The sequence below is a fragment of the Triturus cristatus genome, chromosome 1_2 (assembly GCF_964204655.1).
Source record: "Triturus cristatus chromosome 1_2, aTriCri1.1, whole genome shotgun sequence".
Lineage (NCBI taxonomy): Eukaryota > Metazoa > Chordata > Amphibia > Caudata > Salamandridae > Triturus > Triturus cristatus.
This window is the reverse complement of record NC_140580.1, coordinates 149,589,132-149,661,220: the sequence shown is the minus strand read 5'-3', so window position 1 is coordinate 149,661,220 and position 72,089 is coordinate 149,589,132.

Genomic DNA, 72,089 nt, shown 5'->3' with positions numbered 1-72,089 from the left:
TCAGTGACAGAGGAGGCGTCACGCAGACCGCATAAAACAATTATTAACTACTACTAACAAACTAAACCTAGTATCCAATATCCATCCACCACTATTTCACAGTAGGACAATGGAAGGACTAGAGTCTCTCTAGCAAATCGCATTACCTAACTTCAGTTCTGTAAAATAAACTCTTACATAATCAGCATCAGCACAAGCTAGCGCAAACTAAGTTGCAAACAAGTAAGAGTACCACCGAGCACTTGGGTCCTTAAATCAAAGAAAATTTTGCTTTTTGGAACGAAATTTACCATGCTTGGCACGCAGCAGTAATCTTGTTGTTCATCAAATTTAATATACACAATCAGTTACTCACCAAGCCTGACGACCTCGACACCTAGCAGGTCCAACAGGTCCTGCTCCCGGTCCAGGATCGACCACTCGACCCACACTCGACCCAGTCTTCTCATCCAGCAAGAACATCGCCTTCAGCCACGCCACCGGACTCCACTGGACGGACCACAGCTGCCTCCACTTCAGCTTCAAAAGGACCACGATCCACTACCAACAGCAACAGGTTGCACGCAGAAGCTGGAACAAGATCACAGCCGACCAGCTCGCGACTTCCCTGAGCAAGAACCCACCCACCAGCGCAACGAAACCCAGCCAAGCGGCCACCAACCTCACGAAGTGGATCAGCGACTGCGCAGACGACCTCGCCCCCCTGAGGACCGCGCCTAGCAGACCCGGCAGCAAGAAAGCCCCATGGTTCACCGACGAACTCAAGAGCTCCAAGAAGGACTGCCGAGCCCTCGAGAGAACCTGGCGCAGAGACCCAACACCGGACAACATGACTGCCCTCAAGCTCACCACCCGAAAACACCACCAACTCATCCACGCAACCAAGAAAACTGCATTCAAGGAACGACTGGACAAAAACGCACACAACAGCAAGGAACTCTTCAACATCATCAAAGAGCTCTCCAACCCCAACGCCAGAAACAACGACATCACCCCTTCGCAAGACCTCTGCAACTCCCTCGCCTCCTACTTCCACAACAAGATCGCGGACATACACAACAGCTTCAGCACTCAACCGACGCACGCCACGACCGAACCACCGCCCCCCACCACCACCCTCCTCGCCTGGACCCCGATCAGCGCCGAAGATACCGTCCGCACGATGAACTCCATCCACTCCGGATCTCCGACCGACCCCTGCCCTCACCACGTCTTCAACAAGGCCGACGCTGTCATCGCACCCCACCTGCGGGACATCATCAACACCTCCTTCGACACCGCGACCTTCCCGGAGAGCTGGAAGCACGCCGAACTCAGCGCTCTACTAAAGAAGCCATCAGCCGACCCCACCGACCTCAAGAACTACCGCCCCATCTCGCTGCTCCCATTCCCTGCAAAAGTCATCGAGAAGACCATCAACAAGCAGCTGGCCGCCTTCCTCGAGACAAACGGTTCCCTCGACCTCTCGCAGTCTGGCTTCCGAGCCAACCACAGCACCGAGACCACCCTGATCGCAGCCACCGATGACATCCGAGCACTGCTTGACAACGGAGAAACAGCGGCCCTCATCCTCCTAGACCTCTCCGCGGCCTTCGACACTGTCTGCCACCGTACACTAGTGCAGCGACTCAGCAACGTCGGAATCCAGAAGAAGGCACTGGAATGGATCATCTCCTTCCTCGCCGGAAGGACACAGAGAGTCTGCCTCCCCCCGTTCAGATCTGAAGCCACCGAAGTCATCTGCGGCGTTCCTCAAGGGTCCTCGCTCAGTCCAACCCTCTTCAACGTCTACATGAGCCCCCTCGCAGACATCGCACGCCAGCACAACCTCAACATCATCTCCTACGCCGACGATACCCAGCTGATCCTCTCCCTCACCAACGACCCCGCCACCGCCAGAGCCAACCTTCACGAAGGGATGAAAGAGGTAGCCGAATGGATGAAGAACAGTCGCCTGAAACTGAACTCGGACAAGACGGAAGTCCTCATCCTGGGATCCTCACCCTCCACCTGGGATGACTCCTGGTGGCCCCCCGCCCTAGGCAGCGCACCCCAACCAACAGACCACGCACGCAACCTGGGCTTCATCCTGGACTCCTCCCTCTCCATGACCAGACAAGTCAACGCCGTCTCCTCGTCGTGCTTCAACATCCTGCGCATGCTACGTAAGATCTTCCGGTGGATCCCCACCGAGACCAGGAAGACGGTCACCCAGGCCCTCGTCACCAGCCGTCTGGACTACGGCAACTCCCTTTACGCCGGAACCACCGCCAAACTCCAGAAGAGACTCCAGCGGATCCAGAACGCCTCAGCACACGACTCATCCTGGACATCCCCCGTCACAGCCACATCTCCGGACACCTGAGAGACCTGCACTGGCTCCCGGTCAACAAGAGAATCACCTTCCGTCTCCTCACCCACGTACACAAAGCCCTACACAACCAAGGCCCAGGATACCTCAACAGCCGCCTCAACTTCTACGCTCCCAAACGCCAGCTTCGATCGCTCATCCGAAGAGCCACCACAGGGGGACGGTCCTTCTCCTACCTCGCCGCCAAGACATGGAACTCCCTCCCGACCCACCTCCGCCTGACCCAGGACCACCTCGCCTTCAGGAAACAACTCAAGACCTGGCTGTTCGAGCAGTAGCAGACCCCCCTCCCCTAGCGCCTTGAGACCCTCTGGGTGAGTAGTGCGCTATATAAATGCCTTGATTGATTGATTGATTGATTGAGGATGTCGGACCACCGGTGGGCTAGCTGGTTGTGGGTGCGCCGGACCCCAGTGCACCGGAACACGGCCCGGCGCAACTTCGCCCACCGGCGGTGCCGCTCCTGGGTAGCGTACCCAGAGCCGGGCCTGCCGCCTGCTGCCAAGGTCAAGGGGAGGAAGGATGAAGAAAACAAGGGCCGCCACCTCCTCCTCCGCAAACAGTTGCCGGGCCTGCACCCCTGCAGGACGCATTCTGCCGCAAGGCAGGCGGCCCTTCTCTGCTCCTGCAGGTCCCTTGCCCTTGGCACTCGGTGTGCCCTTGGCCATGGTTCTGGGGTGGGTGGGAGGCGGAAAAGAAAAGATAGAAGGGGAAAAAAAGTTAGGGGGAAGAAGATAGAAAGATAAAAGTAACAAAAACACAGTAAAAGTAGAAATAAAATGCAAAATATAAACTTAGGCAAAGAGAGAGATAGATAATAACTTTAAAAAGTCAGAAAAACTGCTTTAAAGACAAAGGATTGTAAAGATAAAGGGAGGATACAAAAATAGGCCCAGAACCATAGCATAGAGTGAAAAACAAGATGGCCACGCCCATTCGCGACCGCGTGGGTACGTTCGTGCGATATTTCTCGCAAACATGTACTATTCATCGCGAACAAGTAAAATGCGCTCCCGAACACGTCAATGCACATCGCGAACACGCTATCCGCGACCCGGAACAGGAAATAAGGCATCGCGAGCGGGCGGGACAATTGAAAAACAAGATGGCCGCGCCCGTTGGCGACCGCATGGGTAAGATCGCGAGATACATTCCCCGAGCATGCAAACAGCTCCCCGAACACGCTCACCGCGCTCCCGAACAAGAAAAAGCCATCGCGAACGGGTGCACCAAGCAACTACGCAAGCTCGCGAAGCTATGCGAAGGTCGCGTAGTGCAAGTACATCTTCGCAAAGCTTCGCAAAGCTTCGCGAAGCGCGGCTAGGCGAACTCCGCCCAGGGTTACTTGTAACCTGAGGACCTCACGACTAAAGAGGACTTCATCCCCCAAGCAGAAGTGCACCAGGAGGCGTGTTTGCAGAGTGGTGTAGAAAGGGGGCATGGCCTCTGACCACCTCTCAGCAATCCAGCTTTGTGGGGCTTACTGAAGGTAACATGATTGCTAGTTAGGAGAGTAAGTATTTGTTAGTATCTAAATGAGTAGTAAGTGAGTGTGTGTTTCTGTATGGGTGAGTAAGTGGATGTGTGATTGAGTGTTTGGGTGTGTGAGTAGCTCCATGGGTGACTGACAGTGTGTGAGTGACTATATGGGTGTATTTATGGATATATCAGTGGCTGTATTGGCTGTATGAGTGCCTGTATGGGTGAGTGAGTGGATGTGTATGTAGGCCTATGAATCAGTGAGTGGGTATGTATGTGCTGGTATTGGTATGTCAATTGTTTCAAGAATGGTAGTCTGAAATTTGGAAGGTTATATTGGGGTGTGAGTATGTGCATCAGAGATTATATGGATTATGTCATCAGTGATGTCACTGACTATGTCCTGAGTGATGTAAAATGTGACGTCATCAGCAGTGCATTTCGGGGGCGCGAGTTATATTTAGCTCAGCTAACTTAAATGGCTGAATTTCTCTGGTTTTGTACCAGTGAAACTTCAGCCTAACTATAACGTTCCTGTACCCTGTGCTTTTTTCAGTGAATATCTAAGGTTTTTTAAATGCTACTTTCTAACTATGACATCCATGAAACCTGTATTTTTTTTCAGTGAATTTCTAAGGTTTTTTTAAATGCTAACTTCTAATATGAAACTGATCTTGTGTGAAGGGCTTGACTCTCATGCAGGGCAAGTGTATATATATATATATATATATATATATATGATTCCTCCAGGCTTAGGTAACTGCCACCGCACTCCTGAACAGAGGGTGCGTCGTCGAGGCGGACCACCCAGGCTCGGTCCGTGATAAATTTCGAAAGTTCCTCGTACCACAAGGATGACGACGCCGTGTTCTGGTCAGAAAAACTTTATTGCAATCGGCTGGTAGGACGCGTTTCGCCTGACTAGCAGGCTTGTTCACCAACGACTTGCCCGTTTCTTGAGCCATTTTAAATAAAGTGTTCACATCGTGTCACATGACTAAGACTACTAACAGAGTGTATTGGAAGAAAGACTCGTAGTTTTTCATCATGGCATACATGCACTGAATATCACGATCGTCACATGAAAATGGATATCAGTTTTGGTAAACAAATAAACGCTTGCTCCTTAATACATTTCAATACATAATTAACAAAGCATAATCTCATTATTTATAAAACAGTATATCTTCTAAAACTCATTAGACTAGAAGAAATCTTGTCGGAGTTAAGCCCTAGTGGGCCGTTAATACAGTGCATATTTAAAGGACAAATTACAAGTGAATTTCATCCTCGTATTATACCCCAAGTGGGGCTGATACTACAGTGTAGTCCCAAGTACATTCATGATTCATCTTAAAAATTTGAAATTGTGATTGTGTATCTAATGTGCAACAAATATATAAACAAAAAAATATACTAAAAAATTCCTTTCTTTAGAAAAGATACAGTTAAAAAACGGGGCAGAGAGATTGCCTATTAAATATTTGTTTCTCATCTCAAGCGCTGACACAAAATTCAATTATAAATGTGTCACTAAATCTTCCTCAATATTCAGTCCTCCAGGGGACCGTGTATTGAGCTCTAAAATGTAGCAGGACTCAAGTTTACGCAACTTTTTTTCTCTGTTTCCTCCTCGTTGGTTTGGAGGAATACAGTCTACCACAAAATAAAATAGGCCTTGAGTACTCTTGTTGTGATATGCTGCAAAATGTCGCGCAACAGGGTAGGAATTGTCCCCATTCCGAATTGCTCTAAGATGTTGTAGCACCCTTTTGTGGACTGGATGGATCGTGCTGCCAACGTACCTCAAGCCACAAGGGCATTGGAGTACGTAGACAGCAAAATCTGTCTTACACGTAAGATGTCCTTTAATCTTTTTCATCCGTTTTGATAGTCCTAATGTGTACTATATATATATATATATATATATATATATATATATATATATATATATCAAGGGAAGAGATGCTGTCGTCGGAGGCCCCCAACCCTGCAGGGCGGTCTTGACTAACACAGAAGACAGCGATTTCTGCAACAACGTGTAAGTGCACCAGTCTTATATCCCGTATGGCCATACTTACCTGTTACTATCAAGATTGTGAGACAGGAGTTGGTAACATCACGAAGATCACACATGGAGTATGCTGTCTCACAAAGTGCATTATGGGATTTGAAGTGTGGCCAACTGACGGGCATGTGATCAGGCACACCTGGGACATTGCACTTAATGAGGATACACCTTTGAAAAAAGCGAATGCTGAAACGCGTCAGGTGCCTCTGTCATGTGACTGCCTGCGCCAATAGCAATAAAGCACCTTTTTCCAGGAACCGGGTCTTGACGCATTTCTTGTTTGGATATATATATATATATATATATATATTACCTACTGGCGGTCGCCAGTAGGTAGTTATAGTTAGGACCACGTTTCCATAGGAAAACCTCAACATTCTATTTTGAATAACTTTGGCGCCGGTCGATGAATCCTCGCGAATTTCTCAAAATAGGTGGGGCGCTACGCTCCGCTCCTACCCTGAAAGTCTCGGGGGGATTCGTCAATCGGGGGCTGAGATAAAAGGGGGGTCCCAAAACGCGTTTTTCCCATGCATTTTTCCATAGGACCTTTAGAACGAGCTACAGCCCGAACGGCTGAACAGAATTACTAGAAATTTGGCAGAGAGGTAGTCCCTAGGTCAAGGAAGTGCCTTTTGTAGGTTTGGTGTAAATCTGTTCAGTAGATTCTGAGAAAATAGCCTTTAAATCAATATATATATCTGAGCCCGCTTACGGTACGCTTACCGTACGCTTACCGTAAGCGTACGGTGGCGTGCGCGAGCGCGATTCTGATTGGCTCTTAGATCTTAGTAAACATTCGAATCGGCCGAAACCAGGAAGCGGCGGCCGCCATTTTGTCTCTCGCACTGAGTGTTGTTTATCAAACAAGATGGCCAAAAACGTGTTACGGGGCTGTTTTGACAACTCCCTCCCACATAGTCATGTTGAGGGAGTCCCCAAACATCCCCCAAGAGCAAAAACGGTTTTATTTTTTTTTCGGCAATTTCGCCGAGTACGCTTACCGTACGCTTACCGTAAGCGTACGGTTAAAAAAAAAAAAAAAAAAAAAACACTATCCACACTTACCCCACCCCCTGTGCTTTTGGTGGCCGTAGGCCACCAAATGTACAGGGCTTATTAATAGGTAAAAAAAACTACATTTTGGCAACATGAAATTATAAAATCGAAATAAAAAAAACACTATCCACATTGACCCCACCCCCTGTGCTTTTGGTGGCCGAAGGCCACCAAATGTACAGGGCTTATTAAAGTTGATAAAAACCGTGCACGGAACGAACTGCGTTAAGTGGGCGCGCACGCCTCGAATGGCGTAAAGTAACTTAGCATTTAAAAAACCGTACAAATTCACTGAAAAAACCATAGGTTTCACACACGTTATAGTTAGGAATTAGCATTTAAAAAACCTTGCAAATTCACTGAAAAAACCATAGGTTTCACACATGTTATAGTTAGCGGAAATTTTACTGATAAAAAACCAGTGAAATTGCCCCGTTATAGTTAGTGCTGGCAACTATAACTCACGCGACCGCAATCTTCTGCTGATGACATATGTGTCTTTATGAAAAAAAAATATTTGTAATATATGTATAGCTAAAAATGTATGGAAGAAGACATGGGCAAATAAGTGTCTAAATACAGTATTAGCATCAGCAGAGGATTGCGGTCGCGTGAGTTATAGTTGCCAGCACTAACTATAACGGGGCAATTTCACTGGTTTTTTATCAGTAAAATTTCCGCTAACTATAACATGTGTGAAACCTATGGTTTTTTCAGTGAATATATATATATATATATATATATATTTATTCACTTAAAAAACCATAGGTTTCACACATGTTATAGTTAGCTGGACATTTCCCTCGTGAAAAACCATTGAAATTCCCCCGTTATAGTTAGCGCAGGCAACTATAACTCACGCGACCGCAATCCTCTGCTGATGACATCAGATATTACAACGATGTTTACCACAAAATTGGATGGTTGAAATTATTAAAGACATCCCTTATTGAGCTTGGTATGTCCCAACTTTGGGAAGATCCAATGAGAGCAATCTTTCCCTCCAAAAATATTCTAAAAAGTGCTTATTGGGAGATGGTTGCCTCTCGACATTGGAGAAGCTCTAGCGCTGGTTCAATGTCTGGTGAATTTTTAGAGGCAAAAATGTATCCCTGTTTAGAATTGTACTGGGACACTATTACCAGGCCTGGAGATAGGAAGCTCCTCTTCCAACTCCGAGCAGGTGCACTCCCACTTAAATCTCTGACAGCTAAGTGGAATGGTGGATCCTGTGACACCTGCCCTGTTTGTGGTATTACTAAAGAAACCATCGGCCATTTTTTATTTTCCTGTAAACCCTATGCGGCACCAAGGCGCACTTGGCTGTCCCCAATGTGCAAAAATCTTGGGACAGTTAGCAGCACTGTGGCCCTGCGTATTATACGCACCAGCACTTTGACATGGGTTTTAATAGCCACTGCAAAGTATTTAGGTTGGGCGTGGTCAATTAGAAGGAGATTGCTAGGTACTTAACTACTCTCCCAACTACTACAGAGACTGCTAGCTACTGACTATTCTCTGTTATGTTTTATTCTCGTGTCTTATTAGCCGTTTTACAACTATTTTAAACCATGGTTTTTTAATTATTTCATTCTTATTAATATAGGTAGAACAGTACACGCATATAGGATTAAACATTTCAGTTAATAATTTTTTCTTCCATGAAGTGTGCTTTGTAATTGATGTCATCGATGAAATTTAATCTTGTTTTAAATTGTATGTATTTGTGCTTGTTTATTGTATTGTGTTTTGGCTTTTATGAATGAAATTCGAATAAAGCATACTCTGACTGACTGACTGTATTTAGACACTTATTTACCCATGTCTTCTTCCATTAATCTTTAGCTATACATATATTACAAATATTTATTTTTCAGAAAGACACATATGTCATCAGTGATGTAATATCTGACGTCATCAGCAGAGGATTGCGGTCGCGTGAGTTATAGTTGCCTGCACTAACTATAACGGGGGAATTTCATTGGTTTTTTACGAGTGAAATGTCCAGCTAACTATAACATGTGTGAAACCTATGGTTTTTTAAGTGAATTTGCAAGGTTTTTTAAATGCTAATTCGTAACTATAACGTGTGTGAAACCTATGGTTTTTTCAGTGAATTTGTACGGTTTTTTAAATGCTAAGTTATGTATTTATAAATTATTTTTTTTTCAGGTTTTTCACCATGCGCGCACTGTGCGCGCTCTGTGGTCGCTCGGTGCGCTTCGCGCACCCACGGTTCGCAGTGCGTGCCGTGCGCGCACGGTGCCCGCACCTCGCGATTTAAAAAAAAAAAATTATTGTTTTTTTCTCCCTTGGGGGTCCTTCTGTGACCCCCTGACCAAGGCTAGGGGGTCAGGAACTGTCCACTCTGCCCCCTTTTCACGTTCTCCACCTTTGTTTTTCACCCCCTCAGACTGCGAGAGACAAAATGGCGGCCGACACTTCCTGGTTCGACCGATTCGAATGTTTACCGACATCTAACAACCAATCAGAATTGCGCTCGCGCACGGCAGGGTGCGCGCACAATGCGCGCACGGTGCGTGCGCGCGTATAGATATTGATATGCATTTAAATGCTATTTTCTCAGGAAATACTGAACAGATTTACACCAGACCTGCAAAAGGCACTTCCTTGACCTTATGGCTACCTCTCTGCCACATTTCACGTAATTCTGTTCAGCCGTTCGGGCTGTAGCTGCGACTAAAGGTCCTATGGAAAAATGCATGGGGAAAACGCGTTTTGGGACCCCCCCTTTTTCTCGGCCCCTGCTTGACGAATCACCCCGAGACGTTCAGGGTAGGAGCTGAACGGAGCGCCCCATTTGTTTTGAAAATTTCGTGAGGATTCGTCAACCGGCGCCAAAGTTATTCAAAATAGAATTTTGAGATTTCCTATGGAAACTAGGTTGTAACTATAACTATCTACTGGCGACCGCCAGTAGATAATATATATATATATATATATATATATATATATATATATATATATATATATATATATTCACTGAAAAAACCATAGGTTTCAGGGGTGTTATAGTTAGCTGGACTTTTCACTTGTACAAAACCATTGAAATTCCCCCGTTATAGTTAGTTCAGCTAACTATAACTCGCGCGCCCGCAATGCACTGCTGATGACGTCACATATTACATCACTCATGACATGGTCAGTGACATCACTCATGACATCACTGATGACATCTCAAATGACATCACTGATGACATCACTGATGACATCATCCAGTGAATGTGTGTTATTCTGAAAATTAAATATGTTTTATATATGTATATCTCAAGGTCGATGGAAGAATAAATGGGTATATAAGTGTCTAAATGGATGATTTGTTTTTGAAAAATTGATTGTGTAACTGACTGATTAAGTGTATCATAGTGAATACATGGCTTAGTGAGTAATGTTTAAATATGTAAATATCTGTATCAGTCTCTCACTTTGTGTATAAGTGGCTGCATGGGTTGGTGAGTAGCTACATGGGTGTCTATATAGGTTATTAGTTGTTTTTTTGAGTATCAGTCTGAGTGTCTGCATGGTTCGGTGGGGGTATTATGTAGTGCATAGGTGCATGAATGAGTGACTCACTGTTTGTATGTGTTGAACACGGTATGTGTGCAGGACTGTATGGGTGGATGAGTGTGTGTATGGGTGTGTTAGTGAGTGAATGACTGTCTCAATAGTGTCTTTATGAGTAACTACATATGTTTTAAACTAGTATATGTGACTATTGGTGTATATATGTGAGTATATGTGAGAGTGGGAGATTGAAAGAGTTCCTGTATGAATAAGTATGTGTTTCTATAAGTGATTGTTTAAAAGACTAAGTATGTGTAAGTTTCCGTAGAAGTAAGTGTGGTGGTGTGTGTATAACTGTATATGCAAGTAAATGTATGTTTGATTCTTTATTAGCATGAGTGACTATGTGTGTGAGTAACTCTATGGATGAGTGGCATTGTGTAACAGGATGTATAGGTGTATGAGTACATATGATGAGTGAGTACATGTATGAGTGACTGTATTGGACTGTTGGTGAATGAGTGGATGTGTATGTGGATCTTAGAATTACTGAAGAGGTTGTTGTAACTGGTATTGGTATGTCCATTGTTTTGAAAATTTTAGTCTCTATTTTTGAATGTGTGTATCAAAGGTTATGTTAGGGTGAGAGGAGGTCTGCCACTCTATCACAAGGATGATGTCATCAGTGATGTCATCAGTGATGTCATTTGAGATGTCATCAGTGATGTCATGAGTGATGTCACTGACCATGTCATGAGTGATGTAATATGTGACGTCATCAGCAGTGCATTGCGGGCGCGCGAGTTATAGTTAGCTGAACTAACTATAACGGGGGAATTTCAATGGTTTTGTACAAGTGAAAAGTCCAGCTAACTATAACACCCCTGAAACCTATGGTTTTTTCAGTGAATTTCTGAGGTTTTTTAAATGCTAATTCCTAACTATAACGTGCCTGAAACCTATGGTTTTTTCTGTTAATTTCAAAGGTTTTTTAAATGCTAATTTCTAACTATGCCTACAGAGATAGGACATGTGAAGAAAGAAGAAAAAATGCACAGAAAGAAACAAAAGAAGTGCAGAAAGAAGCAACAGAAGTCCTCAAATACGAAGATAAGTGCAGGAAGAAGGATAACGTGCAGAAAGAACAAAAAGAAGAGCAGAAAGAAGCCTTGTTGCAAAATCATCCTGTACCCTCAACTTTTTCAGATGGATACTGGTGGTAACTGAGTCTGACTAACCAGTCCTAGAGCCAGTGCAATGTTAAAAGACACTTAGAATACAGTGAAAACACCTACATACACTAGGGAACATTATGCGTTGGGGTCCCCCTGTGATTAGCCTTACCTCCTCTATAAGCCCCTAGTATATAATAGGGCATGGGGATTAAAACTACCTCTTAAAACAGGCCACAGGGCGTTTTTGCACACGTTAACTCAGGCCCCGTCCCCTCCTTTCACCATTGTGTAAACACGCCCTGTGTCCGTTTTTAGTTGGGAGATTAAGTTCATTTGAGTCCTGAGGGTCCCTAGGGTCCAACTAGCCCACTAGGTACCTCCAGTAAGTGCCACAGAGCTGCGTTGCAGAGAGGTGTAAAAAGTGGCACGGCCTGGACCACCTCTCTGCAATGCAGCTCAGTGGCGCTTACTGGAAGCACTTGGTGGGCTAGTTAGCCCCCAGGGGCCCTCAGTATTGAAGGGAAATTATATCCCCAACTGAAAACGTGCCATGGTGCGTGTTTGCACACGTCACCTCAGGCCCCGTCCCCTCCCTTCACCACTGTGTAAACGCGCCCTGTGGCTGTTCTAAGTTGAGAGATTAAGTCCCCTTGAATCCTAAGGGTCCCTAGGGTCACACTAGACCACTAGGTACCTCCAGTAAGCGCCACAGAGCTGCGTTGCAGAGAGGTGTAAAAAGGGGCTTGGCCTCAGAACACCTGTCTGCAGCGCAGCTCCCTGGCGCATACTGGAGATGCCTGTTGGGGGCGCGTTTGCAGAGTGCTGCATGGAGGGGGCATGGCCTCCGGCACGATGCCAGTCTTTTATTTATTTTATTTTTTTAAGAAGGGGGGCTGTGTGGTTCCCCTTCTTATTCTAATTTATTGGCCCTGATGACCCCATCCCCCAGGGCCTGTCTCCTAATTATATTTTTTTGACCCCAATCCCCAGGGCCGGCCACTGTTTTTTATTATTTTTAAAAAATATATATTTATAGACACACCTAGGACATGCTGGACAAACCGTACGTACCTATCACCATGACGATTTGCGTGATATTCATTAAAAGGCGACTATGCATGCAATTAATCCACGTGGAATGTATTTACACCACTAGTGAAGCTCTGACATGTCTGATGCTCTACCGTGCCTAATCCCGGTAGACACCCTTGTCGTTTATTTATACAAACATGGGTAGCTATTGACGGGCACATTTAATACACATGCACACCAAGCCATTCAAAGGGGATTCGACAAAAATTCGACCAAAACTATGCAAGAAACCCCCCTCACAGTTAATAAAACACACATCCACTGCCGGATGTGTAATACTTTTTATTTTACTCTCTGGAAAGGGGACGAACATCACTTGCGAGTCACAGCGCGCTCCTGACAGAGCCCAATGCTGTGTTACACCCACCATTGCCTGCCGAGTGCCACACACCTCTGTATTGTATTCCACTAGCTAGTGCATATGCTATGACACTCTCTAGCCCATGTGCACTGTAACACCACCCCGTGAAAATGTCATGCCACACTTGTCTTCGCACGGGTTATATTGCCCCATCTAACGTGCCTTCCTCGATGCCTATGTTATAACGCACAGTGCTATGCCATACATATTACAATTTGGGATCTATATCTTTGTCACAGTGCATATGCAACGTTACACTCCCCAGCACATATTTTATATTACAACTTTAGAGACTAGTTAGGTTACACAACACTGCCCTGTGCATATTACACTCTAAGGCGCATATCGCATAGCACGCGCTAGTGCCTGTGCTATCTCGCGCTCTCCAATGAATCTGTCATTGCGCACAATGTATTGCATATTATATTTCACGCCTGGTTCATCTTATATCACACTTTTTGGTGCATAGTTTATACCATACACTATATCTAGTTTTCATTTTCAATCGTGCTCTCAGGACTATGTTCTATATAACACTGTGTTCACCTACCCTTTTCACGGGCATTACATTTTGCGATAGGGGGTGGAGGGTCAGGGGGTGTTTTTGCCAAGTGAGCCCGGAGTCACAGTCACTAACGTCTTCTTCTTCCTGAATAAAAGTGAGATTATGCTGCATACTTGTTCATATTTTAAGTAGTTTGCACAGACAAAATGTTTTAAAAACAATAAAGTTTCTAATACCCGCCTTCTCTGAACAGTTAGCTTGCTGCCCCATCCCCCTCCTCCCTATCCTCTGTTGTGTGAATCCATGGACTAGCCTCCTCCCTCCTGCCATGCATGGTCTGATGTGCTGCCACTGCCCTCAATTTAGTATGATGTACAAGTCCACTCCTCCTGCCCTCCATTGCCCAATTCTATGCCCCATCATTGACCTCCTGCTTAAACTCTGTGCTTAGCTTGCTGCCCCTATTCTCCTTCCCCCTGCCCTCCGATGTCTTTGTGCATGCCCCTGCTCCATCCTTTTTGCCCACCATGTCCCATGGACCTGCCACTCCTATCTGCTCTGAGTGTTCTGTTGAGCTGCCACTCCCCTCCCACCTGCCTAGCATTGTCAGATGACTGTAACCTGTCCCTGCCACCTCCACCCTGCCTGTCCACATGCCATGCCCTATCCTCTTCCTCCTGTCTTACATGGTCCATTGTACTGCCACTCCCTTCTGCCCTCCCTGGTCTGTTGTGCTGCAACTGCTCCTCCTGCCTGCCCCGTGTGGTCTGTTGTGAGGCCCCTTCCCCTGAACTTTCTTGTCTGTGCACAGGTCCTGACCCTCCCTTCTATCCTCCATCGTCCTTTGTGCATGCCCCTGCACCCTCCTTCTTGCCCATCATAGCCATTGTGCTGCCACTAACCCTCCCACTTGCCATGCATGGTCTTCTGTGCTGCCATGGCCCCTCCCACCTTCCCTGTGTGGTCAGTTAGCTGCCCCTGACCCCCTCCCACCTTCCCTCCATGGTCTGTGTGTATGCCATCACAGTCTCACTGTTGCTCTTCATGTTGTGTCTTGCTTCTAGTGCCCATCCTGCCTGACCTCCATGGCCATCTTGCTGCTCCTGCCCTGCCCCCTTGCCCCCAGCCCTCTGTTTACATGTGCAGACCCCTACTCCCTCCCTCCTGGCTTGTCTGTTCCATTGTAATGCCCCTGATCCGTCCCTCCTGCCCTTTATGGTCTGTTATGCTGCAGCCTTCTCTCCTGTCTGTCCATTATGGTCAGCTAGCTACCATTGCCTCTTGCCCCTCTGTTCTCTGTTGTCCATGTGCATGGTCCTGTCCCCTCCCTCTTGCTTTCTATGGATTGTTGTGCTGCACTCCCGTCCTGCATGCCCTGTGTGGTGTATTGTGCTGCTGCAAACCCTGATGCCTGCCCTGCAGGGTCAGTTTGGTGCACCTCTCCATGTCTCTCCTGTCCTCTGTTATCCAAGTCCATGTCCCTATCCCATTTCCTTCCATGATCCAATGTACCATACTTGCGAACATTTTGAACTTGGTAAGAGGGAGATTTTGAAAAAAAACTGGGGTATTGATTTTCCCCTTTGAGTTACATTGAAAAAGAGGATATTGTAGACAGGAGACAGATCAAATAAAGCCCATTTGAGCTTAAAAACATTGGACGTTTCCTGGCTGAATCGGGTCTGTTGGCATGTATGGTTGTACTACCATTGCCTCTTCCTTCTGCCCACAATGGTCTATTACATTGCCACAGCCTTGAAGGAGGGTAGATTTTGTATCACAGGGGGCCCCTGGCCCGTTCTGTCCACACCTGAAGTATGAGACCCTTGTCCTTGCCCTGCCAGCCGCATTTGTAGGCCATATTAAATTGACCAGAGGGTCCTGTGTTGCTATATAATTATCCTGAGACATCCTTACCACTCAGCCAGCATAAAACCCCTGTGTAGGCCCTTCTGTTCAATATGTAGGCCTCTTTGTTAAATTGACCATAGCTCTGCAATTTTAGTGTATAGCAGTCTGAAGGCAGGTCTGCGAGGCCTTCTGCTCCAAACTAGTAGCCCCCACCCTACCCGAGTGCTCCGTGCTCGGTATCAAAGTTCAACATCCCCCTGAAGCTGTCGACATACAGTAGGCTGCATCCTGGACTGGTACTTGCTTCCTGGGCAGGTTTCCCGCTTTTAAGGAAGTGGCAACCGCAGAGCGTCAAGTTAGGAGAACTGAGGAGATTTTATACATGAATATATTGAATTCCTGTACAATACCCATTATTTTCTGCTTGCTCTATGGAACTTACGATAAGCGATTGGCCTGAGAGACTGACCTTTTCACCCAGTCCATTGTCAGCATTAAGTGGGTAAATGACGAAATGTCTGGTAAAATCTGCAGACGAAGCTTTTGGGTAGCATACGTAGGTAGATGTAGCGTGCAAAGGAGCCCACAAAATGATATAAAAAGGGAGCACCCACAGATATCGACGGACAACCTCGCCGTCTGTATGTAGCTTAACAGGCTGTGCAGGTTTTCCCCAAGAACTGGGAGCTCTTGTCTTCCTTTGCTTAAAATGTCTTGCTCTGCTTTGCTTGAAGTATCTTATTCTATTTTACCTATATGAAATGTCATGTTATGTTTAACTATTGTTCTCTTTACTTTTGCATTTAAAAGATGTTGTATTGTAATTGCAGGAATGCTTGCTCTAAGAGTAAATGTGAGTGTCCCTAGGTAACATTTTCCTTGGTGTAACTTGTTTCTCATGATGCATTTATAGATGTTTTCTCTCTCTCTCTGTCAGTCCATTAATTGAGATACAGAGAATATCATGACAGCTGTATGATTATCTGGATTCTGTAGTTTGTACTTTATGTCTCTATTCTGCGGTTTCTTTGAAGTTGCATCTTCTCATTAAACTGCCATTGTATTCTGCCTCCAATTCCATGTCTCATATGTCTGTTTTCTTCATTTTTGGAGCAAGCGTTCCTAGGCACCCCGGCTCAAATTAAGGTGCCCCTTTTGTCCCTGACTCACTCTCCTGCTCAGTTCTGTGGTGGCTCCCGGGGCTCTGGGGACCGCCCCTAGCTTCCTTGACCCGTAATAGATCTTCCCTCCAACAGCCTCTCTTGCAAGTCCTGTATTGTTGGTTTGTTGCCCCTGCCCCCCTTTCCACTGCCCTCCATAGTCTGTTGTGCTTCCACGGCCCTTCCTGCCTGCTCAGTGTGGTTAAATTGTTGCCTTTGCACCCTCCTACCTGCCTTCAATTTTCAGAGTCCATGCCCCTGGCCTCTGCCTCTCAACAGTATCCTAATGAACAACTAGATTGCTAACATTCTATATTTATTACAAAAGTGTGGAACGCCTGACATCATCTTGATGTAATCAAAACTGTAATACCTAGAGCATTCCTTTAGAAATTACATATATGAGAGGGTCTTATTGGCATCAAAATTATGGTTAGTGCTCTAAAAGACTAAAATAAGGACATATTTTCTGAGTTTTCAAATAGCGACAAAGCACTTTTAAATTATTTGTTATCTTTATGTTTTTTTATCTAGTTGACAACTTGATTAAATGTTGCACTTAGTGGAGAGGATGTGGTGTTACTTCCAGAACTGCAGACTTTGCAACTGGGGAACCAGGTTGAAGTTTCTGCTTCAGCTCGACATTCTGTGATTCTGGTCAAATCACTTAGTCTCCCCATGTCTACAACCAAAATGAATTTGTTCTTGTGTGATGTAACCAATGCTCATGTAAAGCACTCCAATACCTGACAAGTCTGCACTATATAACACTGCAAAAACACAAAATAATAAGTGTTTTGCACACTTCTGTCATTGGGCTATATTTGGGCTATATCTGGGTGATTTTGGGCTACATTTGGGCTCTTTTGTCTCCGGTGGCCATCTTGGGAGATTTATTTGTTATGAAGTTTCCTAATTTCCTCATGTACTGCAGTCTCCTCAGTCGGAAATGCTTTCAGTTTTTTACTTTGATTCCATCATGAAGGTATTCAGATATGTCACACATTTGCCATGAATTCTGAATGTTAGCACTCTAGTTGCTCATTAGATCACTGTAGTAAAACTACTGTTCACCATGGAAGTCTGCTCCTGGTATTAAAAGTGCATGTTTCAGTCTGCATGTCAGAATTTTTTAATGAAATAGAAGAGGATTTGATAAGTCACTCAAAATGTGCCCTCATTTTCTTTCTTCAGCATTAATCATAATTTCTATGGCAAAATGAACCCCCTCATTGTGTTCCTTTTTAAATTAAATGTTTTAAGTGTTACCAGTTTATTCCAATCAAGATGGCTTCAGATGTGCCATACTTTTGTCATAATGAAGACAGTAAGTGCTCTAGTTGTTTTTAAGAACATTCTTGGACATTCTGTCATTGGGCTATACTTGGGCTACATCTGGGTGATATTTGGGCTACATTTGGGCTCTTTTGTCTCTGGTGGCCATCTTGGGAGACTTATTTGTTATGAAGTTTCCTAATTTCCTCATTTACTGCAGTCTCCTCAGTAGGAAATACTTTCAGTTTTTTACTTTGATTCCATCAAGAAGGCATTCAAATGTGTCACACATTTGCCATAAAATCAGAATGTTAGCACTCTTTTTGCTCATTAGATCACTGTAGTAAAGCTACTGCTCACCAGGGAAAACTGCTGCTGGTATTGAAAGTGCATGTTTCAGTCTGCATGCCAGGATTTGAGAAGTCACTCAAAATGTGCCCTAATTTTTCTTTCTGCAGCACTAATCATACTTTTTATGGAAAAATGAACCCCCTCATTTTGTTCCTTTTTAAATTAAATGTTTTAAGAGTTACCACTTTAATCCAAGCAAGATGGCTTCAGGTGTGCCATACATTTATCATAAGTAGGACGGTTAGCGCTCTAGTAGTTCTTTGGAACACTCTGGAAAGCTGCAGTAGAACACAAAGGAATCAACTGACAGTCTCTGCCCCTGTTGGATGTACATGTTTTAATGAGAATGTCAGACTTCATTCTCACATGACTGAGAAAGATAATGTGAATTTACAGAAAATAAGCTCTCAGTTTAGCTTATAGATCACCTTCCAAACCTCTGTGGTAAAAGCATGAGAAAATATTTTTCTCTCAATCATGATATCCCAGCAGAAGGCTTTTTCACATGGTGAAATCACCTTAGAACATACCACAATTCCTAAAATGAGTATGGTACCATCAACAAATGATTTATAATGTAACTAAAGTCTTAAAATCTTCTATTAACTGCAATGCTTTTTAATGAGGTGCTATCATGTATATTGGTCCCAAGATGGCTGCCAACACTTCTTGGATGAAGTGCTGACAGCCAATCAGATCTCAGGATGAGATGTGTGGTTAGGCTCCGCCCACATATATATATTGATTTAAATGCTATTTTCTCAGGAACTACTGAACAGATTTACACCAGACCTACAAAAGGCACTTCCTTGACCTGAGGACTACCTCTCTGCCAAATTTCAAGTAACTCTGTTCAGCCGTTCGGGCTGTAGCTGTGTCTAAAGGTCCTATGGAAAAATGCATGGGAAAAACGCGTTTTGGGACCCCCCTTTTTTCTCAGCCCCCGCTTGACGAATCCCCCCGAGACTTTCAGGGTAGGAGCGGAGCGTAGCGCCCCACCTATTTTGAAAATTTCGCGAGGATTCATCGACCGGCGCCAAAGTTATTCCAAATAGAATGTTGCGGATTTCCTATGGAAACAGGGTCCTAACTATAACTATCTACTGGCGACCGCCAGTAGATAATATATATATATATATATATATATATATATATATATATATATATATATATATATATATATATATCCAAACAAGAAATGCGTCAAGACCCGGTTCCTGGAAAAAGGTGCTTTATTGCTATTGGCGCAGGCAGTCACATGATATATATATATATTCACTAAAATATATAGTTAGCTGGACTTTTCACTCATACAAAACCATAGAAATTCCCCCGTTATAGTTAGTTCAGCTAACTATAATTCGCGCGCCCGCAATGCACTGCTGATGACGTCACATATTACATCACTCATGACATGGTCAGTGACATCACTGATGACATCACTGATGACATCACTGATGACATCATCCTTGTGATAGAGTGGCAGACCTCCTCTCCCCCTAATATAACCTTTGATACACACATTCAAAAATAGAAATTAAAATGTTTAAAACAATGGACATACCAATATCAGTTACAACAACCTATTCAGTAATTGTAAGATCCACATCCACATCCACTCATTCACCAACAGTCCTATACAGTCACTCATACATGTACTCACTCATCATATGTACTCATACACCTATACATCCTGTTACACAACGCCACTCATCCATAAAGTTACTCACACACATAGTCACTCATGCCAATGAAGAATCAAACATCCGTTTACCTGCATATACAGTTATACACACACACCACCACACTTACTTCTACAGAAACTTACACATACGTAGTCTTTTTAACAATCACTTATAGAAACACATACTTATTCATACAGGAACTCTTTCAATCTCTCACTCTCACATATACTCACTTATATACACCAATAGTCACATATACTAGTTTAAAACATATGTAGTTACTCATAGAGACACTATTGAGACAGTCATTCACTCACTAACACACCCATGCACACACTCATCCACCCATACAGTCCTGCACACATGCTGTCTTCAACACATACAAACAGTGAGTCACTCATTCATGCACCTATGCACTACGTAATACCCCCCACCGAACCATACAGACATCAGACACTTATACTGATACTCAAAAAAACAACTAATAACCTATATAGACACTCATGTAGCTACTCACCAACCCATGCAGCCACTTATACACAAAGTGAGAGACTGATACAGATATTTACATATTTAAACATTACTCACTAAGCCATGTATTCACTAAGATACACTTAATCAGTCAGTTACACAATCAATTTTTCAAAAACAAATCATCCATTTAGACACTTATATACCCATTTATTCTTCCATCGACCTTGAGATATACATATGTAATTTTCAGAAAAACACACATTCACTGGATGATGTCATCAGTGATGTCATTTGAGATGTCATCAGTGATGTCATGAGTGATGTCACTGACCATGTCATGAGTGATGTAGTATGTGACGTCATCAGCAGTGCATTGCGGGCGCACGAGTTATAGTTAGCTGAACTAACTATAACGGGGGAATTTCTATGGTTTTGTACGAGTGAAAAGTCCAGCTAACTATAACGCCCCTGAAACCTATGATTTTTTCAGTGAATATATATATATATATATATTCACTTAAAAAACCATAGGTTTCACACATGTTATAGTTAGCTGTACATTTCACTCGTAAAAAAACAATGAAATTCCACGTTATAGTTAGATCCGGTAACTATAACTTGCGCGCCCACAATAAACTGCTGATGACGTCACATATTACATCACTCATGACATGGTCAGTGACATCACTCATCACATCAATGATGACATCTGAAATGACACATTGTGGATTGCGGTCGCGCAAGTTATAGTTACCTGATCTAACTATAACGTGGAATTTCATTGGTTTTTTACCAGTGAAATGTACAGCTAACTATAACATGTGTGAAACCTATGGTTTTTAAGTGAATTTGCAAGGTTTTTTGAATGCTAAGTTATGTATTTATTTTTTATTTTTTTTTCTGATTTTTCACCGTGCGCACACCCTGCGCGCACCGTGGCCGATGCTGGGGTCTACTTACCTCCTCACAAAATATTAAAAGTGCCTGTATGCAGCTCTTTCGTAGTGAGTGGCTTACACATGCCTTAAACAAATAACCAAAGCCGACATCTGGAACGAGCAGTTCCGTCTGTATTTCCTTCAACATATTTAAAACATTTGACCTCTTAATTTACTGCTTTACTTCCAGTCTCCAACAGTGTTTTTCACAGCTAAGGACTTGAAAATATCTGATTCAACACAAAGAAATTAATCATTCTTTGCGATGTTCCACGGTGTTTCCAGTGAATCTTTGGCAACAACAAACCTGTTCACAAATATGTATTTTAACAAGCATTTGCAATGCAATAGGTCTCGCATTTATACGAGTTTGAGCTATTGGCATTGTAAATGACAATTCTTTTTATTTAAGTTTGTTTTTTTAAAACATAAATAAAAGGCACTGTCATTTACAATACCAATAGCTCAAACTCGTATAAATGCAAGACCTATTGCATTGCAAATGCTTGTTATTAAATGGTGTAAATCCGTTTACTAGTTGCTGAAAAAGTAAAAAAATAAAAATGTATATAACGGAGCACCAAGGAGGGTTCGCGAACCCACCCGAGCACGAGCTTCATTCTGATTGGCTGCCAACACTCCAAACCAGAATGTGTTGCCAGCCATCTTGTGACTCGGTAACCGAGTCACAAGAAAACAGTAGAAAAAACATTAAAAAACAAGAAAAGGAGTGATTAAATGTGTCTTACTGAATGCATGGGTTAGTGACTAAACTGTGTGAATGTCTGTATCAGTCTGTCAGTTGGTCTGTTAGCATCTGCATGGGTTGGTGAGTAGCTATGTGAGTGTCTATATGGGTTATTGATTGGTTGCCTGAGTATCTTTATGCGTGCATGAGTGTCTGTGTGGGTGGGTGGGGGTGTGTGACTCTTTGCATGGATGTGTGAGTGGGTTATTCACTGGGTATATGGGTTCAAGAGTGTATCTGTGAAGGGCTGTATGGGTGGGTGAGTATGTGTATGGGTGTGTTGGTGAGTGAATGGATGTATCAGTGGTACATGTGTGAGTAACTACATATGTGAAAGACAGTATATGTGAGTGTTCAAGTATATGTTGTAGACTTGTAGACTTGTAAAGAACACAGCTGCCCCAGCAACGGGGCGTCCCGGCGCTGTAGACCGCTGGGGAACCCGTCCTGGCTATCCCTGTGAGATGGTCCCTTTCTGGGTATCTCCAAGGTGAAACCAGGTATCCCCGGCATCTGTGGGGGGCCGTTGTAGAGATGAGGCAAGCTTAATGCCCAGAGTTGCCGAGTGTGTTCCTGGTTAGAGTAGGTACCGAGGCGAGAATTATCGAGTCCGTTTTGACCCTGGTCCATGACCCTGCCGCATCGGGAATTGAACCCTGGTCCTTGGCCGATTCTCTGCTTACGGGTCTGCCGCCTCTAACCAGTGAGCCACACCTCTCCACCTAAATGACTATATGTGAGAGTGAGTGAATGTGAGAGTAGCTGTATGGATGGGTGTGTGTGTGTATCAGTGATTATATAAGAGAGTAAGTATGTGTTAGTATCTGTATGAATAAGTGATGTGGTGTGTGCATAACTGTATAGGTGAGTAAATGGGAGTGTGATGGATTCTTTACATGACTGACTAGGTGTGTGCGTAACTCTGGATGAGTGGCGGTGTGTGAGTGTTTATATAGGTGTATGTGTGCATATGATAGTGTTGTACTGATGAATGACTGCATGTATGAGTGACTGTATGGGTGAATGAGTGGATGTGTGTATAGACCTAGGAATCAGTGAGTGGGTATGTAGTAAATGGTATTGGTGTGTCTATGGTTTCGAAAATGACAGACTATATTTTAGAGTGGGTGTAACAAAAATTATATTAGGATGTGAGGAGGTGCATCAGATTATCATGTGGATGATGTCATCAGTGATGTAATCAGTGATGTCATTTGAGATGTCATCAGTGATGTCACTGATCATGTCATGAATGATGTAATATATGACATCATCAGCAGTGCATTGCGGGGGTGCGAGTTATAGTTAGCTCAACTAACTATAACGACCGAATGTCTTTGGTTTTGTACGAGTGAAATGTCCAACTATAACATCCCTGAAACCTGTGTTTTTTTTAGTGAATTTCTAAAGTTTTTTAAATGCTAATTTCTAACTTTAACGTCCCTGAAACCTATGGTTTTTTCAGTGAATTGCTAAGGTTTTTTTACTGCTAATTTCTAACTATAACGTCCCTGAAACCTAAGGTTTTTTCAGTGAAGTTCAAAGGTTTTTAAATGCTAATTCTTAACTATAACGTCCCTGATACCTATGGTTTTTTTCAGAGAATTTCAAAGGTTTTTTTAAATGCTAATTCCTAACTATAACGCCCCTGAAACCTATAATTTTTTCACTGAGTTTTTAAGGTTTTTTAAATGCTAATTTCTAATTATGCCTACAGAGGTAGGACATTTGCATAAAGAGGAAGAAAAGCACAGAAACAAGCAAGAGAAATGCAGAAAGATGCAACAGAAGTTCAGAAACATGAAGAAAGGTGCAGGAAGAAGCAAGAGATATGCAGAAAGAACCAACAGAGGTTCAGAAAGAGGCCTTGTTGCAAGTCATCCTGTGCCACCAACCTTTTGCTGACTGGTACCGGTGGTAACTGACCAGGCCCGGAGCCAGTGCTATGCTGAAAGACACTTAGAATACAGTGAAAACACCTGCATACACTAGGGTACACTATGGGTTGGAGTATCCCTGTGATTAGCATTACCTCCCCTGTAAAGCCCTAGAACATAATAGGGAAGAGGGATTAAAACTACCTCTAAGTCAGAGATGTAGAAAGAAGCAACAGGTGTGTCGAAACAGGCAGGAGAGGTGCCGAAACAGGCAGGAGGGGTGCAGAAAGAAGCAAGTGAATTGCAGAAAGAGGCAAGAGAGGTGCACAAAGAGGCAACAGAGGTGCAGAAAGAGGCAGGAGGGGTACAGAAAGAAGAAAGAACAGTGCAGAAAGACAGAAAATAATTGCTGAAACAGAGGTTTAGAAAGAAGCAAGAAAAGTGCAGAAAGAGGCAAGTGGGGTGCAAAAAGAAGCAATAGCTGTACAGAAAAAGGTAGAAGAGGTGCACAAAGAGGCAAGAGGTACAGAAAGAAGCAAGTGAAGTGAAGAAAGAGGCAAGAGAGGTGCACAAAGCAGCAAAAGATGTGCAGAAAGAGGCAGGAGGGGTGCAGAAAGAAGGAAGAGAAGTGCTGAAAGAGGCAAGAGAATTGCTGAAAGAAGCAACAGAGGTGTAGAAAGAAGCAAGAGAAGTGCAGAAAGAGGCAAGTGAGGTGCAAAAAGAAGCAAAAGCGGTACAGAAAAAGGTAGGAGAGGTGCACAAAGAGGGAAGAGAGGTACAGAAAGAGGCAGGAGGGATGCAAAAAGAAGGGAGAGAAGTGCAGAAAGAAGCAACATAGGTGCTGAAAGAGGCAAGAAGAGTGCAGAAAGGGGTAGGAGAGGTACACAAAGAGGCAAGAGAGGTACAGAAAGAGGCAAGAGGGGTACAGAAAAAAGGAAAAGAAGTGCAGAGAGAGGTGAAAGAATTGCTGAAAGAAGCAACAGAGGTGTAGAAAGAAGCAAAAGAAGTACAGCAAGAGGCAAGTGAGGTGCAGAAAGAAGCAAGAGCAGTGCAGAAAGAACCAACAGGGGTGCAAAATGAAGCAAGAGCAGTACAGAGAAAGGTAGAAGAGGTGCAAAAAGTGGCATGAGAGGTACAGAAAGAGGCAGGAGGGGTGCAGAAACAAGGGAGAGAAGTGCAGAAAGAAGCAACAGAGGTGCTAAAAGAAGCGCAAAGGGTGCCAAAAGAGCAAGAGAAGTACAGAAAGAACCAACAGAGGTACATAAAGAGGCAAGAGAGGAAACAGGCAGGAAAGGTGCAGAAAGAGGGGACATGGGTGCAGAAAGAGGGAAGAGAGATGCAGAAAGAGAAAAGGGGTGCATAAAGAGGTAAGAGGGGTGCAGAAAGAAGCTAATGAGGTGTCGAAAGAGGCAGCATAGGTGCATAAAGACGCAAGAGAGGTACAGAAACAAGAAAAAGAAGTACAGAAAGATGCAAGAGAATTGATGAAAGAAGCAACAGAGGTGCAGATATAAGCAAGAGAAGTACAGAAAGAGGCAAGTGAGGTACAAAAAGAAGCAAGAGCAGTCAGAAAGAATCAACGGAGGTGCACAAAGAGGCAAGAGGGGTACAGAAAGAGGTAGGGGAGGTGCAGAAAGAGGCAAGAGAGGTACAGAAAGAGGCAAGAGATGTACAGAAACAGGCAGGAAAGGTGCAGAAAGAGGGAACAGGGGTGCAGAAAGAGGGAAGACAGGTGCAGAAAGAGAAAAGAGGGGTGCATAAAGAGGCAAGAGGGGTACAGAAAGAAGCTAATGAGGTGTCGAAAGAGGCAACAGAGGTGCAAAAAGACACAAGAGAGGTACAGAAACAAGAAAAAGAAGTGCAGAAAGAGGCAAGAAAATTAATGAAAAAAGCAACAGAGGAGTGGAAAGAAGCAAGAGAAGTGCTGAAAGAGGCATGCGAGGTGCAGAAATAGGCAAGAGAGGAGCAGAAAAAGGCAAGAGAACAGCAGAAAGAGGCAAGAGGGATGCAAAAAAGGGAAGAAGGGTGCAGAAAAAAGCGAGAGGTGCAGAAAGAAGCAAGAGAAGTGAAGAAAGAGGCAAGAGAGGCGCAGAAAGAGGCAAGAGAGGTACAGAAAGAGGTAAGGGAAGTGCAGAAACAGGCAAGAGAAATGCACAAAAGGCAAGAGAGGAGCAGAAAGAGGCAAGAGAGGTGTAGAAAGAAGCAAGAGAAGTGCAGAAAGAGGCAGGAGGGATACAGAAAGAAGCAAATGAGATACAGAAAGAGGCAACAGAGGTGCAGAGAGACACAGGAGAGGTGCAGATATAAGTAAGAGAAGTGCAGAAAGAGGCAAGAGAATATCTGAAGTAAGCAACAGAGGTGTAGAAAGAAGCAAGAGAAGTGCAGAAAGAGGCAAGTGAGGTGCAGAAAGAACCAACAGAGGTGCAAAAAGAGGCAAGAGGGGTTCAGAAAGAGGTGAGAGAAGTGCAGAAAGAGGCACTTGAGGTGCAGAAAGAGGCAAGGAAGGTACAGAAAGAGGCTCGGGGAGTGCAGAAAGAAGCAACGGAAGTGCAGAAAGAGGCAGGAGGGGTGCAAAAGGAAGAGAGTGAGGTGCAGAAAGAGGCAAGTGAGGTACAGAAAGAGGCAAGTGAGGTACAGAAAGAGGCAGGGGAACTGCAGAAACAGGCAAGAGAAATGCACAAAGAGGCAAGAGAGGAGCAGAAAGAGGCAAGAGAGGTACAGAAAGAGGCAAGGGAGGTATCGAAAGAGGCAAGAGATCTGCAGAAAAAAGCAACAGAGGTGCTGAAAGAGGCAAGTGAGGTGCGGAAAGGAGCAAGAGTGGAGAAAGAAGCAAGTGAAGTTCAGAAAGAAGACAGTGAGGTGCAGAAAGAGGAAGAAAAGTGTAGAAAGAAGCAAGAGAAATGCAGAAAGAGGCAAGAGAGGCACAGAAAGAAGAAAGGTTTGTGCACCATTAGTAACAGTTTAACACCCACATTTTGCAATAAGTAACACGTGACCATTCCAGCTTTACAAAGGACTTTCCACCATGCTGTAAGAGATGATGCTGCATTTTTGGGAACATTTGAGCCATTTGAGTTAGAAACAAGGCTTTTTTTGTTCAAATCTGCAGATTAGGCAGCAGATGATGTAATATTAGGCAAATGCGGAAAATGTTTAATTATGTGGAAATTGGTGCAGTCGAACAGTCTCATAGTTCCAGTGGCCCTGCTCATACCTCCGACTAGGTCCAGAAGTGCTCTCAGTGGTTCCTTCTTTTATTGTGTCTCATTGAATTATAGTTTATCTTCTATGTAAAGGAGGAAGACTAAACCTGAGGTTACCACTCCACAACACAGACTACAATACAACATAATTACTCTCCAAAACACATAATCCCACTCCACATAATTCCTATACACTAAATACCACATACTTTCTATTCACATAATTTCACTTCACAACATACCACAGAATTCCACTACACATAACATACATCCACTCTACACCAAAAAACATTAGTGAAAAACTTTTACATTTACAACATAAATAGCTCTAACTGTCGCAAATGCGAACCCTATTACATTGCAAATGCTTCTTCAACTAGTAGTCGCATTTACAGAGTGGTGGAGAAAGGGTGCTGGGCCTCTGACAGGAGCTCAGGAATTCCGCTGTGTAGGACTTACAGGAGGTACCAGGAGGGCTTCTTAGCCCCCAAAGTCCCTCAGGAGTCAGGTGGACTTCATCCCCCATCCCGTAGTCTGCCAGGAGGCGCGTTTGCTGACTGGTGGAGAAAGGGGACGTGGCCTCCGAAGACGTCTTAGGAATACCACTGTGTTTGTCTAACTGGAGGTAACAAGAGGGGTAGTTGGCCCCCAAGGACATCCTTTGAGCCAACTACCCCTCTTATTACCTCCAGTAAGTCCCACACAGCAGGATTGCTAAGTTCTCATAGCATGCCATGCCCCATTTGCCCACCACTCTGCAAACGCGCTGCCTGGCGGGCTCTTGAATGGGAATTGAAGTCCCCTTCGCTGCTGGGGGTCCTTTGGGGCCAACTAGCCTACCTCTTACCTCCAGTAAGCCCCACACAGTGGGATTGCTGTGAGGTGGACACAGGCCACACCCCCTATCTCCACCACTCTGCAAATGCACCTCCTGGCGAGCTCTTGGTTGGGGGATGAAGTCCCCTTTCCTCCTTAGGGTCCCTGGGGAACAACTAGCCCTCCTGTTACCTCCAGTAAGCCCCATACAGCTGGATTGCTGAGAGTGCACAAAGGCCACGTCCCCTTTTCACACCACTCTGCAAACGCGCCTCCTGGCGCACTGCCACCTGGGGGATAAAGTCCACTTGTGTCCTGAGGGTCTCAGGACACAAGAGGACCTCATCGCCCCACCAGCAGTGTGCCAAGAGGCACGTTTGCAGAGTGGTGTAAAAAGGGGCATGGCCTCGGACCACCTCTCAGCAATCCCACTGTGTGGGGCTTACTGGAGGTAAGAGATGGGCTAGGTGGCCCCTAGGACCAACAGTGAGGTAGGGGACTTCATATCCAACATAGAACGTGCCAAGAAACGCGTTTGCAGAGAAGTAGTAAAAGGGGGCGGGGCTTCTGCAAGTTGCGGGGCTTCTGTTATTTTTTTTTATTTTAAGAAGGGGGCCGTGTGGCCCCCCCTTCCCCTGAAGCTATTGGGCCCCGGAGACCCCATCCTCCAGGGCCTGGCCAGCCTTTCCTTTTTATTTTATTATGGAGGGGGCTGTGTGCCCCCCCTCCTGAGGCCACTGGGGCTGGCCTACCTGTTTTAGAAAAAATTAATTAATTAAAAGGGAGAGGTGCCAAGTGGCCCCCCTCCCGGGCCACTTCTGGCCCCAGGGACCCCATCCCCTGGGGCCACCCCTCAAGTTCGGGACCGTGGGGGGAGCCCCAATGCCCTCACAGTCCCAGTCGGCTCCCCGCCTCCTGCAGGACCTGGCATTGCTTTTGGGCAAGGGGAGCTGCTAACATGCAGCTCCCCTTGCCCAAAAGCAATTCTGCTTTGCTTCTTGGAAGCGAGAGCAGGTTTCCTCCCGTTCTGCCATAGCAAACGGCAATGTCCCGAGGGTGGGCACCCCAGGACATTGCAGGAGTCGGCCTTGGGGGGTGGCGGTCCCCAGGGCCATTGAGGGCTCCAGGAGGGGGGCCGCATGGCCCCCCTCCCATCATGCAAATAGCCTAGGGGAGGTGGTGGTCCCGGGGGCACGGGTTCCGAAATGGTCCCCCGGGGCAGTGTGGGGGAGCTCGAGTCCCCCCACACTAATTATTTGACAAAGCACCGGGGAGGTGGCGGTCCCCGGGGCTTGGGGGGTCCACAAAGCCCCCCTATATTTAAATTATGCCCCGGGGAGGTGGCGGTCCCCAGGCTGTGTGTGACTGCGTGCCCCCGCACTTTATGAATAAAGCCCGAGGGAGGTGGCAGTCCCCGGGGCCACGGGGGCCCCCGCATGCCCCCGCTCTATAACTATACATTGCCTCCGGGACCTGAGCCACCCAGGGGCTTAAGGATCTTTTTTTTTGTTTTTTCGGCCAGATTGAGGCACCCGGCGCTAATTCGGCTGATTCTTTTTTTAAAAAAATGCTTTTCTTTGCTCTAGGGGTCCTTGTTGGACTCCCTGAGCAGGCATAGGGGGTCAGGGTGCCCACTTTTCTTGTTTTCTAACTTGTTCTTTACCTTTTTCTTGTGACTCGGTTACCGACAACTACTGAACGGATTTACACCATTTAAAAAAAAGCAATTATTACTGGACCAAGACTACCTTTTTGCCAAATGTGGTGTAATTCCGTTCAGCAGTTCGGAGCTGACCTGAGTGAACCATTAGTTTTTAAAATTTCACGACGATTCGTCAAACGGCGCCAAAGATATTGGCAAAATAATAAATGCTTTTTGAATAGAAACAAGGACCTAACTATAGCTACTCACTATACATATATGTACACACACACACACACTGAAAACACAAAGGTTAAAGGTTACACGGTCATTAAAGCTAGGAAATAGAATTTAAAAATCCTTAGAAATTCTCTAAAAAACAAAAGGTTAGGCGCGTGGCTTCCCCCTACTTGTTGTTGCGAACGGGCCCTGGTGGATGGGGTACTCATGGCCAAAATGGGCCCTGGGAGGGGGACTGCATGCACCCCTCCCTCGTTTTGAATATGGCCCCGCCCTGGGGGATGGGATCCCCAGGGCCGATGCTGGCCTGGAGAGGGGGAGCACGTATCTTCCCTTTCCTCAAATGTATCTCTTGTTCCCCCTTGGGACCTGGCCCACCCTGGGAGGGAAAAATAAACAAGCGTGGGAGGCCGCACCTGTTATTTTTTTTAAAATGTTGCCGCCCAAGGTGGTGTCTCTGTGGGACCCCAACACCAGGCCAAGGGGGTCAGAGTATTCCTACCCTGCCCCCTTGTGTTTCTTTTGCCTTTTTTCTTGGGACTCGGCCAAGTCTCAGTCCCAAGATGGCTGCCACCACTTCCTGGTTGAATTGGTGGCAGCCAATCTTGGCATTGCTGTTGGCACGTGGATCCCCAAATCCTCCAAGGTGGATCTGCAGTGATCTGCATCTCTAGATATACATATATTTTTTCTTTAATAACTCCAAAACTACAGAATAGATTTACACCAAATTACAAAAAGCACTATTTCTGGAACAAGATCGAGCTTTCTGTCAAATTTGGTGTAATTCCATTACGCAGTTCGGGCTGTAGTCGTGCCTAAAATCCCTTTGGGAAACTGCATGGTGAAAAAGCATTTTGGGACCCTCTTTTTTTCTTTGCCCCGCTTGACGAATCACTCTCAAACATTCCAGACTGCAGCTGAAGTGACCGGCACAGTTGTTTTAGAAATTTTGTGAAGATTAGTCAAATACGCTAAAGTTATTAGCGGAACAAAAAATGCTTTTCCTATGGAAACTACGTTCTAACTATAACTACCTACAGGCGACTGAAAAACAACAAAGGTTAAAGTAACATTAAAGTTAGGTGAATATGTCAGTGTCAACATTAATGTTTTGAACTCAAAAAACAGAAATTCACCAGTTATCATTAGCAGAGCTATCTATAACTGCACTCCTGCTATGCACTGCTTATGGCCTTACATATTAAATCACTCATGACATGATCTATGACATCATTTATGTCATCACTGACGACATCTCAAATGATATCATTGATGACTTCATTGATAACATCACTCATGACATTATCCAAGCTTCTTTTGTGCACATTAATCTATAAACTAGTATGGCATTAGAGGTCTGAAAGTAATTACAAAATAACTCAGAATAATATAAGGCCTCATTTGGTTCCACAAAGATTTTGCTGTGACTTACTATGGTAGTTCTCCTAAATTCTAGGAGTAAGCCAGTAGTACTGCAACATGGAGTCACACATACTCATACATCATTCTTGGTGAATCGGCCCTGGATGATTATTCTGGCTTTTGTAGTTATGTGTTCAAAAGTTGAAGGTGGCACAGGCCACTTTGCACCTCTGAGAGGGTCTGAAAAACACAAAAGATACATTTCAAATGGTGAAACAAATTTAAAAAAGTCTGAACCGAAATGATAAAGAAACCAAAGATACAGATAAAACAGCGTTTCAAATCGGAAACATTGATAACGCTTATATGTACCTCTGCAATATGTGCTCCAAACCAGCGACAAACCACCCACATCTCAAATCATGAACAGATGTTTCATAGTAAATCTGCAGATTACAATTAAAGCGTGTTTATTGTTTTACTCTAAGGACTTCAAATTGTGGCTGTTTCTCTAACATGTGTCCTCAAGTGCTTTGCAACCTTTTTTTCCGAGAAAGTGTTATTCGATCTCTTTGTTTCAAACATAACACATTTGTCCTGGCACTCATAATGTCTCATGGTTACTTAAAGACACAAGGTACGAAAAAGAACAGAAACCACGCTGAGGTCTTTATGATCAAACTATTTTGTGTGCATTAATTTTAAATTGTGCATAAAGGTATCAATTTCTCCCACTCTTTGCCATAGTTTACCCATCATCTTTTCTTCCACATAAAATATACTTATTTCAAGTTTCAACCATCAAAGAAATGTATTGATTCGTATATATTAATTTGATAAGAGGTTTGATGTAAATATATATATATATAACCAACCTTCACAAATTACCATAAAACGTGAATAATTAGTCTGTGGCGGCACGTGTTGTTTCAAAAAGCTGTGCTAAAAAACGAGAGGCTACATATAAACTTTTCATTTCACCAGAAAATATTGCAAAGAATACTGGAAAGTTTCCAACATTCAAAGGAATATTGTTGTACCTTTTGCATGGGAGGTTGCACTTACTTCGATATTGGCTGCATTTAAGAAAACACCGTATTTTCTTCTAAATCAATCATTGTTTTCAATAAATCTGCTCGTGCTGTTGAAAATAAAGTCCAAATAACTGCACAAGAGCCAGGACATATCCATGTTCAACAATTAGGGCAAAGTGAATTGTTTTTACTCTTTGATAATTGAACTCTGCCACAGATAATACATTGTAACTAGTATTTGTAATTATAGTTGCAACTGTACGACACATAAATATTTGAAAAACACGTGTACCGTTGTACATTGCACACCTATCTGCACTATTTAAATTAGAGGATAGGACAAGAAATAGGAGCTGTTGCAACAGTGGTCCACTCTGGAAAATGGGATATTCATGTTATCTACCTCCCCCTTAGATGGCTTAGCTTAAACCAACCAAACGTCTAGGTGGAAAGTAGGTGGCCTGAATTAGCCAACAGCGAGCTTCTACATTGGAAACATGCCCATCAATAGGTGTGTGTGGGCGGGGGGGGGGGGTAGAAATACCTTAATATCCATCTTTGTCATGCTTCCTTGTCAAAATCTTATTTAAAATTATAAAGTGCACATACTACACATGAAATAAAAATCTAAATTTTACCAGCAGCACAATAAAAGTGTATGGCTACTCATGTAAACATTAGATAATAATGCAAAGGAGGAAACACCGTCATACACATAATAAAGTGCGCGTCCAAAGACACTTTAAGACACAAAGATTGTTGGGTGTTGTACATTTTAGAGTGGTCTGTCACTCACCTGAGACATCAAAGATGCATGACATCAGAATGATACACTGTCCTGCTATCGGAAGGGGTTGTGGTGAGTTGGCAACAACCCATGCCAAAGAGCAGTTTTGCTTCAAACATATTTATTTTTTTATTTTTTATTTTGCGGCAGGCTGCTTTGTGGCCGACTACCTCTTTGGAGTAAAGAAAAAGATGAAAAGATCTCTTTAGGTAAATGAGTCACAGCAGAGTGACGGCTCCACCCAGACTACAGGGGTTGAGATACTTAGTCAGAAAAAGGAAAACATGGTGCAACAGCCTGCCTATGCCTCTATTGCCCTGAGAGCCTGCCTGTTTACATTCATTTAACTCTGCCCATAATACAGGTGTTCATGTAGGTGGAATGTCAAGCCATTAACCCTTTATAGTAACAGCAGTACGCCAGCCAGAGATTTCTCTCGGCCCCCTTCTTTCTGCCTTGACTTATATATATGAAGTGTCTTGGGGACAGATGTACGAAAATCTGGCTGCAAAATACTGGTCACAAATTGCAACCAGAATTTTTGCAATAGGGTGGAATTCTGAGAGCGGACCTGTAACACTTTACAATTTGTTCAATCCAGTTTTTGAATTTTGAATTATGTAATTAAATTGTGTTATAAATGAAATGATACTTTTTACGTGTATTTATATTATGTTAGGCTGGTTTTGTGCTTCAATGCCAATTTGTAATGTGATAGCCTGTTTGTAGGGGTAAACAAACAAGTGCTAAAATAGTTACAGATGCTACAACATGCAGCTGCCCGCCTGCTGTTGAAATTTCCAGGCCGCTCCTTGGCCTCGGCAGCCCTTGAAACCTTTCATTGGCTGCCTATTAAAAAAATAATTCTATGTAAACTTCTTTCAATCACTTTTAGAGCCTTCAGAAAATCAGGGCCTAAATATCTAGCTGCCAGGTTTACACCGTATGTCACTGCCAGGACACTTAGATCCTCCTCAACAATCTTGCTAAAATCCCCTACATTTAGATACAAAACCAAAGGAGGCAGCCCTGGGAACCAGAGCGTGGAACCTCATGCCTATACCGCTAAGACTGATGGAATCAGAAACTCAATTCAGGGAATTCTCGAAGGCCTGGGGTTTTGCAGCCACCGATGCACCCTGTTCCTCACTTGTGTAAATTGCGATACAACCCATGCCTGTTTGGCTCTCTCTGCTTACTTCCGCACAGCGCCAGGATGCTCCTTTCGGAGTGATAGTTGCACTTTACAAATACATAAATCAAATGAATTTGTTTTATATAGGATTGTGCAGCTGTTTTATTCGTTGTATGTTTAATGAGCAATATTATCAGAATGATGATGTTGATGTTGGGCTTAAGTGGTCAAGTTCAGCATATGGTCCCTATGTTTATACAGAGGGGATGCAATGATCTCTACACCGTAAATCAACTCTCTTATTAAAGTTGCTAAATAAAAACATGAATTAGTAAAGCACTTCAAATTCTTAAAGCCTTATGGCGCCCCACTTGAGCGTCAGGACCCTAAGAAGAGAACTCCAAATAAATAAAATAAAAAAATAGGTCATGGAAGATTATTTTTAAAATCATGATTCTGTTTTGAAAAGGTGAAAATAAAAATAATATTTTGGGGTGTATTGTGAGTGGATGTCTTCTGTGTAGATGGAGCAGTGGTTCCAATTAGCACACTCAGCAAAGAGAGACTTTATGTGCATGAACTAACTAATAAAGAATACAGTTTGGAGCAAAAAGCCCATACTCATAAAGAAGACTTAAATATTACACTCAAGACTGAAACAGGTCATATTCATAATATAATAAATATTATAACTGACTCATTTCACCTGGTTGCAAGTGGGAAGGTTGATATATCTTTAAAGAAGCTCCTGCCTCCACTAATTAATTAAGACAGAACGAACAGGAATACAATTTGTGACTTTAGATACAATATGTCAGGCCTGCTTCACTGCCACGTGCGCACACACAAGTCAGGGCATGTATGCACGTGCGTGCACACACACACACTCTGTTACAGTGCTTTAAGAGTTTTGCATTACATAAGTCAGAGATGGGAATCAGAATGCATGTCCCGGAAGAAGAAGAGGGAACCGCCCTCACTGCGTCAAATGTTTGAGGGTGAGCAGAGGAGACCTCATTCTTGAGTGCATGTGAAATGGCAGGTGAATGACCTGGCACATGATAAGCCAGACATAAGCAGAGGGAACAATCCTGCCCTCTGTGCATCGGAACCCCATCTCCCACCCCACCACACAAATATGGGGCTGGCGTGCACTCTGGGTGGGGTTCGGTGCTTCTATTGTTTTTTCTGGTGTAGAAGGAGGCAGAGAGAGATCAGATTAGCCAGAGGGGTAACTGGAAGTTTCAGTTCATGATATACAGAGTAAAACATTTATAGGATGGAATAAGAGGCAGATTTGGACCTAGTGTAGGTATCATGGGCATGAATGTGAGGAATGTTTGATGAAGATGGTTAGAAATAGAAACTGGTAAGGAAGGAAAGTTAATTTTAGATATAGTTCAATCTATGTTGAAGAAAATGTTAGGCCCTGAGAGCATTAATCTGTGGGTAATGTATTAGGGGTGAGAGGATGGGGTAAATATTGATGTTAGGAATTTGTCCGGGACATTTTAGATTGTCTGTCGAAAGCATAAATATGTTGATGCCATTTAAGAGGTCTTCTTGCTTCCAATAAAGCAGCTTTAGCACTAGACTCAGGGGTTTTTATCCCTCTCTAAAAGTGTGCACCATTCATCATTGAGGACACTGCTGTAGATTTGTAGGTTGCATCATCAGTAGTTGCTAAAGATGTAGGTGCAGCAATAGTGTAACAATGCCAATATTTGCATAACAAAGATTCATCTAATATCAAATTTAGAAAGAAATGAACCCCCCTTCTTTTCAACTAATACTTCACTTCCGCCATAATATCCAGTCCAGCGCCAAGACACCTCTAGAGGTGATCGCTGCACTTAACAAACACCCTTCCTGTTGTATTTGTTTGGGAAACGTTCCTCTGTCCATGATTATCGAGATTTTTGAGTGAACTCTTGGTCCACGAAGTCAGGACGGAATCTGGTCGTCTGTTAGCAAGGGGATTACGGGGTTCTATCTGCATGACTGTGCGAATGTGCTGCACACAAGTGAAAAAGCTCAAAGCAGGTTTGAGTGAGAATACCAAATATTGTAATTGTGGGATAGCAGTAGGCTCCTAGAACACATGCTGTGGGAATGTGACATGGTGCTTTTGGTTCTGGGGAAAGTTTTACTGACTGAGTTTGATATTGTAGAAATCAATACCAATGTTATATCTGATTGCCCAGCATGCACATTCGTATGTAAACATACAAACACACACAAACATATGCCTACACGCACACAGACATGCACAAATGCATGCATAGATTTCAGGACATAGAGAGGACCCTGCGATGGTGCAGGCTGCAGTTTCTTATCTGCTCTAGGGAAGAGCTCCCATCCTCAGTAGCGACAAGGGCTGCAGTTCAGTAATACATTACAAATAGGTTTCACATAAGATAACGAGCTACGATTGCTGTGCTCTGAATAGTAGGTAATACCCTGAAACCGGTCCCAGGACGCTTGTTTCCGGTCCAGGGAGGACCTGGCTTGGCAGGTGGTACTCTGAATAATTAAATGCCAAGTTTGACTACTTAAAAGCTATTCAGTGGCAATTTCAAAAATAAATGAGGAGGGGCAAGAAAATGCTTCCAGGTAATAAATAAATAAATAAATAAATAAATAAATAAATAAATCAATCAATCAATCAATCAATAACGTTGCTATTTTTGTAAGTTATGTTGGGAGTTAATAGCAGATAGTGCTCTTTTTCTGTTCACTGCTTTTATTGAAACTTGTGGCTTTCAAGTTGTACAGTTGTACTATAATCTTACAGTGGAAATAGCATGCCATTGTGACGAGATAGTAGCCCTTCGTTAACCTACTAAGGGCAAGGCAAATGGCAACCCTGCCTAGTCATAACATGGAGCTTCTCAATTCTATGCTTAAATTACAGGAGATGGAGGGACGTTAGGGTGCCTGCTTTGATGTCTTCCCCCTGTATGTGGGCAAGAAGACGACTGGAGGAAAGGAATTGAGCAGTTTCAGCAAAGCAGCAGCACAGGAACTTCAATGAGGGCTCGCAGCTCAGGGCATGCCCACAAGGAAGGAGACTAACTGCATTTATCCTGCAGGCAATAGGCAATTGCTAAGGTTTTCAAGAAAGTTCACAGTTCCGCTCATGAAAACTTCATGGATAACTTCATATTTCGCCGTGTGATGTGATTTGCTCTAAGCCTTCAAGCTACAGTGACACTTTAGTATCGAGAAGCAGGGTTTCTCGTCATATTCAGGATCAGAAAAAAGAGAATGCCAATTTTTTTATCCTGCACTCTTGAAAAGCCCTGACTGGTACAAAAGGACATTAATATTAGATGTCAGTGAAGTCCAGCGGAGTTCATTCAAGGAGAATGAATTTAATGAACTGGACATCAAGTAATTGCCATTCGGTATATGTAATATATGGGATAAAGTGCCCCATGCGGTACAGTAGAATGATATTGCAAGTTGCAGAGGAGTTCTGTGACTTTCGAGCAAGGCTGAGGAAAATTAGTTTCTATAGTTCAAAATTAAACACCCCATAAAGCAGTTAGATATTTGTTGCCAAACTATATCAGAATTCGTTTAGAACAAGTCAGATTTGTTTTTAAAAAGCGTAGCTTTAATTATGCTCTGTAACCTGCCTTACCAAGCTGCTGGCTCTGGTGGAAGGCATTGTGGGAGATATGTACAAGGAAGTGGAGGAGAGCGGCGTTAGCCTTCCTGGCTCGACGCCTCTCGCCTCCACTTCTGAAACGCAAGGCTGCACCATATTTACAAGAATGTCGTGCAGCCTTGCGTTGCCCCCTGCGATGGCGCTAAGTTTAGTAACTTAGCTCCAACACAGGCACCCATGCACCACAGTGCAAGGGTGTCTGGGTGCAGGGGAGGATTGTTTATGTGTAGGAAGGTGTACAAGGGGCATGTACATGTAACTTTTCACACAAAGGCAGAGGTCTCCTCCATCTGGTCAGAGGTTTTCCTATTGTACAGTATAGAGAACTTTTACAAAGTCGTTTAAACTTTCTCAAGGTTTCCAAAAAGTTAGTGAAAATATTTTTATTTCAAATATTAATGTACATTTATTTACATGTTTATTTTAAATGTAGAACAAAATAAAAGAATGCCAAAGCACTATTATCTTAATTTTGAGTAACACATTTACTGATTTGTGAAATATATTCAATAGGTCCCTCTTTTGCTGCTCTGTTCAGTCTTTTGTGTCTGGTTTGCTGCTCTGTTCAGTCCATTGCACCCTTATTTGTGCTCTTTCTTGTCTTTTGTGCCCATCTCATCTCTTTGTGCACATATTTGTGCCCGTTTTTTTGTCTTGACTCGTTTCTGTGACTGCTTTTCTTCTTTTCTCCTCCTTTCTTCCCCACTTCTTCCCTCCCCCAAGGACTCTCTCTGCCACCCACCTTCCTCCTCTCCTTATGTGAGTCAGTCAGTCAGTCAATTTATCTTTATTCGATTATTAAAAATCATAAAAGATCGAGCAATGATACATAACAACATTTCATCAGATCACTAAATTTGCATACAATTATCACAAAAAAGAAACATGAATTTTTACAATAAAACATACATAAATATTTAAAAGGGATAAAAAGAAGGGTTTGTTAAAAAAAGAGGAAGTTCATTTTTCAGAGATAAAGTGCCTGTGCCTTAATTGAAACTTATTTAAACGTGCTCCTGCCACTAGAAAACTAGCGACAGAGAAGGCTACTTTTATATTAGGAAGAAGTTGCAAAAACATCAGGGCTGGTTTTACCTGAATAAAGCCCTGGGTGCGTAAAATAGGGAGCAAGTATCTTTTTCTAATCTCAGCATAATGACCGCAAAACATAATAAAATGCATCGTATCCTGAATTGAAAAACAATCGCAATCGCATGGTTCAGCGTCATCCGGTCTAGCCCAGGTTCCAAAATTACCCAATATAAAATGAATTGAGTCAAAACGAAATCTCGTTAAGAGAAAACGATGGTAAGGGTTTGTTACCCATAGAAGGTATGGTTCCATTCCAGGAACAGAGGTAAGCAAATAATGTTTCCTTACCATGGTTTTTTTTAGCTCTTGTGCTTCTCTTTCCAGGGCATATAGATTTATCAAAGTATCTTTAACTAATTTTAAATCTTCATGAGTTATTTCATCTGGAGATGAGAAGAGCTCCGGGCGGCCTGCTAAGGACAACTGAGTTCTCACATATCTTACCCATGGGATTTTAAGTGCTCTGTCCAGGGCTAAACAATCTTTTAAAATGATGTGATTTAATGTGAGCTCCTGGTTAAGCCAGGTTTTTAGCCAGCCAATCACTGGGGCTAATTTTAAAATATCAGATATGTAGCCCAGGCCTACCTCTGTGTGTAATGCAAATGTCGGGGTTGATTGGGGAACAGAAAGGAGAGTTCTTAAAAATTTATTTTCTACATTCTGTATTTTAACAGGGTTAATATATCCCCAAATGACAGAGCCATACTGGGCGACTGACAAGCATTTTGCTTTATAAATTTTAATTATGCTTTCCATAGGACGAGCACCCAGTTTTTTGGCAAAACCCAACAATCCTGCGGTCGCTCTGGCAACAGCGTTACTTTTAACCAGAAGCTGGGGACCCCAAGTGCCCTTTTCGTCAAAGGTCACACCTAAGTATGGGAAAGAAGGGACTCTCTTAACCTCCTTCCCCACGCAATAAAATGTTAGCATCTTTTTTTTTCTACCTGCGTGTCCAGCGATCATTACATGTGATTTTTCTGTATTAATTTTCATGTCCAAAGATGACATAAAAGCTCCAAAGGATAAAAGGAGTTTATTCAATGCAACTCCCGAACGTGCAAGAAGAACAGCATCGTCCGCGTACAGGAGGACAGGTATCTTTGTCTCCCCTGCACGCGGAATATCACTATGTGATGTTCGCATTACTGCCTCAAGGTCATTGATATATAAGGTGAAGAGGAGGGGGGCAAGTATGCACCCTTGCCTAACCCCCCTCTCAGACTTAAAGAGGCAGGTGCATCTTCCTTCCCTAGTGACTCTAACTGAAGTCATGAGATCCTTATGTAGCTCAGCTAAGTAATCGACTAAAGGGGGGTCAAGGCCCATGCCCAAAAGGATCCCCCACAGCTTCGACCTGTTAACCAGGTCAAAAGCTGAGGAGAGGTCCCTAAAGGCCATGTACAGTGAACCACCCCTAGCGATTACATATTTGTTTATAATTAGCTCTAGGTTTAGGCACTGATCTAAGGTTCCTCTATTGGCTCTAAAGCCATATTGTGCATTAGATAAAATACCCTTACTTTCTAAAATCATGGACAATCTACCTAAGAGGACTCTCCCCAGGATTTTAACACTCGAATCAATAAGAGAGATAGGCCTGTAGCAGGCCGGGTCTGTCCTCTGTCCTTTCTTGAAGATTGGCACAATGGTCGAAATTGCCCAGCTAGGGGGGAAAATAAATTCCCTTGTAGCATTAAAAATATTAGTTAAAATGTTTGAGCTAAGTTCAGGAGCGCTCTTAAAGAAGTCCGCAGGGACCCCATCTGGCCCCGGTGCCTTTTTACAGAGTGTATCTTTAATTGCAAGTATCACCTGTTCCTGAGTAAAGGGAGGAATATGAGTCAATGATTTTAGTACGGGCGTTTCGCAATCTAATGTGGAGTGAGTTTGACTATAAATATTACTAAAATGTGACACCCACTGTTTATCTGAGATAATACAGTCAGCTCTCTGATTATCTAGTCCCACAAAATATGGGTGATTTATGACTGCCCAAAATTTAGCACTACCTTTCTGTATCTCGGGCAGTAACAAATCATTCCAAGCCTCATCTTTAATCTCAGATTTCCTCTTCCTAATAGCTGAATTATATTGTTTCCTCAATGATGCTATCAATACTCTGTCTCTAGGTTTGCACTTTAAGGCCTTAAGAAGGGCTGAATGGGCCCTAGAACAGTTTATATCAAACCATCTAGGGCCCGTTGGTTTATTAAGCTTTACCCTTACGGTCAAATCTAAGTTAACTTGATGACATATGACACTAAAGGCCTCAACCATTTTGGCACTCGGGTTTTTGTTATCTAGACAAATGGCAATTTCATCAACAACTTTGGCCAATGTTTCCTGTAAAAAGAATGTTGGGATAACTTGGTCCCATTTCAGCCTACGATTTTGATCTTTTAGCGCAAGACCTGTCGCACACAGTGTGTCAATCTTCCTATTTTCAAGGACTCCATATGCTAAAACATCTAAAATCACAGGATTGTGATCGCTAAAAACAGAAGTTTCTACCGTATAAGCAAATGTTTTAGGTAGAATACTTAAAGAAACAAAAATGTAATCGATAATTGTGCCAGAATCATGACCCACATATGTTGGTAGCCTCAAGTCATTTGAGCAGGTACAAAATTCATAAAGATTGAGGGTGGCCAAAAACGATTCCAAGATCTCTCCGCTTGGGGTGTGTTCAAAATGCGGAGATAGGGAATAAAAAGGAAGTATCTCAGTTTCCCTCTGACAACCTGCCAGGCAGGGATGAATGTTAAAATCTCCCATAAGGATCACCTCATAATCATAATGACTATTCTCAATCTGAGTAGATAAGAGATCCTCTAAGGATAGCAAATGCTCGTTAGGAAATTGACTGGTCGAAGAATTATAAAAATTTACAAATAAAATGGGGTTACAGTTTGATAAAGTCAATTCAACCATTAAACAATTTTTGGATTTAGACTGGATATATCTAGGTTTACCTTTGACGTCGAGTGAAATATACACAGCTAACCCACCCCTTGCTCTTCCTACTTTACTGGGGACTGCAGGTACTGAAAAATGAGAGTAGCCATCTAGGGCCAAACACTCTAACGTTTCCCAAGTTTCCTGGAAAGCAAGAATATCATAACTCCTGATTTTGTCCAACCATATTTTGTCTTTAAATTTGGTTCTGAGCCCAGCAATGTTCCAGCTCATGATTCTACAGGCCCTGTTGCCCGCAGAGGACTGAGGTGATAAAACAGAAGCGGGATGAAGTCCCTCAACATCATTAGCTTGACTAGACAAAAGTCAATCATTTTGATCCATAAAAGATAGTGGCGCAAAACGGTTAAACAGTTCTAAGGGTTGTGTAACAGGGTTAAACACAAAGGATTGTTGTCGGTTGACTGGTGCATTATTCCTTATATCTTGTCCCCATCTAGAGTGAAGATCCCAATTTGTGTTCCATCCTAGGGCAGGAGTCCTTGGGAATGATACGTTCTGCTGTTCCCCATAAAATAATTTCAAAGTGAGGGGAACCACAGTACCTTGTCTTCGTTGGGGGGGAAGGATGTTTGCAAGAATATTAGGAAGAACGTGTTGATTTGAGAGGCTCACAGCCACACAGTCACCTTTGAATTTTTTTGGCCGATTTCCCAGCCAAGGAACCCTAGTTGCTGATTTAATTACACTTGCGAGATGTTGCTGACCTCCTGGAGCTAGCCGCATATTACTGGTTAACCAATGTAGGGCTTTGCTACACAGTGAGTTAGAACTTTCCACCGTGCCTCTTTCTAATGGAGGGACATTTGCAAGGACTAACACCACGGGTGTAGCTTCAACAATAAATTGCAAGGGATCCGAAGTAGGAATATGGGGTTGTAATTGTGTTTGCATGTGGGGAACATTCGCCGTGAGAGTTGGATTTGCTGGGGGGCACTGAAACGTAGAGCTCCCGACTACAGCGTTGGAAATCAATGTCGATGGGTTCTCCCCAGGAGGCTCTGTTCCCTCTCCGACATCCAAAGCAGTTCCGTCTACGGCTTCCTCAGAATTATTGCTCAAGAGAGTAACTAACGTGGTTAAATTTTCAATGCCGCTTGCAACTGTGTTTTGATAACCACCCAGCTTCTTAACCTCTGCTTGTAATTTATCGATCTTGGATATGAGGGGTTTAACAATAGTGTTAATTTTAGTCTCAATAAGATCCGCAATTTTATCAAAAAGGGCTTCTTCAATAGAACAGGTGGAAGGATCATCAGCATGATTCATTTGTATACATTTTGAGGTATTAGCCCTCTTCCATTTAGCCCCAGAGCGTAGACCACCCCGCTTTAGAGGGATCTTAGTGCATTGACGCTTGGGTCTAACTTCATGACCTATAGGAGTTTGGTCAAGAATAGGCACCTGGGACGTCTGAGACTGTGCGTCTTGATCAGAATCAATGTCATTCAAATCGTTTACATTACCCTCAATAAACAAGTCTTCTAAAGCCGGGGTTACATTGTCCGAGATATCAGGTATGGCTTGGGAAACAGTGTCAGCAGACGTGGTTACGCTAAAAACATCTTGTGTATTAATTTCATCAGACGAAGTAGTGGCAAAAGTAGGTGGGGACAGGCAGAGCAAATCCGGTGATTGGCTCAGCCCCAAAGACTCCCTTCTTTGTGTATTAATCTTTTGCACAGTCTGGACCAAATAATTGTTCATCTTGTTGTGTTGGACTGCAACAAGTTTTTTAGGCATGACTTATCGTGTAACCGAAATTAACAAAAACGCATAAACGTGGGGACCTCTATAAGCTCAACTTACTTGTACAATAATGTCAGATATGATTCATACAGCGTGTATAGCCCTGCCCCTGCCTCCTCCTGCCGATGAGGGCCGTAGAGGGCCCGCCCTTTGCCCGGGCTTAGCCCCGGGCGTCCCGCGAAGCGGGCCTTGCGCTGATTTTATGCGCCTCCTGGCGCCGTTGGTGCGTGCGTGCTGTGCGCCGCCGCAAGTGCTGCCGGGATTCGTAGTCCCGTTATGCGGCGGCGCGGAATCTGGCTGGCGATGACTCTTGGCGGTGGCGGCACAACCGTGTAGTCTGTACGGTCTCCTGGCGATGGCAGCGTTAAGGTGAGCTCGGTTCCCCCCGCTCCGCCGGCCTTGCGCTGATTTTATGCGCCTCCTGGCGCCGTTGGTGCGTGCGTGCTGTGCGCCGCCGCAAGTGCTGCCGGGATTCTTAGTCCCGTTATGCGGCGGCGCGGAATCTGGCTGGCGATGACTCTTGGCGGTGGCGGCACAACCGTGTAGTCTGTACGGTCTCCTGGCGATGGCAGCGTTAAGGTGAGCTCGGTTCCCCTCTCCTTATGTGTTTCTCCTGCATCTTTCTTGTACCTTCTCCCGCCAGCGGACTCCTGCCACTAGCATCTCCCCTCCTAGGACCTACTTAATGGAGGGCGCACGCAGTGGGTGTGCTACTGGCTCACTGAAGGTTTGCCAAAGGCAAACCTGTCTGTGTCTGTACACTCCGGGACAGGGACCAGCGCCACAGACCCTGCTCCTTCCAACCACCACCCCTACTGCTACACTTTGACCTGCAATCATTCAAAACCGGACACCGACACAATGGTTGCTCACACACCACATCACACGGTCGCACATTTCTCTTGCAAACTCCGCCACTTGTCTTGCAATGTCACTCCAATACCTCCCACCGCAGAGACCTCACTCCACATCACATGCAAGCTCCTCAACACCAGATCTCTCCAAAAACACACCATTATCTGGGACCTCATTGACATGCACTCCCAGACATCCTATTTCTGACTGAAACGTGGCTCAACACATCATCCACCCCCACCATTGCTCAGGCCATCCCCCTGGCTTCGAGCTCATCCGTCCAGACAGGAAACACAAACCCGGAAAAGGTCTTACGATCAGCCACAAAGACACCATCCCTTTCTCAACTACAACGGAGGAACTTACCGCAATAATGGAACCCATGCACTAACTACAAATTGGCCACACCACAACCATTTTGGGCACCCTTACTTACCATCCTCCAGGTCCTCACACCACCTTCAGTATCCTCCTCACCAGCTTCATCACTTTCATCGCCATCAGATTCATCGACTTCTTACTGCTTGGACATCTCGACCTCTGTCTCAATGATGCCAACAACAAAAAGAAAAGAGCAGTGTAGGCTGTTTAGTGGTCTCTATAGTAATAGTACCTGTACTTTCGAACAGCAAATGTAAGCGCTTAACTAAAAATAAATCCACTGCTAAGGAATCATAATATAAACAAATTTAACAACAGACTGAAACAAAACCACTTTTGTATCGATCCTATCTATGGGATATTACATGAAGCAATATGTATAGTATTTCCTTCTATCAGTACAAATTCAGTTGAAGTAACATTCACATCATATTATCACATCACACGGAATCACGTATTCATGTTGCAAATTCTTCTTTTATTATTCTTTAAGGACATAAGTCAATCAGCCCAGCCAACATATTTCATCCGTGAGGACTTCATAATGTTAAATGGTAGCGGCAGCTTCAGTCGATAACCTTTCAAGTATTTGCCCGGAGGTAATCGCCTCAAATACCACTCGATAATTTACCAATAAAAGAGGCAGGCGCCGGAGACTGGAAGGCAGGAAACAAAGTTTTATTCCGTCGGAGCAGAACACATCAGATCAGACAGCAAGGTATCGTCACGAGGTGCTCTAACTGCATCTCTGAGACCTGGTCTCTTATACACTGGTTTATTGCTTTATTACACATAGTACATTCTTGAGATTCCCTTGATGTACGGGGGGAATATCCCCTGAAGCCCCGGTTCAGATCCGATCCCACACATAGATACAGTAGAAGTTCCCACCCCACCCACAGTAGGAGATGGCTATTGCGCAGCAGGGTATTCTGCCAATTCCTGGGGGGTGTGTGACCGGTCGGGTCTCAGGGAGTAGGGGCTTTGATCTACTGTAATCCCTTTGATGTGGGGTGTTTCCCTTACAGTAGGGGCAATAAACTGCATCCGCAGGGCTAGGTGATGGCCTGGGACCAGTTCAGACAATGGGGCGCAGAGGAAGGGGGTTATCAAAGGAGAGGCATGACCATGTATGGGTTGTCGGTCGGAAGTGGTTCCGTAGCAGGGTCGCGCAGAAAGAGAGGGTTTATGGCCTGTATGAGAGAGCGGGGGTGGCCAGCGCGCGGGGGATGCTCGCAGCGCCAAGGGGACCGCGCTGGCGATTGACAATGAGTGGGGAGAGAGTGGGGTGCCTAAAATGGCGGCCGTGCATTCGCTGTGTGTGGCGCTGAGGAGAGGCAAGATGGCGCAGATAATGTTCAGTTTGTAAGCTAAATTTCCACAGTCCTCCCTTTTAACATATCTCGCCAGCTTGTCTAGTTCGGATTTATCCCCATAATACTACGGACCTCCACCTCATAAAGGGCTTTCATCCGCTCTGTTTCAAAGTTCAAAGTCTTAGGGCAGATGCAGTTCATAAAAAGCGAACATAAAGGTGGCAGACACTGAATCCCCAAGCAACATCCACATAGTATCACAATCGGTATTAGGATAAATGAAAACAGCCTCCATCCCCAACTTTTAATAGCGTCCCAAAACCAACTCCCCAGCGACCATTCTTCTTGCTCTTGATGGACCTCTGTGGACAGTCTGTGGAGGTGTTCAATTGCTTTGTAGACTGAGGGTGAGTTGTCTGGTACGTAGGTACAACAGCTGGACCCAATGATGCGGCATGCTCCTCCACGATCAGCCAGAACCACATCTAGAACGAGGCGGTTCTGAAGGGCCACTAAGCGGACGGCCTGGAGCTCGGCGGTGTTGTTGGCGAGGGCGCCAGCCGTAATGTTCATTGCCGTTTCGACTGCCTGGGTTAAGTGGCGGATGGCACGGCTGTTTACCATTGGGCCCCAGAGTGGAACAAGGCCTTTGACTGCGTCCATGAACTGTGCTCCGGTGGAGTCGGCCTGCACAATGTCTTTGGCCCGTTTCTGTCGGTGATGGTTTGCTGGGGCCACATACGTCGGAGGAAGGACAAAGGCGATGTAGCAAGTGCCTCCCCAACCTCTCGGGAGCCAGGTGTAGGCCTTAGTACCACAGACGAAGTACATATTCGGGGAGGCAACAAAGGAGGGTGGGTCAACTGAATCCAATGTTCGGGTGATGAGGCAGGAGCTGTGGCCCACCAGCTGTGCCCCCAGGCCTTCGAGGCATACAGATCCAGTGATGTTGATGACGGACAGGGCCACTGTTAGGGTGGCGGCTGTCCGTTTTCGGAGGTAAGAGAAGGTGGGTCTGGCTGGATTGTTGAACACTTGCATTTCAACTCGTTCTTTGGCAGGGATGTCCATGTGAAAGGAAGTGTTCGATCTCAGAGGGCAGAAGAGGGCGGAAGTTCTACCAGTTTTGTTCATCCAGAACCCATGGTAGAAGTGTGACATGGTTCTGCCGGAAGTGGCATTGTCCTTGTAGCTCTCCTGCAGAAGCATCAGCCAGGCGAGGCAGGAACCATGGACAGAAAAAGGTGAAGGGATGAAAGGGATTGAGTGCCCAGTGGCATGTGGTAGCAATCCACAGATCCAGCAGTTAGTGGCGTTGGTGGCAAGATTGTGTTGGTGGAGCAACTGCACAAAAGAGTTATTCCAGAACTCCTTACGCCTTTCTCGGAGTTGGGGTGAAAGTGAGATCAGATGGTGCTCCTTCGTGGTGGTAGGTTGAACGGTGGTCAGCAATGTCTTATGAGCGGGTGTGTTCTCCTCCATGATCCAGAAGGTGACCATGAGGAGAAGGCAAAAGAGAAGGGTAATAAAAAGTGTTATAGTCTTAAAGCTGTGCATTCGGTCAGTCTTTGGGTTGTTGTAGGGGATCTTCGGACGTCCGGTTGCTTCCATCACCTTCATGTCGGGCGCTTCCATCACCTTCGAGAGACTCGGTAGCGGGCAGAACCACCGACTTTGCTTAGTTTCTCTCCTGGTGGCCTTTGAAGTGACTAGGCTACCGCTCTGAGATTTCCACTTAGCCTGTGGTCTGCTTAGCCGAAGTTCTCTCCTTTCGTCGCAAGTTATACCCTTCTTTGGATGGCACAGTGGGATCGGGATATTCAATCAATTCAAGTGTCTCTGTATCCGGGCAGCGGCTCAGGGATGGTCGGTCTTTGTTCAGAAGTTCCTCTTGGGCGGTGACGTTGTCCGTGGTTGTCAGGGTCGGTGATACCTTCTTGCAGTGGTGTGCATGCAGCCAATTGCGTTTCCCCTCCACTCGAAGAGCTGTTCGGGTGGTGATCAGGACTTGCAGGGGGCCCGTCCACCGGGGCTCCAGACTCTTGGTGCGCTGGAAGTTACGCACTAAGACGAAGTCACCTGGTTGGATGTCGTGCCCGGGGCCCCTGGAAACATCGGGAATGGCGTGCAGCACCTGCTGATGGATGAGAGACAACGTTTTAGTTAGATTGTACAGATAATCAGACATGAGGACGTCCGGGACGTCGTGGATGGATGTCGGTTTTGGTGCAGTCCAAAGGTTCATGGGCCGCCCGAAGACGACCTCGTAGGGGGTTAAGTGGTGTTTGGTGGGGGTGGAACGCATTGATAGTAATGCTAGTGGGAGAGCGTCTGGCCATCTTAGCCCTGTGGTGGCGACTATTTTTGCTATCTTAAGCTTCAATGTGGTATTGTGTCGTTCAACCAGGCCCGCAGATTGGGGATGGAAAACCGCATGGAACTTCTGTTTTACACCCAACCCTTTTAAGATGAGTTGGATAACTTCGGCTACGAAGTGGGGGCCATTGTCGCTCCACAAAATTCGACAAAGGCCGTATCGGGGGAAGAATTCCTTCAGTAGTACTTTTGCGGTAGTCATAGCGGTGTTGTCATGGGTTGGGTAGGCTTCCACCCACTTGCTGAAGGCACACACAATGACGAGTACATACTTCAAACCTTGGCACCTCTCTAGCTGGACATAGTCCATTTGTAGGACTTCAAAGGGGTGATTGGGGACCCCAAACCCTCCCCGGGGTACAGCAGTTCCTTTCCCAGGGTTGTGTTGGAGGCATACTAGGCATTGTTGGACTAGACGTTTGGCTGAGTCTGGTATTTTGTCGTTGTGCCAGACTTTAGAGATGAGTTCGATCATGGGGGCAGACCCTATGTGTGCGGGGGAGTGTGCCATGGTCAGCATGGGGATCAAGTATGAATCTGGTAACAACCATTTGTTCAAGTCTTTGGTTCGCCAGCAACCGTCATCGTCCTTCAATCCCACCCGGGCCCATTCAGTTAACTCGTGTGGTGTGCTGGCTAGTTGGATATCCCTAATTGTTTCCCTAGCATCCTTCCATTTCTCAGTTTGTGACCTGGTCACGTACATACGGGTCGTGGACCTATTCTCGGCTGTGGTTCGGGCAGTAATGTCAGCTAGTGCATTTCCCTGTCCTATAATGTCTGTCACCTTCTTGTGTGCCTGGCATTTGATCACAGCTAACCGTGTGGGGAGGAGGACTGCTTCGGTCAGGGCAGAGACTAGATCTCCATGCAGGATGGGTGTGCCATGAGAAGTCAAGAATCCCCTCTCTTTCCATAAGAGCCCAAAGTGGTGAACTACCCCGAAGGCGTACTGACTGTCTGTGTAAATGTTTGCGGTTGTCCCTGCTGCCAGGATGCAAGCTCGTGTAAGAGCAATTAGTTCCGCCGCCTGTGCGGATCGCTGTGTGATGCGGGCTGTCTCAACAACTGTTCGGGCTGTGGTGACTGCATAGGCAGCTGAGGTGGTGCCATCGGGGAGCTTGATGCATGAGCCATCCACCCACAGTTCTCCGTCAGGGTCCGGGAAGGCAGTATCCCGGAGGTCAACCCTACTCTTGGTTTGTTCGTCGGTGAGGGTCACGCAATCATGTATAGGGGATGCATTGGGGTCAGCGTCAGGGAGAGGCAGTAGTGTAGCTGGATTCAGAGTGGTGCATCGTTTCAATGTGATGTGGGGTGCAAGCAGAGTTAGTTCATAACCGGTCAGTCGTGCGCTAGTCAGGTGTTGAGTCTTGGTTTGGTTCAGGAGGGTGTCAACAGCATGGGGTACCAATACCGTGAGGGGGTTCGAGAGCACGATCCCCTCACTTTGTCGGATAGAGACAGCAGCGGCGGCTACTGCTCGAAGACAGGCGGGCAAAGCTCTGGCTACGGGGTCGAGAGTGGCAGAGAAGTAGGCACAAGGGCGTTGCTTAGGGCCTATGGACTGGGTTAGGACAGACAACGCACATCCCTCCCTTTCGTGGGTGTAGAGGGAGAAAGGTTTAGTGTAGTCTGGGGTTCCTAGGACTGGGGCCGAGCAGAGGGCGTCTCGTAATTCTTTGAAGGAGGATTGACATTCAGGTGTCCAGGGGAGGGGGAAGGGGACATCCTTAGCCAGCAGGGAAAGCAGAGGCTTTATGGTAAGACTGAAGTTTGGCAACCACTGTCGACAAAAGGAGGTGAGGCCCACTAGGGATCGTACTTGCTTCTGAGTTTTGGGAACAGGGGTTTCTAGGATGGTTTGAATTCGGTCAGGGGTAAGTTTCCTCCCGTCTTTGGATAGTAGGTGGCCTAGATACGTTACCTGGGGCTGGCAGAATTGCAATTTCTTTCTGGAGACCTTGTGACCGTTCTCCGCAAGGAAGCGGAGGAGGTGAATGGTGGCTGTGACAGCAAGAGGAGTGGTGTCGGCCGCCAAAAGAATGTCATCGACGTACTGTATCAACACCACTCCATCGGGTAGTTGGACTGCATCCAGTTGCCTCTTGAGGGCTTGGCTGTAAATACTGGGACTCTCAGTGTAGCCTTGGGGTGCCCTGCAGAATCTGTACGAACGGGCTTTTAAAGTGAAGCCGAACAGGTAGCGGCTGTCTGGGTGGATGGGGATGGAAAAGAATGCGTTCTTGAGGTCAATAACAGTAAAGATGGTGGCAGTGGATGGAATCAGGGTGAGGATGGTGGTGATGTCTGAGACTATGGGGTACTGGGGTATGACTACTTTGTTAACCTCTCGCAAGTCAACAATGAAACGGTAGGCTTTCTCATCCCCCTCGCCTTGCTTCTTTATAATGGGTAGGATAGGGCTGTTGCAAACATTACTGACTACTTCTTCTACCACTCCTGCCTCGACCAGGGACTCGATGATTTCCACCAATGCCTTCTCGCCTTCGGGTGATATCCGATACTGTGGAAGCTTTGGGAGCACTGCGTCCGGTCGGACGGTTATGTGTACCGGGTCGATCACCATGCGCCCTACATCTGAGTCGGTTTTAGCCCATAGATGTGAAGGTAATGTGTCGAGTAGGGACGTATCAGCATCGGTTATAGAGAGCATACGCCGTGTGTGACAGGGTCTGGACAGATCTGGGTTATCGTGTAGGATGACTCGAACTCCGTCTGGGGAGCATCTGATGGTGGCTCGAAAATGTTTTAGCAAATCGAGCCCCATAATAGCATCGGGGGTGTTGGAGGAGAGCAGAAAGGTCGTGTCAGTGGTGTTATCTTCTAAGTCAAAGGAGATTGGTGCTGATAAGGGGTTAGTGGAGGGCGTTCCGTCAAAGCCTATTGAGGTTACGTGTGAGCCAGACAAGGGTGCCCTAGGAATCAGTTGTTTAGATAACGCGCTACGTGTCGCCCCAGTATCTACCAGGAATGGAGATTTTGTGCCCAAGACCTTAGCGGTGACGTAAGGACCTTGCTGGTCAACACGGAGTTCGACTGGATCCCTCCCTTGTCCCTGGCGGTCCTATGCGAAGTCATGGGTGCTCTCGTAGTCGGACTGCTGATACTGGTTTTGTCGGGGGCGATCAAAGGTGTTCGGTCTGCCTGGCCTGTCGTCGTACGAGTTATACACGTCTGTTATATACTCCTCACTTTCTTTTCGTTCCACCAGCGTCCCTACTATCTTGTCAATTCCTGCTCGTTCATCCTTAGTTAATCGATTCATTCTGGTGGACTCTTTCTTTCCTATCTCATGGTCGTCTAGCGTTGTAGTCGACGTTGGGTTCGGCACAAGAGGCTCAGCCGGCGCGGAGGCCGTGAGGGCCGAGGCCCCTGTACTGCTTTCGCTCGTGTTCGGGGGTTGTGGGTGTTGCACTATTGATTGGGAGGGTGCATACGGAGGGGGCATGTAAATGATCGGGGGACCTAACAGTAACTCGTCATTCGTTCGCTGCTTGGAGGACAACTCAGGGTAGAGCAAAGAAGGGGTCCTAACAGCGTACTGGCCTGAGGTTTCGGGCTCCTGTCTTAGTTTAGTTTCCCTTCTCTCCTTTATGTCTTCTTCTAACTTTTTAGCGGCAAGGTGAGCTGCCTTTCGTAATTCCTTTTCTGCTTTTACTTCTTCCCTCTTTTTCCGTTGCGTCGCTTCTTTGCGCCACATGCCGATACTGTCAAGCATAGTAGGCGTCGTCTTGTTGCTACGCAGAGCTATTTCTAGCGCTTCTATCTTATGGTCGTCGAAGGATCCCATCAGTGGCCACTGACTTTCGGGGTCCTTCTTGGTATATTTATGCCACAGCTTGCTATAAGCTACGGCGACTAGTCCATATTTAGTGAACATGTCCTTATTAGGGGTGCCTTCCAGTGGAGCCGGGTGGTTCACCTCTAATAAGCGGTCCGGGCAGAACCAACTACCAATCAGTGGGGAGAAGATAGGCATGACGGGTTTCAACGGGGACAAAAGTCAGCACTACCTATCTTTTCACTGCTTGCAAAGACTAGACAGAATATCTCTATTCTTCGTTATTTGTAAGCAGAGAATACCTCCAAAGAACCAATATCGAACAACTAGTGTTCGGACAATCAATCAATCAATCAATGGGGAGATAAAGATAGGCACGACGGGTTTCAACGGGGACAAAAGTCTGCGTTACCTACCCTTCACTATTTGCAAAGACTAGACAGAATATTCCTATTCTAAGTTATTTGCAAACAGAGAATATCTCAAAAAGCACTATTCTTCAAAACAATCAATGTTCGGACAATCAATCAATGGGGAGATAAAGATAGGCACGACGGGTTTCAACGGGGACAAAAGTCAGCGTTACCTACCCTTCACTATCTGCAAAGGGAGAGAGAGAGAGAGTATTTCTACTCCTCCCCGTTTGTAGACAGCGAATATCTCAAAAAGAACAATCAATGAGCAATACTAGTATTTCCAAAGCATCAAACAATCAATCAATTATTTCTCAATTTGCCGTGTATCACGACCTTACCCGGACCGCGTGGACAGTTTCTCGTCTTCCGCCTCCAGCGCCCGATCGTCCTCTACTCTCCGTATTTGCCGCGGCACTCCTGATGGTTCCCAGTCAGGACCGTAGATCACTCGAGAGAGGTCTGCTCGGAACCAGTGAAGTTCGGATGATCGGCTGCCAGACGAGGGTCTATTGGGCAGGAGCTCTCCCGATCGTTGCAGTCGTTCACTCTGTCGTCGGGACCTCTCCCACTGGATCCACGTGTCGCTGATGGGCCCCACGTTTGGGACGCCAATTGTTAAATGGTAGCGGCAGTTTCAGTCGATACCCTTTCAAGTATTTGCCCGGCGGTAATCGCCTCTCATACCACTCGATAATTTACCAATAAAAGAGGCAGGCGCCGGAGACTGGAAGGCAGGAAACAAAGTTTTATTCCGTCGGAGCAGAACACATCAGATCAGACAGCAAGGTATCGTCACGAGGTGCTCTAACTGCATCTCTGAGACCTGGTCTCTTATACACTGGTTTATTGCTTTATTACACATAGTACATTCTTGAGATTCCCTTGATGTACGGGGGGAATATCCCCTGAAGCCCCGGTTCAGATCCGATCCCACACATAGATACAGTAGAAGTTCCCACCCCACCCACAGTAGGAGATGGCTATTGCGCAGCAGGGTATTCCGCCAATTCCTGGGGGGTGTGTGACCGGTCGGGTCTCAGGGAGTAGGGGCTTTGATCTACTGTAATCCCTTTGATGTGGGGTGTTTCCCTTACAGTAGGGGCAATAAACTGCATCCGCAGGGCTAGGTGATGGCCTGGGACCAGTTCAGACAATGGGGCGCAGAGGAAGGGGGTTATCAAAGGAGAGGCATGACCATGTATGGGTTGTCGGTCGGAAGTGGTTCCGTAGCAGGGTCGCGCAGAAAGAGAGGGTTTATGGCCTGTATGAGAGAGCGGGGGTGGCCAGCGCGCGGGGGATGCTCGCAGCGCCAAGGGGACCGCGCTGGCGATTGACAATGAGTGGGGAGAGAGTGGGGTGCCTAAAATGGCGGCCGTGCATTCGCTGTGCGTGGCGCTGAGGAGAGGCAAAATGGCGCAGATAATGTTCAGTTTGTAAGCTAAATTTCCACAATAAGGGTTTAGTTGTTACAGACACATGGGTCTGTCTGGATTTCGTGTGCTGGGTTGGATGTCATTTGTCGCTCCTTTATACAAATCCTACAGGTATGATCTAACACTTTTGACTTTATTGATTGGAGGGACTCTCTCTTGTAAATGGTGATGGCCATAGAATCGAATCTAAGTAATAAAATTGGCTATTCAAAAAGAACAGTTTGATCTGTTTGACCATTTAGAGTACATTTACAGGATTACATGAATATATTAACAATAGTGATTGGACAAACCCATGTGTCTGTAACAACTAAACCCTGATGAAGTCCTCACGGATGAATCGCGTTGGCTGGGCTGATTGACTTATGTCCTTAAAGAATAATAAAATAATAATTTACAACATGAATGCATGACTCCATGTGATATGATTATATGATCTTAATGTTCCCTCAACTGAATTTGAACTGTAGGAGGAAACACCATACACATTGTTTCTTGTAATATCTTATAGATAGGTTCAATACATTTTCGATTTAAGCGCTTCTATTTCAGTTTGTTTCTAAACTCCTTCTCAATGACCCAATGGACCACAAGCCCATCGCCCTTCTAGACAGTCTAGACAATATTGGACTCACACAGCTTGTCTGATGCTCGACTCACATCGCAAGGCGACCACTCGACCCTGTCTTCAGAGCCAGCAACAAAATCACTTTCAGCCACCTGACTCCACTCACGTGGACAGACCACTGCATCATACACTTCTATATCAATGTGCCCCACTCCAGCAAACAGAAGCCAGCCATCAACATTAGGCGTTACTGTAACAACATAGCAGAGGCAGACCCACACCCTCAGATCCAACCACCCTATCCTCACCAGTGATTTTCAGAATGACCTAATTACATTCAACAACTAGATCTCAGACTGAGCCAACACTTTGGATCCACCGAAGAAAATCAGGCAAGCAAGAACTCATGCCCAAGCATGCTGGTACACGGAAGACCTACTAGACTCCAAGCGCTACTGTAAACAGCTAGAAAGAAAATGGAGAACCAGCCGAGATAACACCTTTAGAGACACCTACAAATCTACACTAAGAAGGTACCACACTCACATCAAAGAAGCAAGGAAAGCAGCTCTTGTACTGAGACAAGAATCCTGCTCCAACTCTGGCAAAACACTTTTCAATATTGTCAGAGAATTCACTAGTCCAAGGGCAACCACCAACTCCATTACCCCCTCACAGGATCTCTGTGACAACCTCTACAACTTCTTCCACAACAAAATACTACACTAACTTTGAACCCTAATTCACCACAGATGACATAATCACACAACCACCCACCACCACCAGGAATGCCCACCATCTAAGAAGATGCTGGCCCCTCACCACAGAAGACAGCGCCAAAATTATAAAGACCATCCATTCAGGATCCCCCACAGACCCTTGCCTTTACCACATGTACTACCTGGAAGGAACACTGGTTAGCACCAAGCTCACCACCATCATCAACTCCTCTATCCTTAGTGGAATCTTCCTGGATATCTGGAAACACGCAGAAGTCACAGCTCTCCTGAAGAAACCCTTTGCAGACCCAAAAGAACTCAAGAACTACAGGCCCATCTCGCTCCTTCCTTTCATGTCCAAAGTCCTGGAAAAATAGATCAACAGGCAACTCTCCTCCCATTTAGAACAGCTCTACCTTCTAGACACCACCCAGTCAGAGTTCTGCACCAACCACAGCACGGAGCTCACTCTCTTGGCAGCAAAAGATGACATCCGGTCCATCATGGATGGAGGTGAAACCGCTGCTCTCATCATCCTTGACCTCTCAATGGCCTTTGACACTGTTTAACATGGCACCCTCATCGCTAGACTTCGGACTCATGAATTTAAGGGTCAACCCTGAGATGGATTGCCTCCTTTCTCTCCAACAGACCTCAATGAGTCAGACTCCCCTAATACACCTCAGAACCCAAGAAGCGTGTCTGTGGAGACCCTAGGATCCTCTCTTAGCCCAACCCTCTTCAAAGTTTATATGAGACCCCTTGCTCGCATCATAAGAGCCCACAGCCTCAACATTGTCTCCTGCGCTGAGGACACACAGCTCATCCTCTCCTTCGCCAACACCTCCAGGATCAACTTCACCTCCTGCATGACCAACGTGGGTGACTGGATGAGGGAGAACTGCCTTAAATTCAACTCTGGCAACACAGAGATCCTGATCTTCAGAAACAAAAGTTCCCCATGGGAATCCTCCTGGGGGCCGTCCAAACTTGGCTCCTCATACAATCCCACTGACCATGCCAGAAACCTCTGCATCATATACATGGGCTACCATCCAGAAACGTTGCCGATCCAAACTGCTCATCCATCCCTACAAAGCCCTGTACAACATCGGACCAGCGTACCTCAGTTACCTACTTCAACTCTACCATGCATCCAGACAGCTACAATCCACCTCTCACACCCATTCACGCCCCCCCCTCCTCAGAAGCAAGTCAAGAGGGTGCTTCTTCTCCTTCATCGCCGCCAAGAACTGTAATTACTTTTCCCAAACCATAGGACAGCTCCTTCAGTACTCAACTTCTGCAAGAAACTGAAATCTTGGCGTTTCAAGAAGGAGCTCCACCCGGCCTACGTTCATGCTCCAGCGCCTAGATACCCTCACAGATGATAAGTTGTGCCATACAATCGATGGAACATAACATAGCATAACATTAAATCAAATGAAAATAATTTGTTGAAAACTTATTAACAAAATGTAAAATTAAATGTTTATATTGCAGTAAAAACTACTAAACGTTATGTGTGGAATTAACTTCAATTAATTGCTCACAAAACACATTTAAATTTATTTGTAAATTAACATTTTATTAAAATATTCTGTTACAAATATTTATTTTTAATTTAAGTATACATCGTTTAACATAAAATTAAATGTTTAAAGTTGAAATAAATGAATTTATTTTCACCTTCTGTTCAATAGGGTGTCACATTAAGTCCCTGTTTCTATTTTTTTCCTCTAAGAGGGTGTTGCAGCACTAGTGGTTGGCCACGTGTAGTGATGAATTTACTCCAGATCTGAGCTGGAGTAGATTTACTAATGTCTTTGGGCCTTTTTAGATGTAGTAGCATAGAAGTGCAGTCCATGAATAGGAATGGGCTTATTCTCCTTCTCTTCATACATTTACTACAAAAACATAAACAAAAGTGTGCAAAGTTACCCGCAGTTGGGACAGAGATCTCACATATAAAAGACTGGAGCGGTGAAGGCCTCCTTTATGAACAGCATTTTGTAGGATGTGAGTAGAACTTTTGTAGTACTACTAAAAGTACTACTATATGCAGTTTGTGAATAGGCCCCTTAGTATTTTGGAGAACTGATATATATTTTGTGGGAGGCTGTGGGCCATTCTTGTTTTGTTGGATTTTGCTGTTGGTGTTGTAGAGATACATTGTTAGTGTTGTGGGTGCATTGTGCATTTTGAGATTTGGGAGATTAGTCTGTTAATGTTCTCGAATGTGGTTCACTGGTCATGGTTGTGGATTTTTGTACTATCAAATGCAGGTTGAGGGAACACTTGTGGAGAGGTGGAACGTATTGACAGAAAAGTAAGCAATCAGTATTGTGCATCAGGTACAGTGGTAAATTTGGCGATCAGCGTTACTTCAATTCAGTCGTAAGGTTTGTGTACATTAAACTTTACAGTCCATATTGGTATGGCCGAATAGTAGTCAGAGAACCATGGGTATTGACAGGCGTTATAGAGGTTTTGCTTATCTACTTGGAAATTGTGTGCATAAGGTTTTGCGGGATTGGTAAACTGATGTAATGCCAGCTTCTCCTGTCAGTGTTTTTTTTTTTTTGTGCATATTTATATATAGCGTGAACTCGACCCGAAGGTATTGGAGCGCTTTACATAGCACCGTATTTATATTACACATTCAGGCACGGGTAGATTAAGTGATTTGCCCAGAATCACAGGATGTGGACGCGACCTCGAGGCTCGAACCCTGGTTTCCTGCACCAGAGGCGGCAGCGCAGCCGACGGACCACATTCTCTCCCCAGTGTTGATAGTTAACACACCCGAGCAGCAGTCACTCCTTCAAACCGCTGTGTGTAGTGTTATAAAATGCCTGCCCGTCTCTTTCCACAGCTCATGTTTACAGAAGGTTCAGGCTCGCCTCTTTGCATACGTCGTATCTGGTGATATTTTTGCGGGTCCTACAATATTCATTCCGCTCACACTTCAAGTGCAACCGGCCAGAAAATCGCGAGGCCCGCACCCCCAACACCAGCAGGACGCAAACAGCTGGACATCAGCTGCCTAATGAGGAGGCTGCAGGATTCCCAAACTCTTCCCTTCTATGAACACCTGCAGTGCACTCCTGGTCCCCCAGGACACAGACTCCAGGCACGGGCTGATGATGGAGGAAACAGGTGACAGAGTTCACAGGGGCATGAGCACAGAGAAGATGGAGAAAGAGGAAACCATTTTGGTTCACAGGAAATCAAATAATCACGTTTGCAACGGAGCTCGAGGAGCGCGGCTTGGAAATGGGGGCTAGCCAATCCAGATTGGAATAAGGACATGGAAGCCAGCAATCATAATCATGTCTAATGGATCACAGATGGCGAACAAGATTGTTCTCATTAAAAAAAGAGACCTGAACGGAGCTAGAATCCCCAGATAGTTCGTGACAGGGAGCACGGAGAGGCTACGAACCGTGTTTCCGTGCGGGAGAAGTCAGTCAGCCGGCGCTTGAACGGAGAGCTCCGATTAACCCCCGGACCTTTCACAACGACTCGAACGCACTTTCCACGCAACGACCCCTTTGTTTGCATTCCGCTTTTGAAAGTGCAGACTTGTTTGGATAAAATGCTCCTCGTGTAGCTGAACGCAGAGATTGAATTTCCGCACACTCTGGTGGCGTTTGACTGTTAAGGGTGCCTCTGCTGAAGTGAAATTACTTGAGAAGGGGGCTCCGCCTTTCGCTGCCTCTGGTTAATTTGACCAATCCGCATGCAGACCTTTTGCATGGAATGCCTCTAGTCACTTTATTCCAAAATGACCTGTCACAAATTGCCCATCACTCATTCTAGGACTGCACACCTTTACCTCGCCTAATAAAGGGAATATTATGTTTCCTTGTTTTCTGCTGGTAGTCATAATGCGTGGATCAAGGAAGGGCAATGCATGCACTCAATCAAAAAAATAAATATTGAAAAAAAGGAGAAATATAGGAAAACCATCCCCCACTGACCACTGTGTGAAGATAGACACAAGCCGGGCACATAACGTCCAGCACAGATATATATACTGTGCCTGGTGGTAGTACATGATTTGGTGTTTCTTCAATGTGCAATAACAACATTCATATTTATGCTGCAAGAAGCAATAGCAAGTAGGCAGATAACATTTAAGAGAACATGGATTTCCTGTCTTCACAGAAGAGTCGTTCCATCTATTCTCTTCATGACCTGGGGTGTGGCAGAGGTGGGTGGAAGGAGGTCTTCATCTGCAAGCTCGAAGTAGGGTCACCAGGCATCCCAAATTTGCTGGGACAGTCTCAGGTTTTCGCTATCTGTCCTGGCAAATTCCAGCAAATTTAGCGTATGTCCCACTTTTCAGAGAGGGTCGACTGAACACAGAGGGAGGCATGTTTTCAGGTCTTCCAGTGCAGAATTAGCAAGTAGCCTGGAGCAGAAAGCAACCTGGTTCACACAGATGCTTCTGTGTGTAGAAGTTGCATTTAATCCCCCTTTTACTTCATTATCTGTGTTTTGTATATTGGCAAACACTGCAAATGTTATGGGTCCATGCATAACTGTTGTCCTACTTCTAAGTTTGTGAAATGTCCATGGTGTTTGGTTTTCACTCCAGCTCAAAGGTATAATTACAAGGACGTGGTAGAGGAGGCTATTGAGAGTTTAGGGTGCTATCTCCATTGAAGGACCACATTCAGTGCCCTTTACTAGTAAAGAATGTACATGTGCTGCCACGCTCATGTTATATTTTGTAATGGCTCCTCAATCTTTAATGGCTACACGCTTCGCATAAAGACCAGAAGCAGCGGGAGCTCCTTCTCATACCTCACAGCCAAGATCTGGAACGACCTTCCGAAACACCTCAGAACCTCCCCCTCCCTCATGCACTTCAGGAGGGACGTCAAGACATGGCTCTTCCAGATGAAACAGGCATGATCTCGTCCTCCCCCATCAGGCCTGCCCTACTCACCACTTGGATACCCCTCACAGGTGATTAGCCGCACTCAACAAATTCACAAATCCACATAACTTAACTCATGATTTTTGGATTCAACATTTTGTAGGTGATGTCAGGGCTAAAGTATTTTATAGATTTATATTTATGTGTATCATTAGTAATGAATATGCCATTCACACATGAGTTTACATCTACCGACTCATATGGTGTAGTTGCCTTTCAAAAGAACTTCCTACGATGTGTAGAAGTGTGTTTAATAAAGTGATTTAGTTATTCCACATTTCTGTGCCAAGCTCCCTCTTGGACAAGATGGAAACCATCTCTGTCTCTCACTCGTGCTTTCTTCCCTGCACACATCCTCTCTCCACAGGCTCCGCCGGACAAACTCAAGAAAAGGTCATATTTATTTTCATTGCTGCATTGTTTTGCTTATAATGAACTTTCCATGGTGAGGTTTGAAAATTGTTACTTGTAACAACATTTTCTGCTTCCAAACTGGATTAATTACTTTAAAAAAGTTGTATTGTCAATACATTAGTATAGAGGGTGCTGAATATTTATGAAGAAATGCTTAATTGCTTTGATGGTAAGGCAACTAGAGAATTATTATCTATGTGCTTGGAAGAAATGATACATTTGCTCTCAACACGATGAAACTGTAGAACAGTTGATTAATATGCAAGAATTGTGTATAGAAACCTCTTGATTTGGGGATGAGCCAGAAGACTTTCTTGTTTTACTAGGTATTCTGTAAAATAGGGACTTGGAATATTTTCTGATTTTACAAACTCTGTATAACTGCATCTGAGGGCCACAATGGCATATTGGCTTTGTACTGCTTTATTTGAATTTTTGTAACAAAACCTGTTAACTTTTCATTGATCTAGAGCTTAATTATTGAGTGGGTTTCATTACATTCATGTAACCCACTACTTTATGAATTATTTTACTCTGCTGATTTTATGTTTTGGGAAGTGTCTTCAAATAGGGACATATTGTCTCATCAAATTGAGGTTTAACACCGTCTCTGGGTTAGTAACTGTGGTAGATTTGTTGTAGGTACGTTTTTGAGGTGTCTTAATTTTGGGGTATCAATTTTCTCCCACAATATTACAGATTGATTACTACCACTCTTTATTTACTCCCAGGAAAGGCTCACAGATCCTAACAGTGCATCAAAATAGTGAGAACACTATTATGAGTGGTAGGTAGAAAATGCCTTGAATTGTTTGACAAAATTCACAAGACTTAATTTAATATGGAAGTCTACAACAGTGCATTCAGGTTCCACAGAACTGGCAAGATAAAAAAGCACTTCCTTTCATCAATTTTGTGTATATGCCCGCGGCAGTTGCCATTGAGTTCAAATGCCCATGTAACCCCCCATAAATATTAATTGATACTCCCATACTGTCACAGAGTTTAACATCCTATGGCTCAATTCCTATTGCATTTGCTATGGATGGCATGTTGCAAAAAAACATCAGCTACTGAGTTATCAATGCAGAAACAAACACTGACGACAGTGCCATCAATTGTATTTTCATGTTTCAAGAAAACAAGTTTTTTGTGCCATTACAAAAACTGACCATCTAAATTTTTGGGTGATTGGACTAGTTTGCTTGCTTTTTAATTTCTGCTGAGATTTCCCTACTCCCTACCACCCTCACCACCACCTTGTGACTAGGCAAAAGGCATGTTTGTGCTGGTTTCACTATAAACAGTCAGACATTTCCTTTGGTTGCTCAATTTCTGTGTACTGTTGTTGGATTTTGCTTTAGAAACGTCTTATTACTCAAATATTTTCTTTTATAATGAGATTGAAGATTGTGTTGTGTAAAAGTTGAAAATTGTTTTATGGGTGTGAATGTTGTAATGTGCTGTTTTGAATGTATTTTTATGTTGCAGAAAAACATTTTTTTCTTGCATGTGCCATGATTTGAGCTTGCATTTTCAAAGGTGGCCATTGGTGTTAGCTAAAAGTCTTTGTGAAAAAATGTTTCTGGTCTGAGCTTTCCAGTTTCCCGAAATGCATTCTGAGCTGGGTAATGGTTAGCTAGCCTGACACATCTCAGAATGTCTTGTGCCAATATTGCATCCTTTTTCTTCACACTGCCTAGGGTATCCTTTTGCTTGGTGATCCAGCGAGTAAGGGTGTCTGAAGAAAAGAGCAATGCCCTTAAGCGACTCCCTAGTTTGGCTTAAAAGGGCCTTCGGACAGAACCCCTGCTTTTGAACTGGCAAGTCACACCATTCCAAACAAGAACGCAACAAAACCCATCATCTTCACAACCCACAATGAATCAATTGCATATGCCATCCTGAAAAGATTTTGGTAAAGCACAAGCTTTCTGACATTAAACATACCTATGCTTCATCTGTTCATAGACCAATAGTTCCCCCTGTCACATTTTGACCTAATGGGCGTTTATGTGACTGCCTGTAGTCACTGCATGTCATGTACTTCTCCTCTGTCGCCTAGGAAAGTTTCTTTAGCATTCATACCGACTGCCTGTAATCAGTGAATGCTACGGTCAACTTCTCTGCCAGTCCTGGGTGGATCATAGCATACAAAGGGGCCGATTATGATGCCGGACGGACCCGAGTCCACCCGGCATCATCGTGGAACTGGAACCAAATGACCTCCAGTCGTTGGTTCGGTCGCAATCCTATATTTTGCTATAAGAATATGCATTCCGAATGGAATGCATGCTCCCATTGCAAAGAGCAGGGGTGCAGTTCATTCCTGCACCCCGTGGCAGGCACCTCAAGGTGCCTGTCAGCGTGTTCAGGGATCATCAGGGGGGTGCCATAGGTGCCCCCTAGGCTGCCATTCGGCGGCCTTGCACCCATGGGGGCCCTGCTGGGGCCTCCCAAAGCTGTTTCCCAATGCCTTTTTGGGCCAGAAAGACCGGCACAAAAAGGCATTGGGAAACTGCCATCGTAATCCCTCAGCCAGAAAGATCCAGCCGGGGTATTATAGTGGGCCTTCCGAATGACGAACGGGCTCTCTGAACCCGTCCTAAGCCATTCGGAAGACTGATTCGGATTCCCTTCCAACCAAGCCCATCGAAATGGCTCGGAATCCGAATCGGTGCGGAGCCCTACCTGCCTGCATCGTAATCGGGCCCAAAGTCTGAAACTTGCTTCCCACTGGCAGTTCTTGATGACAAAGGGGTGAATGTTATATACAAGCTTGGAATTTGTTTAATGCCTTAACTGCACTTTTGCCCTGACTACTGTCCTTTCACCTCTAACTCTTTCACTGCCTTTTCACTAACAGACACAGCTAGATGTCATCATAGCCGACTACTGTGTCAACCTAATAATTAAATGCTTCTCATGTTAACCGAGAGATGGCCTACCGTCGTGGCTCTCTCTATCTCACTCTACTAAACCTCAATGTAGCGCCCGGTTGGATTCGTAGTGTCACCCAAGGCTAGGATTCTGTTGTTCCTGGCATGACTCTATATCACACTTACTAGTGGCTCAGTACTACCATCAGAGGCTTGGATTGTGTTGCATCTGGGATGACAGCATGTAGTATTTCATTGGTATTACTCTTGCCAGATGGTAACTATAACTTGAACACATGAAAACCTGCATGATCACTGCATGAGCAATTACCTGAACGACCACCTACATGACGTTGCATAATTTCTTCACAACATATTATATGACAGATTGCAAGAAAGGTTATGACAATTTTATATAACAGATTACATGGCAAATTGTATGGCAAACTACTTACAAACTGTGTGACAACAATGTAATAAACAATATAAAAAACTAAATTCAATTTCATGACAAATATCTCTAACGCAAGGATCCCATTGTGCAATTGGCTACCCGTCTGCAACACGCTTCAGCACCTCATCAGGGTAGAAAGCATTTGTAAATGCCAATACAATACAATAAAATGTTCAAGTTCCTAATGGTGTAAGGCCTATCAGAAACTCAAAACACACAACAACTTTAAAGATAGATATAGAATGAATTACACAATGAAATTTGCATGAGATTCATAATACAAACTGCATGATATGGCAACAACATAACAATCTGTAACCCTTCTGCATGACAAAATCACAAGCACTGGGCTCCCTGTTCTTAACCGCTTTAGTACAGGGCGCATGACATTCAATCTTCCACACAACCTTTGTGGTGCAGAGAACATGGAAGTTGCGTACTTGCAGTAAGAGCTGAGAAATCCTCTGGTGCAATTCCCTTCATCTCCCTCACCTCGGGTCGCTGGTTGTTGTGTTCATGTTTTGACCGTTTTGTTGTGTTGTGCATTATTTTGGTTTAATTGTGTAACTATGTTGCTTTGTGTATGTTATTGAATTATGTTCTGTTGTGCACTTTAGAGATGTCAACAAATGGTACATTTCCAGTAAAATGCAGCTCCTCTTTAAAGATCCCATGGCAATAATTTGCCACTGTCTATGGTGGTAGCGCTATTTATGGTGGTAAAATAGTACTACTTCACCTTTTCGACTATTCAAGACACTAGTGAGTCCAAAACTGTGGAAGAGACCTGTCTCACATTAGTACTTCCAGTACTCACTTGCTGTGATACAGCCACTGAACATACTCCCTTGCACCTTATGTTAGGAGCTTTAATCCCCTCTGGATAGTGGCAGTGCAACAGCTGACAGTGGATTTCATAAAGAGTAACTTCATAGGTACCAGAATGAAAAATGTTATTCATCTCTCTAAAGAAATATTTTTAATATTTCCCTTTAAAGGTTGCACTGAGCAATGCAATACATTGTTTTCTCCCGTTGCTGGCGAGCAGCAATTGTTTTTCAGTTTTGGCCTAACGCTGCCTAAGAATGAACTTTTCTATTGATATAGAGGGAGATAGATCACACATCAACAGTGCTCTTTAGAGTGTGTCTCCTTATTCAGTGAGGGCATTATTTCGCAGGCCACAGCATTGGGAGCACTGTTTACAGGTCCTACTCTTCTGGAAAAGTTTTACGGATTTCTATTTTGCGCATGAAATAATGATGATTACAATGAAATATTACACATAATTTTACATACATAAACTGAATTAAAATAATTGCAACTAAAATTAATTTCTTATGAAATGCAGAAATGTGTTTACAAATGTGTTTGAATTAGGCCACATTTCTGTTTAAAAAATCATCTTGGACAAGATGGATGCAATGTCTATCACTCGCTCCTGCTTCTCCCTCTTCACACGTTTTCCACTCACAGGCTTCACAGAGCACAGCCGAGTTGATGTAATTATAGTTCAGTTTGACTGCAATAGTTGTCTAGTTAGTGTTGAATTTTCTATGATGCAGATGTAAGATTCCAATAAGTATCCATATTTTCTGTTCCTTCTCTGGTCCATTTAATTTAGAGAAGGTCTGATTGTTGAATATTTCTTATTTGTTCGAACATCTCCTAATGACATAAGCATAGAGAGAGTTGAATAATTTTTCAAAGGATTGGTATGGTGCTTATGTGTTAAGGTATTGACGTTGATCATTCTTGTGTTCTCATTTGCTAAAGAAACGAGTTTACAGAATTGCTAATTTTCTATGCAAGAATTGTGCATAGGAGCCACTTGATTTTGAGGGTGAGCCGAAGGCTTTCCTATTCTACTAGGGATACAACCAAATTTCTTTCTGATTTTGCTGCCCATTGGCACCTAGAAAATTTCCCGATTTACATCCTCTGTATAACTTTGCATCTAAGAGCCTTCATTTCATTTACTCTAAATACTTTATCCTGTAACTTTTATTGATCTAGAACTTAGTGATTGGGTAGGGGGCATTACTTAATGAGGTGTTTGTAGGGTGCATTACTTAATAAGGTGTCTTACTCTACTAATTTGATGCTAGGGGTGGGGTTTTAACAGGAGACACATTGTCCCAGGAAATTGAGATTTAACACCATCTTCAATTCAGTAAATTGTGGGAGAAACGAATGAAGTACATTTTGGGGTGTCTAAATTTTGGAGTATAGTTTTGCTCCCACAAATCTTGGTGGCAGAGACTGGCTGCATGTTAAAGAGCACCTCTTTTTTGCTGAGAGAACCACTCTAGGTTTCTTTTTACCCCTTATGAACAGTTAGGGGAGAGAGGAGATTTCCTGGTGGAGTTCCCGTTGTCAAGATGTGGACAAGAGATCTGACTTGCAGTGCTGTTCCTGAATGATTTGAAGTGTATAGGGTGAAGTGAGTCTTAAAGTTATGTGTTTGTTTGTGAGGTTTTCATGGGGTGTGTCGAAGTTTGAGTTCGGGAGATGGACTGCTATGATAATTGTGAGTTGTTTGGTTATGCAATGTTGATATTTGGCTCAATTGTTGGTTTGATCACTGTTCTTGTGATTTTTGTTTTATAAAGAATTTTTTTATTATGAACAACTTGTTTGAGGTTAATTTTGGGATAAGCTGTTATTTTTTCATTCTATTTCTTGTGTGTGTGTGAAACAAATTATTACAATAGCCTACAAAGTGAATCTGACAGAACCATTCCCTTGTAAAATCGTGGTTGAGAGCTGATCTTTATGCTTTTACTACAACTTTCCGAAATTGTGAGAGGAGCCTGAAAGGTGGTACAAGGAAGTTCATTGGGTGATTACAATTTCGCACATGCTGTGGACTGATTGGAATTCATTATTTGAAATTGTAGTCCCTAGTGATGTGTGGTTTTTATGTAAAGTTGCTGTTGCTTGGCCAACTGAATAATCAAGTAAGGTTGCTCCTTGTAATGCCCTTTCTGCAGGAGTAGCTCAAACATTTAGACATATGATCAAACATTTGAAAAAGAAGGCGCCTGGAAAATATATCAATTGGGCAAAGATTTTGAGAACCTCCTAGAAACCTAAAGAGCCAGTGCATGCTTATTATGAGAGGTATAGATGAGTTGATGATTCTGAGAAAGATGTTGTCAGTGGTTTAATTTCTGCTTTCATTATGGGGTTGCCTCCTGAACTTAATAATCACATACAGCAAAGTGAAATGTGATGGCACTCAAAGAGTATAGATATGATACTGAAGTTGGCAAAATATAGCACTTTTTTGTTTGATGCTAAGCAGAAGTATATCAAGGAGAAATTGATTATTGCCCAGATAAAGCAATTTGAAAGGAGTGCTCGGAATCAGTTGATCCAGAAAGAATCCAGAATGAGTGTGTTCCCCCGTTGCAGAAAGCTACATTGTCAACAGTCCTTTCTCAACCAACTTTTGTGCAGAGTTTGCATGATCAGAAACTGTTTAACATAATAATGTCTTCAGCTTCAGTGATGCAGCAAAGAAAAAAAAGAAAAAAAGCCATTTAGTCCAGGGTATCAACAGAATCCATTGATTTTGAGTAATGATTCTTCTCAGTTTTCCTCAGGAAATAATTCAAAATGGTGGTGCCTTAGAGGGGAGGAGAATTGCTTACTTGGAGCTGTCGTAGAGGTAGACCAAAGTGGCCCATACTTTGATGGAGAATTCAATGGCCACCCTGTTTCATTTTATATTGAACAGAGTTTTGATTCTTTCGAAACATTGGTAAGGAAAGACCTTCAGAATTTACTTACCGATAAAAATCAGCGAAGACCCAACTTAACCATCAGAGAACGTCATGCCATCTCCAGCATAGCTAACAATCCACAAATAACGTGCTGTCAAGCAGATAAAGGTGGAGCACTAGTCATTCTTGATACAGATTACTATTTAAGGAGTGTATACACTCACGTTTCCGATAAGACCATCTACATGGAATTACATTTCGATCCGACAAGTGAATTCACCAGAATTTTAATGATCACTATCAATAAAGCATTGGACATGGGAACCATTACTGAAAGAGACAAAAAAATGTTTCATCAAAAATAATCCAGGGATTCCATATCTATATATGTTCCCAAAAATACACACAAGCACAATCAATCCACCATTCCGACCAATTGTCAGTACCAGAAATTCGATACATGAACCCATTGGCAAATACTTAGATCGTCATTTACAACCCATTGTGAAAAACATGTCCACATACATACAAGACACCACAGATTTCCTCAGGAAAATTCAGAACATCATTATTCCGAGAGATCTGACATTAATTTTTTGTACCATTGACGTACAATCACTGTACACCTCCATCCCACACAATTTGGGATTACAAGCCATTGAATCTTTTCTTCTTGAATGTGATAAACCAGAAAATCTCAAAGTTTTTTTACTTGAACTAATGCAGTTTACCCTGTATCACAGTTACTTTACGTGGCAAGACCAGTTCTACACGCAATTATCCGGTACATCTATGGGCAATTGTGCTGCTCCTGCCTATGCAAATCTTTTCATGCATAGGTTTGAACTAGACAATATTCTATCCCAAACTGTTTGGTTAGACAACTTGCTGACATATCATCGTTACATTGATGACATCTTTTTAATTTGGAAAGGGACAGAAGATTCATTACTCCAAGCAATTACAGAGATCAATACAGTTGATGAACGTATCCAATTCACACACACCATCGATCACAACCGTATTTCATTTGTGGATGTTGACATCATCAAACAAGACAACATGCTAATAACTTCCGTATTCACAAAAACTACAGATCGTAATAACTTTTTACATTTTCAGAGCTTTCATCAAATGAGTCTGAAACAACACCTTCCTTATTCACAGTTACTTCGGGTCAGACGTATTTCCTCAAATGAGGATCTGTACCATGAAAACAAAGAGAAAATTTTGACTAAATTCAAACAACGAGCTTTCCCCGATACAATACTAAAACAGGCGGAATCACGAGCCGCACAAAAACAACGAAATGACTTGTTGAAATTCAGGACCAAGACACAATCTGATGAAAATAGATCTGTTTTTGTTTCAAAATATTCGACAATCAGTCACAAAATCAAGAAAACCATCAGAAAATATTGGCCCCTACTCCAAGCAGAACCTGATTTTAATGGCATATTTAACAGCTTCCCGATCTTTGCGTACCAACGCACACAAAACTTACAACAATTACTACAACGACAAGCACCAGCGAGTGTTCTCAAATATACCGGTACTATTCCATGTCACAATTGCAGCAGCTGCAATAATATCATAAAAGGTACAATACTACCACACCCCTCATAGGGATTTTCTATCAACCTAAAAGTTTCAGCTACCTGCGATTCAAAGAACGTGGTATATTTATTAAAATGTCCTTGTGGACTGCCTTATGTTGGAAAAACTGAACGCAAAATGAAAATGCGTTTAACTGAACATACGATTAAAAAACATCAAATCAATGGTAGCAACGCATTTTCATGAGATGAATCACAATATCAGCCAATTGAGATTCATGATTTTGGAGAAAATCGACATTAAAACAGAAAGAGACAACAGAACTTTTTTGCTACAACGAGAACTTTATTGGATTTATAAAGTGAATGCACTTTGTCCTAATGGTTTAAATGACTGTGTTGAATTCAGTTGTTATTTGTAGTATTACATATCTGACGCAAAACGTGTTCATGTACTGACGTGAGCCCATTACACGTTTATTTTTCAAAAACAATAGTGAATTATCATGACGAGGTTCATTTGAGGACATTCATGTTCTTTTCGATATGTAAATAATTTTCGCGGTATTGTTTTTATATTATGTAACAATTTTTTCTTAAGAATGATCAAAAAATTCTTTTTGTATATCGCAGTCTGGTTGTGAGTTCGTTATAACGTTCATTCACTTTCAGTTATACACAATGCAATCCACTATTTGCAAGTCCTATTTCTTTTTCCATACACTTTGAATCCAGCGCCGGTTCACACGCGCACTAATATCAAACTAACATAGTTTTTTTAGGGTAGAACACTAAGAATCGTTTCGCATTAATTATCTTAACATTCCGGGTCAGCGCCCGATAAGTCTATAGGACATGTGTCACATTTTGTATACCGTTAATTTAACCGGCTATTGACTTGAAGCTCATTTCCATTTCCATGCACAACACATTTTAACATCCGGGTGAAACGCCCATTAGAATCGCACCATCGGCAGTTACAGAGCAATGGCTTTTTCATTTCACGGATAAATACAAACGCGTTGCATAGGTATGAACACTTCCATCTGTTGACACAATGATTATCTTCTCGACGAGTATTTGACATCTATTCGCACCCGTTTGCATCATGTCTTAGTATCTTTTAGCACCTTGCATGACCGCGTTTAAATTTCACGCTGCCAAGACGCTTTATTTCAACGCCATGTTTATAATTGAGCACTTTAGTAGTCGCATGTGGCTCTTGCTGCCTCGTTGTACGGTGTGCTTGAACCATTGATTACCATAACATCACTATCTCATTAACATACCACTCGTGAATACATGGGATAAAACCACCTCTCTACAGCACTACGCACGTTTTTCTTTTCTTTGTCATTTTGCAACTTTATTTATAAGACGCACGTGATCATTAGCTCCACGGGTTCACCAACGATAACTCTTTCGACGGACACACTAACTCACACTGTACATTTATGAATATTTAGAGCGGCATTCTAGCCCTTGAATAAAATAGCAAAACATACTCTTTTGATTTATTATAGGGAGAACCCCCTGAGGAAGGGCTTGACCCGAAATGCATCGGGGTATTGTATATCTCCACTGTGTTGTCCTAAACGGATTTTGAAATTTCAAGATTTAATGAAAATGAAACATTGAAACTAACCTAATTGGAAAGATGATTATTTCTATGGATTATGTCGTTAATAAACCATAATGAACTGAACATTGAAACTTGTAATCATTGAAGGCGAATAGTCGCATCTACGGAGTGCTAAATACAAGAGTACATCCTTGAAAAGTTTATAAGGATCATCTTCACTCATTTTATATTGATACAGGGGTTACCCATTCTGCAGTTCGTTTGGTGGAAGTCCAAAACCTAACCCTCTCGGAAGATAAGACCAAACTTGTAGAATCAGTAATAAATACATTGTTAATAGGGGAACAGCAGATTCCACACTTTAAATAGGACAAATGGCAAATAAATATCAGTTCTTTCTGTGTGATTTAAGTCCTGTGTATTTGTTGGGCAGAGACTTGCTTTGTAAACCGAATTGCATGATTTACTGCACACTGGATAGTGTTGCGATAAGAACACAAGATGAGGGTTCAGTGTTTAAAATCAAATCACAAGATTCAAGGGTTCAATTGTTTCCAGCCTTAGCAAAAGATGACCTATCTCTGGATTTAAGAAATGCTGTCAAAGAAGAGGTGTGGGATTTCTCTGGTAAAGAGATTATCTGATTAAAAAGTGCTGGATCAGTTAAGATTAGAATAAAGCCCCACAATTAAACAGTATAAACTTTCAAAAGAGGCAGAAGAAGGAATGAAATCTGTTATTGAGAAAATGATTGAGAAGGGAATCCTTTGGAAAGTGCTTGCTCCTCTCCTGTGATAGGGATAAAGAAGCTTAGTGGGAATTGGTGTATTGTGTAAGGACCTATGGAAAATTAATACATTTGTCATTCCATGCTGTCCAGTGGCACTAAATCCAGCAGTATTTTTGTTCCTAATTCCATCAGATGCCAAATAGTATATAGTCAT